This window comes from Myotis nattereri (assembly GCF_964212035.1).
Source record: "Myotis nattereri genome assembly, chromosome: 18".
NCBI lineage: Eukaryota > Metazoa > Chordata > Mammalia > Chiroptera > Vespertilionidae > Myotis > Myotis nattereri.
Genome location: NC_138093.1, coordinates 36,279,260 through 36,334,491, shown reverse-complemented (window position 1 = coordinate 36,334,491; position 55,232 = coordinate 36,279,260). Strand labels below are relative to the sequence as shown.

Below are 55,232 nucleotides of genomic sequence, written 5' to 3'. Positions count from 1 at the left end.
CCTCTCCATGCGTCAGTCCCCCCTCCCAGGACATTCAATTTCTCATGTCTCATTTCCTCCCCTTAGCACATTCTGTAACATTCTGTAACCCTTCCATGGCTCAGTCCCACACCCTGTAACAAGATCAGAATGGAAATAAATGATATAGAGACTAAAAAAGCCAAAAAAACAAAAAATCAATAAATTCTAGGACTTTGAAAAAGGAGATAAAGGAAGATATAAACAAGTGGAAGAACATACTGTGTTCATGGATTGGTAGAATCAACATCATTAAAATGTTCATACTTCCAAAAGCAATCTATATATTCAACACAATCCCTATTAAAATACCAATGGCATATTTCACAGATCTAGAACCAGTACTCCAAAAATTTATATGGAATCAAAAAAGGCCCTGAATAGCTACAGCAATCTTGAGAAAGAACAACAATGTTGGAGCAATCACAATACCAGATATCACGTTATAGTATAGATCAATGGAACAGAACAGATACCCAAGAAATTGATCCAAGCCATTACACTCAATTGATATTTGACAAAGGAGGCAAGAGCATACAATGGAGTCAAGACAGCCTGTTCAATAAATGGTGTTGGGAAAATTGGACAGGTACATGTGAAAAAATAAAACTAGATCACCAACTTATACCATACAATAATAAACTCAAAATAGGTAAAAGACTTAAATGTAAGTTGTGAAACCATACGAATCTTAGAAGAAACCATAGGCAGCAAAATCTCAGACATCTTTCATAGCAGTATGTTTATGGATACATCTCCTAGGTCAAAGGAAACTAAGGAGAAAATAAATGTGACTGTAAAGTCTGGGGCTGGGAAAATAGGGACTTACCCGATCCCACCCACTGAGTTGGACAAACAACCCAGAATGACCGAGCTACAGTTGTGCTCACATCCTGCTGTGCTAACTTCCTGATGGACAATAAATGACCACCTGAGACTTCTCAGGATGGCCAGGGTGCAACTGTACAAACTTCCCGCTCATAAATCACCCGCCACAAGATACCTCAGATAAACCTGATTGGTCCAACAGCAGCTCTGCCAGGTATAGGCGGGTGTGACTAACCCCCCCCCCCTCCCCCCCCCCCCCCCCCGGCCTGTGCTCCTGGACCGCGGGACCTCACCCGAGAGCTTTCAATAAAGGCAATCTTTCACTCTTACCCTGCTTGTCTTGGTAAACTTATTGGTTTCAGTCAGATTAAATTTTACATCTCAGATTAAACATTACAGTGACTACATAAAAACAAAAAGCTTCTGCACAGCAAAAGAAACCATCAACAAAATGAAAGGAGAGCCCACTGCATGGGAGAACATATTTGCCAATGATACATCTGATAAGTGGTTAATTTCCCACATATATAAGAAAGTCATACAGCTCAATGAAAGGAAGATAAAGAATCCAATTTAAAAATGGGGAAAGGAACTAAATAGACACTACTCCAAAGTGGATTCACAGAAGGCAAAGAGACATATAAAAAAATGCTCAAAATCACTAATCATCTAAGAGATGCAAATTAAAATGACAATGAAGTATTTCCTCAAACTTGTCAGAATGGTGATCATCAAGTCAACAATGTATAGCCCGTGGACACAAACAATTGTGTGCTGAAGGCCTGGGAGGGACAGGTGTGCAATGGAGAGGGTCAATGGAAAAACGATTGCAAGGGGCATCTGTAATACTTTCCGCAATAAAGATTTTAAAAAACCCCAAAAGACCTGGGTCAGGAGGCTGGTCTGGGTACAGACCAATAGAAGAGAGAGCCTGCCATAAACAGAGACTTTGAGAAGAAGGACAAAGTTGATGAAATGTACATGATAGTATGGGCTGATAAGACAGGCTGGAATCTAGAAGAGCTTCTGAAGCAAAAACAAATTGTTTGCCCAATAATGTCCATTCTTTCCAGAATTTTGCTGAGAAAGTGGCACTAGGAAGGGACTAGAGAGAAAGCTTCCCTTACCTGGCGAAGGAAATAAACATAGAAGTCCGGGAAGGGCAGAAAGTCCCAAACAAGATGAATCCAAAGAGACCCACACCAAGAAACGTTGTAATTCAAATTCAAAAGGGTAAAGACAAAGAGAGATTCTTTTTAAAATATATATTTTTTATTGATTTTAGAGAGGAAGGGAGAGGAAGAGAGAGATAGAAACATCAATGATGAGAGAGAATCATTGATTGGCTGCCTTCTGCAAGCCCTCCACTGGGGATCAAGCCCACAACCCTGGCATGTGCCCTTGACTGGGATCAAAACCGGGGCCCTTCAGTTCACAGGCCGATGCTCTATCCACTGAGCCAAATCAGTTAAGGCCAAAGAGAGATTCTTAAAAGCAGCAAGAGAAAAGTAGTTAGTTACCTACAAGAGAGCACCCATAACTGTTGGTTGATTTCTCAACAGAAACTTTGTAAGCCAGAAGGGATTGGCAAGAAATATTCAAAGGGGTGGAAAGCAAGGACCTATAACCAAGATTAGTCTACCCACCAAAGCTATCATCCTATATATAATAAAAGCCTAATTGGCTGTTCAACCAATCAAAGTGTAATATGCTAAGGATATGCTGAGGCCACTCAACAGCTTGCTATGACATGCACTGACCACCAGGGGGCAGACGCTCCGGCCAATAGGTTGGCTTGCTGCTGGGGTCTATCCCATTGGGACTAAGCAAAATGGGTCGGACACTCCCTGGAGCCTTCGGTGGTCCCTCCCGGGCTGGCCAACCTCCTGCATCCCTCCCTGGCCCTGATCCTGCACTGGTGTGGTCCCTTGGCCTGGCCTGCACCCTCTCGAAATCTAGGACTCCTCAGGGGATGTCACAGAGCCTGTTTTGGCTCGATCCTGCAGGCCAGGTCGAGGGACCCCACTGGTGCATGAATTTGTGCACCAGATCTCTAGTTAACAATGGAAGGACAGATAAAGAGCTTCCCAGACAAAAAACAGCTAAAGAAGTTCATCACCACCAAACCAGTAGTTTATGAAATAAGGGGTCTTCTTTAAAAAGAAGAAACAAAAAGATAAAAAAAATATGAATAATAAATACATATCTATCAACAATTGAATCTAAAAAACAAAATAAACTAACAAGCACAACAGAAACAGACTTGTAGATACATACAGAGAACATTTTGATGGTTGCCAGATGGGAGGGGTCAGGGGGTTATGTGAAAAAGGTGAAGGGATTAAGAAATACAAATTAGTTGTTATAGAATAGTTATGGGATGTAAAATACAGTATGGGGAATATAGTCAATAATATTCTAATAACTATGTATGGTGTCATATGGGTGTGAGGTTTATTGGGATGATCACATAGTAAGTTATATAATGTCAAATTACTGGGGTGTACCCCTGAAACTAATATAATAATGTATGTCAACTGTAATTAAAAAATAACAAATGATTAGATGGCAAAAAAATAAAGATTTGCAAGATGTAATATAAAGTGAAAAAAATTAATTGAGTATACTAAAACTATTAGATAATTATATAAAAGGATATCTTTATAACCTTGAGAGTAAGAAAAAATTTTAAACCAAGATATAAAATCCCTACAAATAATAAAGGGAAGAAATGATGACTACATCAAATTAAGTTTTCTTCTTAGTAAAAGACACTGTATCCACTTTTAAAAGAGAGGTATATGTTCCCCGGCCAGCATGGTTCAGTGGTTGAGCATCAATCTATGAATCAGGAGTTCACGGTTCGATTCCTGGTCAGGGCACATGCCCGGGTTGCGGGCTTGATCCCCAGTAGGAGGCATGCAGGAGGCAGCCAATCAATAATTTATGTTTCTCTCATCATTGATGTTTCTTTCTCCCTTTCCCTTCCTCTCTGAATTCAATAAAAATATGTTAAAATAAGAGGTATACATAACCAACTAAGACTTAATATCCCAAATATACAGGAAAAAACTGAATATTATCAAGAACAAACATTATCTAGTGGGAAAATGAGTCAATAATGTGCATAAGCAATTCATAAAAGTGGAAACTGGAACTGCAAATAAACATCTGGAGAGATGCACTATCCCTCATTAGGAATAAGAGAAATAAAAGTTAAAACAACTGTGCTATGTCACATACTTGAATGGTCAAAAATATCAGGTAATATCAAGTGCTGTAGAGAAAGGGGGTAAAAAAGAAACTCTAATGAATTGTCAGTGGGAGTATAAATTTTTCAGGACAGTTACATACTTTTACAGAGTTGAGTATTTGCATAATTTATGACTCCAGCAATTCCAACCTGAAAACTACTCAGAGAATCCTTTATATGGGTAGCAAAAGAGGTTTAAAAAGACAGGTACAATGTTGTTCATCATAGCATTGTTTGTAAAGTTCAATATCTATCAACAAGGAAATTGATAAATTAAAATGTAGCCTGTCTATAGGATGTAATACTATAGAGTAGTCAGAAAAATTGAATTAAAGCTACAAGTATCAACCTGGAAAGATCTAAAAAAAATACAATATTGAGCAGCAAACACAAAACAAAACTGAGAACAGAATGTCTCTATATGTAACTTGAAAACAATTCTAGATATCCATATATACCTATAAACATACCCTCCCCCCCCCCGCCCCCGCCAAACACACACACAAATGTATAGACAATGGACTAAAAGGGCACACATGAGATAGATGAGAATGTGTCTATTCAAGGACATGGTAATGGGAAGCAGGAAGAGAATAGGGATGTGTTGTGAAGGGGAAAAATAGAACAAAATAAAAATGAAACATGGACCCAGGGGACCATGGTATTGATTGTATCAATCTATTTTTGTGGACCTGAAATCCAACTTAAAAACAAAAATGATTGCGTATTTCTCATATCATGGAATATAATTCTAACCTTGTCTGCATTGGTGTATTTAACATCGGAAGCAGAATTCAGTCTTGAGTAGCAGACTTCAAAAAGCATGGACAATTTGATCTCTCTTTCTATGAGTCTATTTTTGTTTTTCAGATTCCATATATAAGTGAAATCATATGGTATTTATCTTTCTCAACTGATGGTTGCCAGAGGGGAGGGGTAGGGAGGGGTGAAAAAGGTCAAGAGGGACATAGTCAATAATATTGTGATAACTTAGCACAGGGACAGATGACTTCTAGACTTAGTGTGGTGATTACATCGTAAGGCCTATAAATGTGGAATCACTATATTGTACCTGAAACTAATATAATATGGTACACCAACTGGACTTAAATCAGTTTTGAAAAGGAATTGACAAACCCTATTGTGTTCGGAGGAGAGCAGTCAGGACAGTGGAGGGGCATGTAAGGGGAACGTCACGCGATAGATAACTGAAGGGAAGGAGACCTAGAAACCATACACTTTTAGGAAAAGGAGACCTCAGAAATCATCTTGTCACTTCCCCAGCATTTCACTTAAACTAGTGAAGACATGAGACCTGGGAGGTCAAGTGACTTGTCCACAATCAAAGGTCAGCTAGAAACGACAGTTCTTTTCACATGCTGGGAAAATCGTCATATGGAAGAAGAATTAGACTATTCAGAGAGAAGAACCAGGATGAAAATAGGCAAGTTTCAGGAAGGAGGATTTTAATGTGCAATAACTTTCCGCCTGGAGCTTTTGAACAATGGAACATGTCTAGCTGCGGTGGGAGAGAATTTCAGGGGAGGCTTGTAGGATGCTTAACCAGGGAGTTGGAGAAAGTGGAGGGATTTGGGGGAGGGGACAATAAATGATATCTGCTCTTCTCCTTCTGAGTTTGGAAACAGTTTTGACATAGACAGAAGTCATAAAGGTGGGAAAGTGGGGTTAGCTCTATTATTGTTGAAGCTGATTGGCAAATGTGGCGCTAGGTGAGCTGATGCATGATTAGCACTCAGGACCATTGCTGGCACTTAGCAAGCAGCCAATAAATGTTGGCTGCTAGTGTTGTTATAATGACGATGAAGAGAGGCGGAGGGAAAGAGGAGAAAGGGGAAAAGGAGGAGGCAATCCCAGGACATGTGCCCAGTGTTACAGGGTGTGGGACTGAGCCATGGAAGGGTTACAGAATGTTACAGAATGTGCTAAGGGGAGGAAATGAAACATGAGAAACTGAATGTGCTGGGAGGGGGGACTGACGCATGGAGAGGGATCGTGTCAGGATATGGAGAAGGATTGTGTCAGGGTTAGAAACCATGGAAGGAAAATTGCTAGATTGTCTTAGAAAAACAATATGTTATGATACGCTCCAGCCAGGTGTGACTCCGTTTACCTCCCCTTTGTGCTTATGAAATTTCTGTGACCTTCTAAGGTAACACTGTTTTGCTATAAAGGATCATACTGCACCCTTGATCTCTGCCACATGCTCCGAAGCTCCCAGAGGGGGAGATAGGCGCTGTGGTCAGCTGGCCAGCTTAATAAAGGCTCTTAAATTTAAATTCTGAGTCGGTGGTCTATCTCGTTGAGCCAACCCATAACACCCAGTAAGAGGACATCCCGCTCTTGTGAGCAGGATGAGTAGACAAGAACATGTGCATCTTACAGACAGGCTGGTCCCAAGAAAGAGAGCTTAGAAGGGACTGAATTGGACTTGTTCAGCTCATCTTCCAAATTCACAAAACAGCCCATGCACTCTTCCTCATGAGGTAGAGTGAGTGAGGGATGAGGTGTCGGGACCCGGCAGGAATGTTATTCAAGCCCCAGTAGATCACATGCTTGTCTTCCTATTGTATAACATTTCAATTGCTTCTATTCCTTGTATCTCCCACTGGATGGCACACTCTGACGCTTAGTAGGAACGTGATAACTATTTGTTGAATGAGTGAAACATTGAGTAGAACTAGGCATCTTCTGTGAAATAAACTTACTGCAGTTAACTTTGATTAGAATCTGTCATCAGCCCACACTAGGTTTCCTTATGTCTAAGGGGAGGGTTCCACTCTCCTACCAGTCTGTAATTGTTGTAGACTAACGAGAATCCAGGCAGTTTCAGCAAGTCTGTGACTAAGTTCTCATCTTTTAGATGCAAGAGAAGTGGTGTTGTGGATGGATGTGGGGGGTGGACTGTAGCATTGCCACAGCTCCCTCTTGTGCTTGCTGTATGGAATTCTTCACAAAATCCTCTCTGTGAAGAATGTGCGATAACTTTCCCCTTGGAACTTTTTCACAATGGAACGTGCATAACTGCTGTGGGAGAGAATTTGAGGGGAGGCTTGTAGGATGCTTAACCAGGGAGTTAGAGAAAGGGGTGGGCCTCTAAGTTGGTGGTTCTGTATAGATCTCAACCAAGATTTCATTTGGGTTTGAGGCAGGGTTTGGACATCAATATTTTTAAAAAGTTATCTGGCAACCCTAATATTTAGATAACCTTGGGAATATTGGCAGGTGTAAGCCATGCTTACGTGACCAGGTGGCCGCTTTCAAAATGTGATTTTTGGCCCTGTCCAGGTGGCTCAGTTGGTTGGAACACCGTCTCTCTCATATCTATGTCTCTTTCTCTCTCCCTTTCCCCTTCCTCTCTCTAAACATATCCTCGGGTGTGGATTTAAAAAATGTTATTTTTGGCCCGGCAGGTGTGGCTCAGTGGTTGAGCGTTGACCTATAAAACAAGAAGTCATGGCTTGATTCCCGGTCAGAGCACATGCCCGGGTTGTGGGATTGATCCCCCAGTGTGGGGCGTGCAGGAGGCAGCCGATCAGTGATTCTCTCTCATCATTGATGTTTCTCTCTCTCTCTCCCATCCTTCCTCTCTGGAATCAATAAAAAAATATGTATTTTTAAAAAATGTGATGTTTGAGAGCTCTACTTGTTGGTATATAGAAGAATAGTTAGTCTACACAAAGATCACTAGGCAGTCAGTATGGTTTTAGATTCGAGATTCTCAGTCGGTGGGAAGATTTTCCCCACCAGGAAACATTTGGCAATGGCTGGAGACATTTTTTTAATATATATATATATATATATATATATATATATATATATATATTTTATTGATTTTTTACAGAGAGGAAGGAAGAAGGATAGAGAGTTAGAAATGTTGATGAGAGAGAAACATCGATCAGCTGCCTCCTGCACATCTCCTACTAGGGATGTGCCCGCAACCAAGGTACATGCCCTTGACCGGAATCGAACCTGGGATCCTTGAGTCCGCAGGCCAACGCTCTATCCACTGAGTCAAACCGGTAAGGGCTGGAGACATTTTTGATTGTCTTGATCAGGGACAGGGGATGTGCTACTGGCATCTGCTAGACATCATGCGATGCATGGGGCAACCATGAAAACAATTATCTGGACCAAAATGTCCACACTGCTGCAGCTGAGAAACCTGCTCTGCATTGCTCCACAGGGGGAATTGGAGAAGTCTGGGAAAGGCAATTGCTCTGGCAGTGACAGAAGTTAAACAATCCTTTCAACACAGTTCTCTTCTCATGTGGAAGGGGGCTCCTGACTTTGGTGTGGAGGGCACATCCCCTAGGGAAGGGACCATCTCACCGCTCATCCAGTCAAAGCAGCCACCTCCAGTATTACATCACTACAGCGACAGAGACACAGGGCCATGCGGCACGTCTGGCCATACTACTGGGTCATGAATCCTGTCGGCATCACAAGACACGAGTACAATTTCCTGGATGAACTGTCTGTATTTTCTTCCTTTCCTGGAGGTGGAAACAAGAACTGCAGGAAGAGAAGTCACTTACTGTAATGGGTGGTTTCTCAGTCAGCGTTTCACCCTTTACCAATCACATCCGGGTTATTTAACTAGAGAAAGTGTCCTTCAAGAGGCTTGAGCTCGTGCAAGGTTGCACTGCAGAACAGCAGTCCCTTCAGATGAAAAATGAGACTTTTCCCCCTGAGTTCTCCAGAATTCAGATGTGCTTATTCAGAAAACAACATTAGAGAAGAAACACGGGGAAATCAGACTCTGAAGTATCAGTTTTACTTTTATTTTTTAAGCCCAAGGAAAAGGAACGCTCCAGCTCGCCTTTGGGGGACACGGTGGGGTGTCTGCTTTCCCAGTCATTGGAAGGGTGGCACAAAGACTCCAAGACACGGCCCCTCCCCCCAGTGAGGTGTTGATCTGAGACAGGAAACTCTGAGGGATTAGCCTCTCCTTTCCCCCTTTGCTCCTGCCCTTCCAGCGTAGAATTTAGCCGCAGGAAAAAGCCAAGTGCTGAAAACGAACCTGCTGGGACAACCTGAGGTGTAAAGGAGAGATTGCTCAGACAGTCCGAGGTTAGACAAAGGTGATGTCGTGAACACTTTTTTTGTTTGTTTTTGCCCGTCCCGCATTGAATTCCACTGCTTATGTTTGGGGAATTTGCTGACTCATAAGAGGCAAATCCCACCTATGACTGTACAAGGAGAAAATGGCAGGTATTCAACTCCCAGCCTCCCTGGGAGTAGAACATGGGAGAGTGGCCTGTGATTGGCCACTCGGGCTCAGACTCTGGATTAGAAAATAGAGGTGGCGAGATGAATAAGGACCCTGGAGCAGTCACTGTGGTTCAGCCAGTGCCAACAGCAGAAGGAGTTTCCAATCCAGCGGAGGTAGGAGGTAGGGAGGGGTTGGTGGAGCCCAACTGGTGCTCAGCATTGCCATCCCTGAGCTGGGTTTGTGATTTGGGCTGTGGCTCTGGCCACAGCCGATGTCTTCCTGCTTCCTGCTCCTTTTCAAAGCATGGTTTTTACAGAAGCCCCTGCGATATCTTTTCAGTAGAATCCTTGTCTACATTAAAAAAATGAAATAAAATCCAGCCCTAGTCGGTTTTGCTCAGTGGGTAGAGCGTCGGCCTGCGGACTGAAAGGTTCCGGGTTTGATTCCGGTCAAGGGCACGTGCCCGGGAGGCAGCCAATCGGTGATTCTCTCTCATCATTGATGTTTCTCTCTCTCTCTCTCCCTCTCTGTTCCTCTCTGAAATTAATAAAAATATATTAAAACAAAATCCAGACCAGTTTCTGTTGACCACAGCTAAGAACTCTATTACCAAAATCGCTACGGGGGAATGAGCTACACCGAGCAACAGAACTAACGTCCGAATGGACTGAACAGAGGCGGTACAAGGTGACAAGGACCTCAGCGTTCTGAGCCGGGACGTTGGGACCCTCGTGACATGGCTGGAAGACAGCAGGTGCTTTCTTAGTGTCATACAAGTGCCCGTCGGAAAGAGGAAGGGCTTCCGTTGAGGAAGGAATGTCTGAAAGCAAGAGAATAGGAAGAAAACAGGACTTAATGAAAGAAGCTCTCTGTCTGCAGCCTGCAATTTATTAAGCATTCAATTCCTTGAAACTGTGGGGCTGAAATATGTTAATTTTCTACTTCAGGATAGATTCAGTGTAAGGGGTTAGGAAGTTCCTGCTAGAGGCTCTGGTGATGTGAGGGCGCGGACGTAAAACGAGTTCAGAATAAGGTTGACAAGCCTTAGCTGAAGCTCCAGATTTGTTGCTCAATGGAGCAAACAGAGAACTAGAATTTAAAAATAATTTGGGGAAGTGAAAAATCACCCTAAAATAAGTTCTGGTGACCGCAAATTCCTTTGTAACAGCATCACCAAATACTCGCCACAGTTTCTTTAAATCTGAGCACCCACCGTTTGCACATTCTTAAAACTATGCTTTTTAAGAATCTTAGATGATTTTCATTCCATTATTCAAAGCTCCGGAGACCTCAAAGCCATGTTGCCAGTTTATTGACTCTTTAGCTTCTTTTGTCACAGTGTTTTACATAGAATAAAGAACTCATCCTTCTTGCCCATCCAGAGAGAGGACCTGAGGCACAGAGCCTGGAGCAGGCCTGCCTGGTGACCGGAGCAGCTCCCAGAACCAAGAGCAGGCAGCCAGAGTGGAACCGGTTCCGGGCTCTGCTGCTGGCCAGCGCCTGAGCTCCGAGCTCTATCTGTGGGCTTTCTGCCCTTGGCTTTCCTTATCCACTCCCAGCGAAGAGCAAGACTCGAGGATTTGCATTATCAGTCTGTCTGCTGCGCCACAGACACGGAAACCTGTCCTGGGCCTGTGCCCTGCAGAGCGGACTAAGTGCGCGGAAAACTTCCTTGCTTGTCCCTGTCACGGGTGGGTGTGGAAGCAGCATCCCCAGGTAGCTGATCCGAGGAGTGCAGGTGTGTAGAGTATCGTAAGACCTTGAGGCCTGGGGCCAAGTTCAGTGTTTCTTTTGGCTCCTCCGGCCTCCTTCCGCCAGTCCCTTCGCCGGGTGTGTGGTGTCAGCTCTCTGGCAGTGTCACACTGGCGTAGACAGTGATGGAGCTCGGCTCCTGGGGGCAAAGCAGAGGGCGTCTGTGAGTGGGGGGACCGGCTCTAGCTTCACAGGAACGAAGAGAAACAGCCCTGCTTAGGAAAAGGGAGGGGCCTCAGAAATCTTGTAGCACAGAGACTGGCTCAGGCAGGGCCTGTCTGTCAAGGTCAGGCACCGCTGTTGGAGGTGGCACTCAGCCCCAGCTGCCTGTCCCGCCCGCAAGATGGACCAGGGCTCTTTCCAAGCGGACGCCTGCCCTCAGGAGACCGGGAGACCCGTCCCGGGGATCTGAGGGCCAGAACCCGGCACCCTCCCCTCCTTGCTCTCTTCCCTTCTCCTGACCTAGAAGGAGAAGGAAACCATTTGTCTTGCTCTCATGGGGCACAGTTTGGAGAAACTAAGAGAATTCCAAATTCCTGAGTTTTACAAAGAGTTAGTGGTTCAGGCAGGGGAGACGCAGGGGGAGGAGGTGAGGGTTTGGGGCAAAGGCCTTGTACAGAGAGAGGAGATTCAAGCGTCCGAGAAAGAAAGGGACAGAAATGGGAAGAATCAGGAGGTTTTTCTAGGAAATGTGAAATACACTGTTTTTCTTTCCCCAGGGAACTTCATGATAAATTTACATGATTTTGCAAAGATTTTGAAGCCAGAGCCTGTGTACAGTGAGAGCTTCGGAGAAGAGGGGTACAGGTAGGCATGCCTGTGGCCTTTTACCCTCACCGTCTCCTGAACTGCTTTATCTAATAGAGCACAGCCAGAGCCAAGGTTTCAGCCCAGAACTGATTTCTGTCCATTTAGGAAAAGGAGAGCTTGCTGTCCAGTGAAACGAATCCCAGGCGGATTTTGCGACGGGGTAGCATGGGTGAGGCTCATTCTGGGCTGTGCGTCACATTCTGTTCTGGGTTCCATGTGGACGCAGCGCTCAGGCCCTAAATATTCTGATTAAATAGGGCGGGACGGAGCCCAGACACAGGCATTTGACAGATGGTTCTGTTACGCAGCTGGACTTGAGGACTCCTGGACTTAAACCACAATCCCCAAACTTTAAAAAAAAAAAATATTCCTTTATTGATTTCAGAGAGGAAGGAAGTGGTAGAGAGAGATAGAAACATCAATGATGAGAGAGAATCATTGATCACCTGCCTCCTGCACGCCCCCCACTGGGGATCGAGCCCTCAACCCGGGCATGTGCCCTTGGCCAGAATCGAACCTGGGACCCTTCAGTCCGCAGGACGACGCTCTATCCACTGAGCCACACTGGCTAGGGCGCAATCCCCAAACTTAAAAGTGCGTCTGGATCCCCGGGGGATGTTGTTTTTAGATGTGTAGCTGCCTGGTCGCTTGCCATAGGCATTCTGATGGAACCGAATCCTGGCTGGAAAACTCCAGGAATCTTTATTTTTTATCAAAGATACAGCGGATCCTGAGAAACACTAGGGAGCAGAGGAAGCTGTGACCCACGTGAGCAGCGGCCAGGAGGGGTTCCCGGAAGCCCTGCAACCAAGGCCGCAACCGCTCCTTGCTACCCTCTTATGAGGACCTGCTTTTCCATTGCAGGCCTCTGTTTCATTTCAGCTCTGCAGGCGTCCCACCCCTTCCTCTCCTCCGACTCCCTCTCTGCAGAGATCCTCACCTGAACAGGCTCTGGGACAGGCTCCGTGGCAGCCACGTAAATGGTGGTGCAGGGGTCCTGAGCTGGCAGGGGATTAGGTTTCTTCTGAACAGACTAGAGAGAAGCAAATAAAGCAGGAAGTTAGCTGAATGCAAAGTTATTTCTCATCCATGGAGTCATCATGGAGTTATTCCCCACTGAGAAGCACAGAATCAAAGAGCTTTGAGTTAGAAAACTCCTGAGAATAATTTGGTCCAGCCTCCTTCCCAGGTGGAAATTCTCCCCCAAATTCCCTGGAACTCAAATCTTGGGGCTTTGTCTGCACTCCACAGTGACATCTCAGCGCTCACAACCTCATGCGCCAGCCTAACGCATCGTTTGTGCTTCCCAGATGTGCGAAAGGCCTTCCTTACAGCGAGCCAAGGTCGGTGTGGCCCTCTCTGGGACACCTGAAGAGAAGGCCGCCTCATGGTATTTGAGCCTGGCTCATATCACCCACTACACGCAGACTTCATGCCATCCCCACACTCTAACACGCCTTTTCCCTACTTCTGCTTCCTGTATGAAATATGGAACTTAATAATAACCACGTACACGTGTGTTAAAGTTTATCAAGTTCTTCACATGTCTTTTCATTTGTCTCACAACCACTCTGTATACTACATACAGTTGTCACTCACATTTCACAGATGAACAAGCCAAAGCCCAGAACGGGTTAGTACTTTCCTGATGTGTACAATGCAAGAAGCACTGAAGCCAGGAAACCCCCAAGGACTTGTCCATCAGACCCTTCTCCTTTGGTCGCCCAACTTAAAATGACCTCTCCTTTACCTAAATTCCTCGGTTATTTAAAATCTACTCCACACACTATGTCACTTAACTGTATGCTGAATTTAACACACTCATATTTAAACATTGTTTCTCCAAATAGATGGCCAATTCCTTGAGAAATCGGCTATATTTCTTTGCATTCCCCACAAAACAGTGCTGGTGTCACTTTGAATGAATTACAATCTACAATACCAGGATGAAGTCAGTGGGAGGGTACATTGTAACCACAATCCTATAAGATGGAGATGACATATTTTATGCCAGGGAAGTCACCCGTTCAGCAAGGATGTAGGGTACTCTGGTGTAGACTAATGCTACTCTCCACTTTTTTTTTAAAAAAAATATTTTATTGATTTTTTACGGAGAGGAAGGGAGAGGGATAGTTAGAAACATCGATCAAAGAGAAGCACCCATCAGCTGCCTCCTGCACACTCCCCACTGGGGATGTGCCAGCAACCAAGGTACATGCCCTTGACCGGAATCGAACCTGGGACCCTTGAGTCCGCAGGCTGACGCTCTATCCGCTGAGCCAAACCAGTTAGGGCAACTACTCTCCACTTTTCCTGATATAGAGCAAGTTTCGAAACTGAAGCACATGGTTTCTAACGGGAGAGAACTTAGAATCTCATCACCTTGGGGGAGAGGTAAGGAACTGGAAAAGGTTCCTGAAGGAGAAAAGGTTGCAGGTAGAACATGATCTTTCTCTTCATGTGTTTTGATGAGCTGCCATGTAGAAGAGAAATTGGGTTTGTCATGTAGAGTCCTTCAGGTTTAAACCCAGGTTGGAATTTTAGGGAAATCTTTTGTGCAATGTAATAAAGATTTTTCTAAAATGAAAGGTGCTCAAATGTGGGATGAATTGCATTGGGAGGCAATTGCATTGAAAATGCCCGGGTGGCTCAGGGCTTCTCATACTTCAATGTACCTATGATTTACCTGGGGATTTTCTTTCTTTTTTTTTTATTGATTTCAGAGAGGAAGGGAGAGGGAGAGAGAGATAGAAATATCAATGATGAGAGAGAATCATTGATTGGCTGCTTCCTGCCCGCCCCCAATGGGGGATCGAGCCCACAACCCAGGCATGTGCCTTTGACCAAAATGGAACCTGGGACCCTGCAGTCCGCAGGCTGATGCTCTATCCACTGAGCCAAACTGGCTAGGTAGGGATTTTCTTAGGAGGCTCATTCTATTTCAGAAGGCCTGGGGTGGGGCCTGGGATTCTGCATTTCTAATAAGGTCCCAGGTGATGCTGCTAATGCTTGGTCTGAGACTATATTTTAGTAAAAAGAAGATAGCCAACACTTTGAAAGTAATGTTGTAGAAAGCAATTCAAACAGTAATTGCCTGGTTCAAATAGATGACTTCCAAGATCCCATACAATTTGTAGATGCTGTATTTTGGAGAAATTTTGAATTTAAGGAAGAATTACTTGCAATAATGAGTTGCACAAGAAGAATGTAAAACGATTTAAGAGACCTTGATCAACAGAAGCAACCCCTGCCTGTCTGACGGCCTGGGGGACGCTTCTATCACCTGACTTAGGGGCATGGGGAGAAGGCAAAGAACGTCGCTTTTCACATCTCATTAGAACGTTTAGGAAGAAGAGAAAAGTATAGTGGAAACACACATAGTTTCATCACTTTAACACAGCGTGGTTAGCAGGTTGTTATATTTCTCTCCAGGATTTTTATCTAGGCTTAGGGGATTCTTTTAAACATGGGTGTAATACTTAGTACCTTTTTGCATCTTGAAGCCTTCAGTTAGGGCACAACTCCAGGAAGCATTATTTGCAAGAAGCTCCATTATTTGCAAAAATAATGCGCATTATACCCACATTCTTTATGAATGCTTTCCCCTGGAACTGTGCAAGGTGCTAGCCCTGATAAGACCTATAAGAGCCCCTAGCAGACAGCAGACATTTATTTGGTAAAGAGTTTTCTATGTTATTATAGCCTTTATGAGGATATTAAATAGCCATTAGAAAGAAGAACAAAGGAAATATTAGTAAATGTGGATAATTGTCCATGTTATCACAATCTTTATAGAATATCACATAGGTATTGTAAATGTGAAAAAAAACCTATAAAGATGTGGGTAAGTCTAAATGCATATTGAAAACAATAATAATTGTCTTGTATGTTGAAAACATATATGACATTAAAACAATGACCAAAAAGGAACATAAATCAAGAGATGAACTTAAAGATGGAGTTAAAAAAAAATAAAGGTGAAGTTAAAGTATTGCCCAGGAAGGAAATACAGTTAGACTTTGATCAGTCAAGGATGCATTTCCTTATTTCTAGGGTAACCAATAAAAGATAGAAAAAAATTTGTTTAATTACTAATCTAATAGGCAAATTAAATAATATAATCTAAATATCTTCTCAAAGAAACCCCTGGCTTCACCCCTGAATCCTGCCAAATATTTAAATTGTTCCCAAACATTTCCAAAGAATAACAAGGACATACATCCTGTAATGAGTTGAATTGTGGCCTGCTTCCCCAAAATAGGTTCACCCAGAATCTCAAATGCGACCTTATTTGGAATAGGGTCTCTGTAGATATAGTTACGGTAATAATTTCCAAATGAGGTCATGCGGGATTAGAGTAGGTCTTAAATCCAGTGATAAGTATCCTCACAAGAGACAGAAAAGGAGAAGCCACAGAGAGACAGAGAGAGGAAAGTTCTGTGAAGATGCATGCAGAAATTGGAGCGATGCAGCTATAAGCCAACAAATGCCGGGGAGACCCCAGAGCCACCAGAAGCTGGAAGAAGCAAGGAAAGACTCTCCCCCAAGGCCTCAGCTGGAGCCAGGCCCACTGACCCCTTCCTGTTGGACTTCAGGCCTTCAGAACTGTTAGAGAATACATTTTCGTTGTTTTAAGTCACCAAGTTTGTAGTTACTATAGTAGCACTAGGAAACCAACACATCCTAGCTTATTTTGTGAGGTTAGCATACTTTTTGATAACAAAACCATTACAAGAAAGAAAAAAAAACGCAGACCAATTTCATTCAGAAACATAAACAGAAAAAAATCCGAAAGTATTAGCAAATAAAATCTGGCAAAAAAGACCAGACTAAATTGCTTCTATTCCAGGAATACAAAGTTGGTTTAATCTTTGCAAATGGGTGTAGTTCAGTAGATACATACAAAAGATAAATTTTTCAAAATCATAAGATTATATCAACAGGTGCAGAGTGTTGATAAAATTCAACATCAGTTAATTCTTGATAAAATGTCTTAGCAGACCAGGATTAGAAGAGAATATTTTTTGTTCTTATTTTTTAGTTTGTATTAATTTTAAAATTAATATTCAATGTAGTCAAGTTAAATCCAAATGCCTCCTTAAGAAAGAAAGTCCAGGCTTATAAATCTTATTTTATTCAAACAAATTTTAATAATTTCTGGGAAATTATACTCTTCAAAGATTTTAAACTACATTGAGAACTTTTCAGTGCTTCATTCTCTTCAGAGTATTCAATTGTCTAACAACTTCACTTAGACTTTTAATTTGAAATGTCAATGTGATTATTTCTTCATGTCTTTCATGTTCCCACACTTGTAAACGTAAGACTATTCAATTCCCTATTTTAAATTTAAGCACATGGATAATATTTCTCTCTCATGGGCAACATTTTTATACATTTTAAGTATTGCTAATATTTAAAATAGCAAATGTACATAGATTGGTCTTAAATAAGTGCTTGACTTACTATATAATTTTTTACATAGTTTGAAGAGAAATTCTTTTGTGTTGTTGATAATCCTCACCAGAAGATATCTTTTCCATTGATTTTAGAGAGAGTGGAGCATGGGAGTGAGGAAGGGAGGAGAGAGAGAGAGAGAGAGAGAGAGAGAGAGAGAGACATCGATGTAAGAAAGACACAGATTGGTTGCCTCCTGCACATGCCCCGATTGGGGCCAGGACTCAAAGTTGCAACCCAGGTATGTGCCTTTGACTGGGAATCGAACCAGAGACCCTTCAGTTTGTGGCTGATACTCTAACCACTGAGAACACTAGCCAGGGTGAAGAGAATATTCTTAATCAGATAAAAAGACAGTTATAAACAATGTTCAGCAAAAATCATATTTAATGGTAAGATATATGGTAAGATATTGAACATTTTTCTTTTGAGTTTGGGACCAGGCAAGGATACCATTGTTATCACTTCCATTTAGCATTGTGTGGGATGTCTCAGCCAATAAAACAGGGCAAGAAAAAGAAAGTTATGTGAATTGAAAATGAAAAATAAAAACTATAATTTTTTTATAGGTGGCACAATTGTGTACAGAAAAAAGTTCCAAAATCATCTATAGGTAAATGTCTGCAGTTTATAAATGATTTAGCAATGTTGCAAATATAAGGTTAATATATAAAAATTAATTGTATTCCTATATATCAGTAATAAATAGAAACTAAAAATTTTTTGAAAGATAACATTGCTGATAGTATCCCAAACCATTAAATGCTCAAATGCCAAATAACAGATTAGGAAGAATGTACAACTACTCTCATGCAAAAAAATTATAAAACACCACTCACAGAAATCAAGACTGAAATAAAGAAAAGTCTATATCATCTTTTTCATTTAATGACTTAGCTCTATAAATATGTTTGGTCTCCTCAAATTGATCAATGGAGTACTAATTAAAATTCCAGCAGGATTCTTAGGTGGAACTCAACAAACTGAATTAAAAAAAATATATAGACACAGACAACAGCGTGGTGATAGCCAGAGTGAAAGGGGTTGTGGGGTAGGTGGAGGTAGGCAAAGGGCAGGGGAAATGGGGAAGAAATAAGACTTTGCTTGGGGCAGTGGGTGCACGATGCAGTGTGCGGATGATGTTTTATTGAGCTTGAAACCTGTATGACTTTGTGAACCAATGCCACGCCAATAAATTCAACTAAAAAATAAAATAAAATAAATAGTAAAAAAACTGAAAAAGACCTAAAATAGCCAAGAGCTCTTGCAGAAGAACAAGTGAAAAAAATCATTTTACCAGATCTCAAACTTAGGATAAATCAGTAATCACAGATTTTGTAAAGATGGTGCAGGACTTGTGCAAGTATAAACAAATAGACCAATGGAGCAGAATAGACAACCTCAAAATAGATTCACACATATATGGCCCTTGGTCTATGATGAAGGTGGCACTGGAGCCCTCCCTCCCTGCCCTGATCATGCACCAGTAGGGTCTCTTGGCCTGGCCTGTGCCCTCTAGCAATCCAGGACCCCTCTGGGGATGTCGGAGAGCTGGTTTCAGCCTGATCCCTGCAGGCCAGGCTGAGCGACCCCACCCATGCACAAATCCATGCACTGGGCCTCTACTAATATCATTATAGCTAATCATACTCCCTTTAGCCTCCCTCTTAATATCTGCTCAACGTATTTGATAGAAAAGTAAGTTGTTACACCCACTTTGAAAAAAGTTTGGCCTTATCTAGTAAATTTGAAGATATGCATACTCTATGATTCAGCAATTCTACTTCTAGGTGTATACCATACAAAAATATGTGCACATGTCTACCAAGAGAGAGGCATATGTATGAGTGTTCATAGTGCCATTTTTATAGTAGCCTCACACTGGAAATAGTCCAAATGTTCATCAATAGTCAATGGATAAATAACTAGTATAGTCATGCATTGACATCTATAAAACAAGGAAAATGAATGTATTATATCTAAGCTCAAAGACATGTATGAATATCGTAAAGGTAATATTGAGCAAAAGAAATCAAACAAGAGGAAAGATACTGTAGGATTCCATTTTCATAAAATCAAGAGAAAAAGAGAGAAAACGAAATTATAGTTTTAGAAGCCAGGATAGTGCTATCTCAGGGGAGGAGTGAGAAGTTAGTGATTGGGAGAAGCACCAGGAGGGCCGGGGGTTGCCGCCAATGTTCTGTTCCTTTATCTGAGTAATAGTTTTATGGTATTAGGGAGACTCGATACTGCAGGATATAATTTCTCCTCAAACAGATCTGTAGATTCAATGCAATCCTGGTAGGATTTTTTCCCCTTTTTGTGATACTTGAGAAGCTGATTCTAAAATACATACAAATGGTCAGAAACTCTTAAAGAAAAACAAGGTAGGACGATTTGCTTTCCTAGATATTAAGATGGGTAACTCACTGAGCGGACACATACACTGCGCACTTTTGGTATCTATGCCATGGTTTATACAGTAAAAAGAGGGGTGCTTACTGCATGGAATAGATAGGGAAGGTACCATGATAAAGCTGAACCTGGTTACCTAAATGTATAAATGCAGGAGTGGAGGTTGCTCTTGGGACTCTAATATATTTAAATGGAGGAGGGTTCTCAGTGGTTGTCATGGGCTGTGTAATAAACCCTCCGGGCCACCAGAGGACAGCAGAAACAAGAGCTTTGCCCCAAAGTTCACCTCTGGTTATCAGAACTGCATTTATTGTCATCGGATGCTATTTCCCAACGTACTAATCAAAGATCTCTTTGCCTTTATATCCCTTACTCCAGAATTGGAATGGCCAGATACTGGCTTATCACCTAGAATTGTTTTCATGTCTGAAAAACTAGAATATCATAATAGCTAATCACAATCCCTGTAATCCTCCTCTTAACACCTGCTCAATGTCATCATAACTCTAATTCCTTCATCCCTCTCTGCTGTCTCAGTCCAACCATCACAATTTTGCTTTCTTTCATTTTCAGCCTATGTACCATCGTCCATCTCTTCACCACTGTCGAGCCAGAATCCTCGAGCTCTCCCTTCCTTGGCACTGTGGCACTTCGCAAACTTCTAAAGGCGGACCAGTCCAACCTGTCGCACAATTGCCTTCCTAAACCTGCACCTTTTTCCCTAGAGAAGGAGAGAGTTTCATAACCTGGGGCGGTAGGCTCCTAGAATGCGTGCGAGCTGGAAGGAGTCACACGGCATGTCTTTCTAACTTCCCTTTTTTTTTCCTGTGAAGAAACAGATGACCAGAAGATTACCCGGTATTTTCTGTTATTTCGCTAACAAATAGTCCCATCTGACACTGAAGCTAATATCTTTTCAGCTCTTGACTTCTGCTCCCTTAACTTCCCCTGCTTCAGAACCCACAGAGGACCGTGAACGTCAGAAATGCATGGCGAACTGGCAGGAAGCCGTAGGAAACACGCCAGAAAGAGAAAGTATGGAACTTACACCTGATTTCTGGACTTGGGCGTAGATAGTAAGGCTTTTTTCTTCCACTGTTGGCTCGTAATGGTCTGTCTTACCTGGAGAAAAGAAACCATAGAGTTATCTCCCTTTGGTCCCCAGCATGAACCCCCGCCCCCCCTAAATTGTGTACCAGTGTTCCCTAAGAGCACCATGGGAACAAAGCACGACTCCCCAGCATGAACCCCCGCCCCCCCCCCCCCAGGACATCTGTCATATGGCATTAGGTTAGTTACTGGAACGCCCTGGGCCTATTTTCCTGTCTGTGAAATGGGTTGAAACAGCTGCCTCACAGGGCTGTTGCGATGAAAACATGAGACATGACTTGTGAAGTGTTTAGAATAGTGCCTGGCAAATAGTAAATTTCCAATTCACGTTAAGTGTCATAAATTATTTTAATCTTTATCTTTTGATGTATCTGGTTTTTCAATAGGATCCTAAGTTTTTAAAGGGCAGAGTGGGTTATTGATGCCTTTTATTCTTGTATTCTTCAGCTCAGAACCTTCTGCTTCACTCACAGCTTCCTTGCCTCCCTGTTCCAGTGGGACTTGATGTGCATGTGAAGGGGAGGGACTATAGGAAGGATAGTGCTCCTGAGAGTCCTTAGAAAATAAAATTATAATGTCATTCTATTATAGGGGTGGGCAAACTTTTTGACTCGAGGGCCACAATGGGTTCTTAAACTGGACCGGAGGGCCGGAACAACAGCATGGATGGAGTGTGTGTGAACTAATATAAATTCAAAGTAAACATCATTACATAAAAGGGTACGGTCTTTTTTTTTTTTTTTTTTTTTTTTTTAGTTTTATTCATTTCAAACGGGCCGGATCCGGCCCGTGGGCCGTAGTTTGCCCACGGCTGTTCTATTGCCTACCAACAGGAAATTTTGTTCAGAGTCCAGGCTTTCTGGAAAGTAATGTTGCAAAACATTTTAGTTTTTAACCAATTTACAACTTTTTAAAATTATAGAAATAATCCATTCTCGTTACAAAAGTAAAAATTGTATAGAGTAAGCCTGCCGGCGTGGCTCAGTGGTTGAATGTCGACCTATAAACCAGGAAGGAGGTCACAGGTGGATCCCAGTCAGGGCACATGCCCGGTTGTAGGGTCGATCCCCAGGAGGGGGCATGCGGGAGGCAGCTGGTCAATGATTCTCTCTCATCGTTGATGTTCCTATCTCTCTCTCTCTTCTTCTCCTTTCCTCCCTGAAATCAATAAAAATATTTAAAAAATTGTGTAGAATAAAAATGATATCCCTCTACCCCATTCAGCTGTGCAATTTCATTCTCAGAAATAATTGCTTTTAACAGTTTGATTTCTATCCTTCCAGACCAGCTCTGTGCAATAGAATTTCCTGTGCTGATGGAAATGTTTCATGTACGCAGCCTAATAGGTAGCCACAGGTGGCCATGGAGCATTTGAACTGCGGTTAACTGTAATATATCCTTTCAGTTCAAATCTATGATGTTTGCAAAGTGAGAAGTGCCCGCCCAGCACTGTCCTAGGTGCTGTAGGAGAACAAATAAAGAACGGACCCCAGTTTTCAAGGACTGAATTATAAATTCAATTCTATTCTAATTAATTTAAATTTAAAAAGCCACACGTGGCTAGTGACTACCATATGAGACAGTGCAGTCCTGGACATTTGCTGTAGTTACATAGGTATTTTGTATGCAAATGGGGTCATTCCATACGCACTTCTCTTAACCTTTTCACTTACAATGTGTTGAGGATCTTTCCCACCTCCCTCATCCTTTCTAATGTTTCATGGCATTCTTTGCATGCATCGTGTAGCAGTGAGAGGGATGGAGGGAAAGTAACACATGAAAAGATGGAGGCCTATTTGGCAGAGGCTATGGAGACCTGACCCAGAGGAAATGACACAAAGTCTTTAGGGCCCAGTTATTTTTTAGGGCACCCTTGTTTGAACACCAATGAATTTATTGTCTTAAAAAGCTAGGAGCATGTCTCTGAGGGAATTCCACTGAGGAAAGGTATACTTTTCTGTGGAAGAGAAAGAGGGTGTGATCCTTGGGGAGGAAATGATGGGCAGCCACTGGAGAAGCTCAAAGAATTAAAGGAATGTCAATGTCTGATTTTCTCGGGTGGGCATGGGCATGGAGTGCTTGGTGGTTCCAGCTTCACTTTTTGGGTCAGAGTTGATAGTGGCTGAGGACCGTGTGTGTGTGTGTGTGTGTGTGTGTGTGTGTGTGTGTGTGCATGTGCAGGTGCATGAGCACATGCATGTAGAATGGAGGATGGGGTTGAGGTGATCAGAGGAAGTAACAGAAGAGTTGCAAGTTAGTTCTCTGTAATATATCCTTTCAGTTCAAGTCTATGAATGTTTGCAAAGTTAGAAGTGCCCGCCTAGCACTGTCCTAGGTGCTGCAGGAGAACAAATAAAGAACGGACCCCAGTTTTCAAGGCCTTTCAGACTTACAGGTCAGCTCAGGCTGAAATGTAGAGTTGTGGGGGACAGTCCTACATGGTCAGATGGAAAAAGTAAGGTTGAACGTTGCTTCTCAAAAAGACCACGGGACCAAGATCATGTAGTCTCCTATTTTGTTCCAGGGTAAGAGCAAGTGTCAGCTTGACTCTGCTCCAATCAGTGAAGCCTTCGGCTCTCATGGAAAAGGCCTTAGCATTAGGGCATCTACATTCTAGCCCGCGTCAGCTGTGTGGCATTGACCAAAACATGTCAGCTAACTGGGTCTCTTCTGTTACCATGCCTTTAAAATGAAGATGTAGACTGTCTAATGTCCTTTTCAGCTCTCACCTGAAGCATAAAGCTACCATGACTTCAAGTACTTTAAATCTTTAAAACAAGGTACTGTTCCCAGGTGCTTCCTGTGCTGCCCTCTGCTGGCCATAAGACTTCACTACATTAAGAGCTATGTCTGTCCATCATCTATCTATCTATCTATCTATCTATCTATCTATCTATCTATCATCTATCTCTCTGACATCTATCCACAGAAGCCGCTGTATCCTATGATTTCTGTGTATGAGCTCATGCATCCCCACAACAAGAACATGAAGTACATAATATTATTCTCATTTTCCAGAGGGGAGGTTAAGTCATTTGTTTGGTCAGTGGCAACACCTGCATTCAAATGCACGTCTGTCGAACGTCAAAGCCCATGTTCTCAATCAGTGTATTCTGGATATGAAGTTGCCAGAGTCCATTGGGAAACCTTCGGAGTCCAGCTGCATTTGGCAGATGGCAGCTTTAGAAACTGCCAACAGGATCTCTTGAGCAGAGTCTTTGGAGGGGACAGATATTAAGATCGGGTTTCCCCCACAGGTTTGAAACAGGGCTTTTGTGCTCCTGACTGACAAGGAACACATGGTGACTGGCTATGAGGACGGATGTGTGTGTTGGGGCTGGTGGTAGGAAATTGTCGTGGGATGAAGAGTACTAGTCCCTTCAGAGCACAACTATATGAGGAGTAGGATGTAGCTGATGAAAAAATGTGGCTGAGACTCCTAGCACCTCCCACTAATGAGCTTAACGTGGGTGTGTTAATTTGTTTTCTCAACCATGGTATCTCACTCTTTCCTTATTATCCAAGCCAAGTGTGGTTGCCCTGCCCCATGCTCATCGGCTTGTCCTCTTGAGTTCTGTCTGAATCACCCCTCCCTCCACCTCCTCCCCAGCGAACTCTTAGATGGAGGAAATGAGAAAAGTAGGTGGCTGTGCTGTGATCTAGATTTTCTTATATAAGCAAAACCAACATCAGAGTGCTGAGGTAAGGGCTTTTCCGAAAAGGTTACATGTGGGTAAGATAGATCTGCTTGCAATGAGCTCAGCCGTCAGCTTGATGACATGAAGATATGTTCTCTCCTCCCCATGCGGGGTTGGGGGCCCTCGTGTGGGTGGGTGAGGAAAGTGTGGTGGAGGGGAGCACACGGCCTTGAGACACAGAATCATGGGACAGTTTGGAGGAAAAGGCAGGAGAAACTACTTCTAGGCACTTAAACTGCAAGGAAATCATTGGGCCTTGATGGTTTTAGTCTATCCTGGATGACTTTCTGTATTCCTTAGTTTGGCTTCAAGCACCCTCACAAATTGCACACTTTCCCAAGGTGAGTCAGGATTTGTGCGAAAGTCTTAGTAAAGAGTGATCCCTCTGCTGTTTTCTGATGACCTGTGGGCCTTCCCAGGGGAATGCACCCTGGTGGCTGGAAGACATAGTTACAGTTCTCATTTCTTTGCCAACCAGCTGGGTGGCCTTGGACAAGTCACCTGGCCTCTCTATGCCTCTGTTAGCCCATTGCTAAGTCACATAGAAACAGTTACCCTGCTTCTCTCAGAGGGATATCATAGGAATAGCGAGAAATTATAGCAAGATTTCGACCCTTGCACAAAAATGTATCATAATGTCCTGTTATTGGTCAATAATTGCAACTTTTCTTGAATGAGATCCAAGAGTCCTCTGAGTTCTGCTCCAATGAAAACTCTGGTCAGTACCCCTTCAGCAGTATTAGTCACATTGAATTAAAACTGTGTATAATGTCTCCCATGTTAGATACCTAAAGCTCATGTCTCTTTTTATCCCCATAGGCTAGTATAGGGCAGTGGTCAGCAAACTGCGGCTCGCAAGCCACATGCGGCTCTTTGGCCCCTAGAGTGTGGCTCTTCCACAAAATACCACGTGTGGGCGCTCATGTACAGTGCGATTGAAACTTTGTGGCCCATGCGCAGAAGTCGGTTTTCGGCCTGGGCGAGTCTATTTCCAAGAAGTGGCATTAGAAGAAGTGGGGGGTGTCGGTCGGTTGGTCGGGTGACGGGAGACGCGGAGCAGGCGGGCTGCGGGGTATGCAGTGCGGGGGAGGCGCGCGATTCATGCAGGAGTTGAGTGAGCCAGTCAGCCAGCAGTCTCATGTGCAGTGGTTAGTGCTAGTCGTGTCCGCAAATCGCGGGCGGGTGACAAAAGTTTATTAAGTTAATTTTAGGGAATGTTGTGGAGTGAAAGAAGGTGTAGTGTCGAGGATTGAGAAAGGTATGTTGAGATGGTTTGGACATATAGAGAGGATGAATGAAAGGAAATAGACGAAACAAGTATACAAGACGAGTGTGGATGGGAGAGTTGGAAGGGGTCAACCTCAGCGAACGTACCTCAATCAGATTGAGGATGTTTTTAGCAAAGGCCAGCCTAGGAGTACCCTAATTAAGTTAATAACAATGTACCTACCTATATAGTCTAAGTTTCAAAAATTTGTCTCTCAAAAGAAATTTCAGTCGTTGTACTGTTGATATTTGGCTCTGTTGACTAATGAGTTTGCCGACCACTGGTGTAGGGGATTGAGACATTTTGAATTAGACTGAACTGAACAAGGTCCCAGGATATGTTTGCTCAGTGTTTTCGCAAAGGTACTCCCTGAGGAAAGCTAAATCGAAAAGAGCAAGTTTGTGCTTGTGGTGAGAGGTCCCCTGCTTACCACAGAGACTCTGATAAGCATCTCATTATTAGACACCTACCTCTTCTTCTGAATAGAAGTATTGCCACTTGGAGAATCATGATGACACCAATGACGCCCCCTAAAGCCAGCCCAGCATACAGTCCCCATTGTCCTGGAACTGAAAGAAAAGGCAAAAGGCAATCTCAAATGCACGGTGCGTGTGAGAACGCCCTACACAGATAGGGGAGGATGAACAGCGCCTCCTGTCTCTTTCTACCTTTTCTCTCAAGGAAGACATCTGTTTTCTGCGTGTTAGAGACCAGCTTTAGACCACGGGAGAGTTCCACATCGGTTTTCTCCTCCTCATTTTTCTTACCATATTTGGCTTTCATAGTCCTGATTTCTGCAAAGATTTTTCTTTTCTATTCAAATGCGTTATTTTTACTTTAAATGCCACACCCCATGTCTAAAATCAAACTTATCTTCATTTCTCTTCAGTCAACCTTTCTGCCCAGTTTCTCTATTTTAAAATCTCGAATGTGGCTGTATCCATTTTGGTAAAGAGACATGGCGGCTCCACGTGCTGTCCCCATACTCCCACACCATTCTCGTGAGAACGCTGAGAGGAACAAAGACCTACATTTGTTATTTAAAAAGAAACATACTAGTGCTTTTATTGTCCGTCCATGCAAATAACTGCATTGAACCCACTAGACCTGAACTAAAAGGAAAGCAAGTATTTTTCCTCTCCATCATTCCCATGTTTAATACTTGCTCTAGAGTGCCAATCACCCAGGTCCAAAATCACAGAGCCAATTTTTATTGTCTTTCCTCCTTTACCCATGTCATCAAATCCTTCTGAACCGGAAGCAGCATTTTGGAAAATAGCGATTGAGGCCCGTTGCCTAAGTAAACAAGACATTTAGCTCAATAAGATAACAGAAGATTCTGAGCATTGACAACAGGCCAGGCATTTCTTTCAGTACATCATCTGTTATTAATGTATTTAATCCCCACAACAATCCTACGAGGTAGGGACTGTCATTACTCGCATCTTGTGGATAAGAAAGCAGGTGTAGAGATCCTTAAGAACTAGAGCTTGGTCCAGGAGTAGATACATGGCAGCATACTGAAGCTAGATCTCTTGGAGAGTCAGAGAGATCTATGGACGTGGGTAGGTGACACCAAGGTAATGAACAGTGGGAGTCGACTTGAAGCACTGGGCTGCTACATGAAGTAATAGTGTTAAGGTTCTAAGTAGTGTGCTACCAGGTGTTAACATTAACGTGGAAGGGCAACTTCTCAGGATGACTGTGGAATAAGCCTGTTGTTGAACCTGTGATGAATTTGTTGGGAAGAAGTCGAAAGGAAGGAATAGTTAGGTAACAAATGAACAACTCAGATGTCTAAGAGTTGATTAAAGATACAGACTGAAGTCGCAGTGAGCTGAGGAAAGGCATTCCACTGAGATCCGAGTGGCTCTTCCACCTGACAGCTAACCCAAAGTTGCCTCCTGGTTTTGAAAAGATTCTCTTTTTCTTCCTAGGCCTTTCAGACATCAAGTCCTCCCAAGGCATCTCATTGAACTGGCTTTGAAAACATCTTGATTATAGATTCCCTTCCCCAAATTAAATATGTTTTAACCCTTCTAAATACCAACTTCAGCACAGTCATATGACTTGATGAAAAAGCTAGGGAACAAACAGAGAGCTGCAGTAAGATGCCCGACTTTATGTAAAGCATGAAATTTGAGCGTGGACTCACTCCTGAGGCTGGAGTTGCTCTGTGAGCGGCTCTACTCTGAAGGACTGCTCTGAATGGCTTACGGCTGCTGAGAACCCTCTGTGCATGCAGGGGTGTGTGTGTGTGTGTGTGTGTGTGTGTGTGTGTGTGTGTGTATGAATGAGTAGGAGATTGATTATTCAGGGCTTATGTTGCCAACACCAGGGACCTGTGGAGCAACCTCCTCAATCCTATGATAAGAAGCAGAGGCAGCAGCCTATGCAGCATCATGCCCCCTGAGCCCACGGAACTGACCAGCGAATTGTTATAGTAGCCCTTCCTGTTTTGAGACTACTTCCCTCACATATTTGGGGACCTTCTAAAACTATAGTTAATTTCATTGAAATCATTTTTTCTCTCAAATTTCATTTGAGATAAAAATAAATAAAACAAACAAAGTGGTGCCCCTAAAACCAGAAAACAGCGGATGACAAAACACCTGTCAACTGAGCCTTTCTCCTGGGGCCGCTGCTGACAGCTCTGCCCCCCACCTACTCCTGTGAACTAACAATGACTGGGGCATATTACTGAGGCCCTGGGGACATAATATTCTAGCCTGCTCTTTCTTCTTCTTCTGCTTCTTCTTTTTTTTTTTGGATTTCTAAATTTAAAAAAATGTAAATTAGTTTACTTTCAATACTATTTTCTATTGGTTTCAGGTGTGCATCATGGTTAGATGGTCACATACTTTATAAAGTGTTACCTCAGACAGGGCCGGGCTGGCTTGGGGGAGGGTCCTTGGGCGGTTGGCCAGCCAGCCCCGCCCCCTGGTCGAACTCCCAGTAGAACTCCCGGTTGAGGGACAATTTGCATATTAGCCTTTTATGACATAGGATTAGTGACTATATTCCCTATCCCATACTTTGCATCCCTATGACTAGTTCGTAACTGCCAATTTGTATCTCTTAATCCCTTCACCTCTTTCACCCAGTCCCCCAAACCCCTCACCAGTCCACTCCTCTCTTTGTTTTTCAGGGTCTTAGGAGGATAAAAGTTATCTGCTACCCTTGTCCTATGACACAAATGACCAGCTTCTGCCAGTCTAGCCAGATGTGAGAGGCAACCTGGCCATAGTCCTGAGAGAGATTTCATAAGTCTTCATTTTTCTCTTAGTCTTTAGATACGAAGTGATATGAATCTGCTGAAGTATTTAAGGTACAGAACCACAGACATTTTTTTTAACTTTAAAAGAACTATCATGCTTATCTCATCCGATCCCCTAATTTGGTGTTGAGAAAACTGAAACTCAGACAAGTGTACCTAGAGTCACAGAAGAAGTTCATGGCAGCTTGGTTGTTGTGGCTCCGTGGCTGAGCATTGACCTATGAACCAGGATGTCATGGTTCGATTCCCGGTCAAGGGCACATGCCTGGGTTACAGGCTCAGTCCCCAGTAGGGGCCGTGCAGGAGACAGCCAATCAATGATTCTCTCTCATCACTGATGTTTTTATCTCTACCTCTCCCTTTCTCTCTGAAATCAATAAAAATATATATTTTAAAAAAAGTTGATGGCAGAGCTGGATGAGAGTTATGGTTTGTGTTTTAGCAGCAGCAAGCTGGAATGCCTGGGAGACCTCATGAGGCAAAAGCACTCTGAGGTGCCAACTCATCCCTTCACCATCTTCTAACCAACACCTGCCCATTCCTACCCCACAGCGCCCTTTTCCCTCCTCTTCCCCGGCTGTACCTTCAGCTCTCTACCTGGCCCGCCCCGCCTTGACTTCCAGGCCAATCTTACTGCCTCTGTGTCCCATTTCCTGACCATTCTGCCTCTCATTTTCCCCTTTTCCTGGAACTCTGCAGCACCTGGGTTTATGTCATGCATCTTAGAACCTGAGCTGTGACATTATCTTTGCTGTGGAGATCATTTGCAGTGAAGGCAGTTGGAGCCAGACAGCTGAATTCAAAGTCTAGGTCTAGCACTTCCTAGCTCTGGGGCCCAGATAGGCTGCTCACACCTCCGGGGCCTCACTTTCCTCATCTGCAAACGACACAGACTTCTTCTGATAAACCCAGGGCAATGACTGGGATGCAGCGTGTGGTGATAAGTGGGAACTCTTCCACTAGCCTCAATTCCCCAACTAGCTGCTAGGTTCTTGGAGGCCAGAGACCATCTCTTTAGAGTGAAACCTCGACATAATGGACTAATTTGGGTGTGGGGGTGTCCGTTAAAGCTGAAAGTCTGTTGTATAATGAAGCAGGTTTTCCAAATGCATATATTAAAAAATTGACAAATTAGTTAATTTACCTATTTTTCCTTATGTAGACACATTTGTGTGATTAAAATTAAGTCTGTATGAGAAGTTGAATTTCACAGAAGAGTTTCCTATATGTATTACTGTCATTTTAAATTTATACTGAATAGGTCTGGTAAATGCGTGCACTCACCACTCACCCAAGTAAACAAATGCACAGGCTGGAGTGTGGCTTAGTGCACGTGGGCACAGCTGCCGGCAGCGTTAAAACTGCTGCAGAAAGTCATGCCGCCGACAGCAGAACCAGTTCCCTGGTGGATGCGGTGTGATCCTGTGCTGAGCATTCAACGAACGTTGTTCATGAGACGTGACTCTTGGGTGTAAATAGGTAGCCGATAGCTGTAGATATGTCACATGTCTTTCTGTTGGTGTAATGATTACAGTGTTTTTTTCTGACATATGGCCTATTCACAAAAATTTGTTAAAAATAACTGAATTAATTAAAAACAAACCCTGTAATTTCATTATAAGCAAATCTTGGTTAAAAGCATTTTAGCCGAGACCGGTTTGGCTCAGTGGATGGAGCGTCGGCCTGCGGACTGAAGGGTCCCGGGTTCGATTCCGGTCGGGGGCATGTACCTGGGTTGCGGGCATATCCCCAGTGGGGGATATGCAGGAGGCAGCTGGTCGATGTTTCTCTCTCATCGATGTTTCTAACTCTCTATCTCTCTCCCTTCCTCTCTGTAAAAAATCAATAAAATATATAAAAAAAAAAAAAAAAAAAAAAAAATAAAAGCATTTTAAAATTAACAGGGTGTGGCTTTTCATACAAGGCACACAGCCTGGAAAATTTTGTCCATTAAGTCTGAAGTGTATTAAATCTAGGTCCCCAAACTTGAGGGCTTATGTAGCTCTCTCAGCACTTGGCACATATACTAGTAGGTCCTCAGGAACTTCTTGCTGGTTGATTGAAGAACAAGGAGGGAGGTTTGATTTCAAGTCAGAGGTTCCTTTACTGACATCCAGAGGTGCTTCAGCCCCACCCAGGTGTTTGCTGATGCCTTCCATTCCTGATCTGGCCAGCAGGCCCAGGTATGTTTTCACTTGGCGTTCATCTATTTGACACGACTACCTAATTATGATATTTATATGGAAACTAAATGCCAGGGGCTCTATGCCCTCAGGAACTTGGGTGAAGACAGACAAAATGCTATTTTTATGGCTTGTGGTCAGGTTTCCCAAAGTTTCTGTTATTTCTGGCAAAAATTTCCTTGTGGTTCCAAGTCTTTACTTCTGCAGCTCCATATGCTCTAGTCCAAGCTATTCTGGGTGCTTTCATCTGCTTACACACATACACACACACTCCAAACCAAAACCAAAACCAAAACCCTACCAGTGGTCGGCAAACAGCGGCTCGCAGGCCACATGCAGCTCTTTGGCCCCTTGAGTGTGGCTCTTCCACAAAATATCGACTTCTGAGCATGGGCCACGAAGTTTCAATCACACTGTACACGTGTGCCTGCACGTGATATTTTGTGGAAGAGCCACACTCAAGGGGCCAAAGAGCCACATGTGGCTCACGAGCCGCGGTTTGCAGACCAGGGTCCTACACTAAGAATTTTGTGGGTTTGATCCTTCTACTGTAGACTTGAAGGTCACAGGGAACAGACTCCGTTAGGAACCAGCAGGCTTCCCCCATTGGACAGGCTCAGACCTTTTCTTTCTCTTCCTTCATCTACATCAGCAATGTCTCCCCCACCCCCCATACCAAACCATCTAACCAACTACCATATTCTCTGCGGGTGGGGGTGGGGGTGGGGAGTGTCTCTTCTAGCATTTATGAAGGTACTATCCTAAACAAACATTGTTCTCTTCCAAAGAGGAATTCTAGTAGCCATTTCTTTAATATGATAATATTTTTCTACCTAATAAACTACAGAAGTCCCACCTAGATTGTCAATGACTGGAAAATAGACCCTGTACCTTATGGTTTATTTACATCCTCCATTCCATCTGATATAATATAGGGCAGGGGGGCACTCAATATACATGTGATAAATTAAATTAAACTAGAGGCCGCAGAAAAAAGCTGGGAGGAGACTGGCAGGTACCCTTTTGTTAAAAATGATCAGAAAGCCTCTGGAAGACTGTAGTGTCACCTCCTGAATGGCCCAGGGTAGAGATAGAAGGGAACGAACCCTGACCTACTTGGGCTGGGCGTGACAATAACCACATGGAACCAGGAGGAAGCTGTGTGTCTATGTTGTCAGCACCACCTGTGTTCCCATTTTCAAACCACCATTTCCTGTGGCAGAAACTCCAGCTTTCCCTCTTTTCTTTTTTGCTCAGAAATGGAGTGAGGCCTCTCAGGGTGTTGATGCTCAGAAATCAGACCCAGGTTGTTCAAGGTCCCCCAGCCTCACTCTTCACTCACAAAGGAACCGTATTCAGAATTCTTAAACAGCAGGTTTGGTACATTCCCCGCACACACCCTCCCTGCCACCTCTTGGGGAGAGCTGAGCAGGCCGATGGAGAACCCCTGTGCCATGAAGTCCTTATGAAGAGTACTTCGCACGAGTCTCCACCTTTTGGTCCTCTCCCCTATTGGCTGTGGCTGAAACGAAGAAGTTGGCCTGCAGCCAGGCCTCCAAGAAAATGCTGGAGGGCCTTTCCCCGGAACTCTGGAGGTCTGCTGACACAGAAACACAAAGCACCTCTCTCCCCTCAGGTCCCCACACCATAATCTTTAAGGGAGATAAACAAGTAAACAAAAACGAACCCGAGAAACAAAGGTGGCTTGTAGTTCACCCCAGGAGCTACTGCGATGCTAAAGCAACGGTCTGAGGAGGCCAGGTCTCTTTCCTGCCTTTCATGTGGTTCTGTCAGCACGGCTGCCTGCACCATGTACATCTACTCAAAGAAGTCAACCATCTTCAAGAGATGTCTTCTTGTCGGTGGCAGTTTCCACCCAGAACTGGGGGTGGGGGAAGGGTGCTTACCGACCATTTACTAATTTAAGATCTGAGACCATCCAAAATGAAAAATTTTACGGAGTTCACAGCGTCCCAAAAAAATTCCTTACACCTGCCTATCCTACCCACCCAGCATTGTGTTGCCGAGGCTTCGGTTGTGCCCCCAGTGCCAGTTCCCCCACTCTTCCATGGGCAAGTCTTGTCTTGTCATTTGACTGCCCAGGTAAGGACTATGTTTCTCAGCTTCCTTTCTAGCAGGTGTGGCCATGTGACAAGGCTCCGGTCCTTGAAAGGTGCCCAGGCTCCACCCTTCCACCATTGTTGCCATGGTTGCTGGACTGGGAGGAACGTAAGGGACCTGACCTGTGTGTGAAACATCTAGGTGACCGTGACAGTGAGAGCTCTCTGTTGGAAGAAATGGCCTTGGTAGAAAGGGAGAGCCCTGGGAGCTCACTGGCAAGTGTCAGCTTTTTCTGCTGCCGAACTAACCTAGACGTGCTGAGCCAGCTCTTTGCCAATATACCGAAAAGGGTCTTCTTTTCCAGATGGGCTTCCAGGGGCTTTTCCTTTAGCTGAATTATGTAAGCTTTGTTATTCCTGGTAGCACAGACACAGCTAGGTCAGAGCACAAGGATGGCCGCAAGTCACCCTGTTCAATGCTGACCCATGCCAACATGCCGTGTGTGACACAGTGAGAGTGCTCGGTAGCACGCCAGGATTTGGACTTTGCAACAAAGACCCTTCAGAATGATAGACATTAAGAAGTTTCTTACCGTAAAACACTGAGATGGTCATTGGAATAAGGATGAATATATTGCTGGGCACCTGGACAAATGTCACTAGGAAAAAAGATCTGAGGGACAGATATGTTCTCTGCCGTTTAGCTTGAGTGCAGATTTTACACCACGTTTGGTCTCCTCACACTATTAACCATTTTAGATTTTTCCATAATGAAAGTGAAAAATGTCTTAAAATTACTGTACTCGTTATAGATGCTGAAGAGACCCTCATACCCCATCACTTCATGCCAAGTCTGAAGTCTGGTAAACTGCCACTGCTTTGGTTTGGGCCTCACCATGTCTTGATGGATTGCTGCAATAATGGCCCCTCCCCCATAACTAACTTCTTTCTTCGTCCTCTTCCCTGCCCCAGTCTATTCTCCACACCACTGAATTTTCTCTGAAATGCAAATCTGATCATGTTACTCTTCTCTATCTAACTCTTTATTAGTTATCTTTGCTTACAGGATAATTTAGAACAAGACCCAGCTGTATCTCCTTTTCCCTCTCCCAACATCTTTTTTTTTTTAAAAAAAACAATCTGTGTGGGTAATTTCTTTTTATTTTTCAAACCCAGTTTGTCACATCCTCTGTGGTGCGCCTTTCGTTTCCCTGAGACAGCGATAATCACTCCCTCCTCTTTGCTACCTTGCCCATACCTCTGTTTTGTACCCATCACCCTGCACAATCCAGGATAATTAGTTATCTACAGAGCTATCTCCCTCCTTATGGACCTAAAACAGTGGTCAGCAAACTCATTAGTCAACAGAGCCAAATATCAACAGTACAATGATTGAAATTTCTTTTGAGAGCCAAATTTTTTAAACTTAAACTATATAGGTAGGTACATTGTTATTAACTTAATTAGGGTACTCCTAAGGCTTAGGAAGAGTCACACTCAAGGGGCCAAAGAGCCGCATGTGGCTTGCAAGCTGCAGTTTGCCGACCACGGACCTAGAACAATGCTGGAGCATTGTAGAGCCTCAATAAATGTTTTGTCGAACTAAGCACAGTATTTTAGAATTAGTAGAATTCATTTGCAAACACAAATCAATGAATTAGTAAAACTTTTTTTGTCTGTATTTAGTCCACCTGGTGCATTGGGAACAGCATGTGGGAGCTGCTTCTGACATGCTGTGGTTCCCTGTCCCTATAGGCAGGGGAGGGGAATCCCTACTTGTGTTATGGATTGAATTGTGTTTCCCCAAAAGTGCATATGGTGAAGTCCTTAAAATGTGACTTTATTTGGAGACATAGTCTTTACAGAATTAATCAAGTTAAAATGAGGTCATTGGGGTGGTGTTATGGGCTGAATTGCGTATGTTGAAGCCCTAGCCCCCCAGTACCTCAGAATGTGACTGTATTTGGAGAAAGGGTCTTAAAAGAGGTGATTATGTTCAAATGAGGCCAGTAGGGTGGGCCCAAAGCCAATAGTACTAGTGTTCTTATAAGAAGAGGAATCTGGACACCCAAAGAGGGACCGGGGATGTGCATGTACAGAGGAAAGACCACGTGAAGACATAGCAAGAAGGTGGCCGTCTGGATGCCCAGAAGAGGAAGGCCCCGTCTGGCAGCTGGAAGGCCCCAATTGGCTCTGATCGCCATCCAGGCCTAGAGACCCTACCTGTGCATGAATTTCATGCACCGGCCCTCTAGAGTCCTTATAAGAAGGGGAAATTAGAACAGAGATATGCATGGAGGGAAGACAATGTAAAGAGACATCAGAAGACAGCCCGCTATTAGCCCAGGAGGGAGCTCTGCAACAGATCCTTCCCTAACGGCCTCAGAAGGGACCAACTGTGCCAACACCTTGATCTTGGACATGCAGCCTCCAGAACGGTGAGACCATACATTCCTACTGGTTAAGCCACCAGGTCATGGTACATTGTTACGGCAGCGCTAGCAAACTAATACACCTTCACCTCTGTAACCCTTATGAGCATTTCTTATTAATGTGCACACCAACTGAATCAGAATATCAACTCTAGAACGACCATCCCCAGCTCACCCTTTGCATTTTACAGATGATAAAACAGAGCCCCGAGAAAGTGAAAGGGCTGCCCCGTGCAGGGTAGTTCTCTAGGATTGAGCTGAGGTCCTGACAGGGCTTTTCCCATGGCGCCTTGCGTCTGCTTCGCCTGCCTCTCCACAGCTTCCAGGAACCTGCCTCAATACTCGATAAATCTGGTTCAGGCCAGTGCATACTTGGTCCTGAAACTAGCTTAGATGGATATGAGCAACTTGACGGTTTTTTTTTTGGACTGTCCTGGGTCAAGTGCCCGAGTAAAGCTCTAGGGCCTGCCAAGACTTTGGAATGCACTAAAATTCCTATTCAACCACATCGAGAAGCGTGACAAGAGTTCTTCCCCTTTTTTTGAGATGGGCCAGAGAGGGCTGCTATGACCAGAGAGGGCTGTGCAGGGTTCAGAGCCGCTGCTTCCTCAGCCCCAAGGAAAAACGGTAACACATTTGCTGTGATTTATCAGGCATTTTAAGTGTGTGATTTCTTCCACTGGTACCTGTGAGGGTTCCAGGGTCGGACAGCTCAGCTCTGTCACTTGCTCTGTGTGATCTTTTTATACTTTTATTTCCTCATCTGTAAGTTGGGGTACTGACACTACTTGGTTGCGGTGAGGATTAAGTAGGATGCTACACGACTGGCATATAGTAAACAATGAAGACCTGTCAGTTATGATTTCAGAGAAGGAATCTAAGTCTTGGTTAAGTGACTTACCTTTGTAAGCAAAAAGGGCAGGGTTGTATCTGGGACCTCTGGGGCCATGCCCTGTAAACTCTACTGTCTTGGTCCCACCGGCACATTCTGAATAACTGTGGCCAGGGAGAGGGGCCTGAACTGGGAGACAGCCTCTGAAGGTCGTTGGTGGGCAAGCAGCCAGACACATGTCTAGGCGGGCAGATGACTGACTTGCCATGAATGGCTGGGGAGGCAACACCTGGTGGGTCCAGTTCACCAAGGAACCGGACTGGAGGCCAGGTGGGATTTTCCCAGCAGTTCATGTGGGAATACCCAGGTGAGTCTCTAACTGGAGATGCTATAATGAAGTGCATAAACTGGCTGGCTTTCCCTGTCTCTCCATCCCTGGTCATTTGGAAATCCTTCCACGTAAACTCCAAACCTACTGTGGGAGGAGTCTCCTTGGAGATTCCCAGGGGATGCACAGAGGGCATCACAATGCCTTGCAAGGCCAACACCCAGTTCTCTGTCCCCGAGACAGGGACACAACATATGTTGGTGAAAACAGTCAGTGCTTATCTTCTTTACAACTCCCAGTGCCTAGGCGGGCTTGCTTAATCAGCCCTCTGCTCCTTTTGAGAACAGAATAATGGTGATTTTCCTTCTAGTGAAGGAGCAATCAGAAGATCTAGGTGCTGACTCTGCCATTTATAAGTTGAAGAAACTTGAGAAAGGTAGCTAAATACCGTGAGCTTCAAGTTCCTTGTCTGCAAATGAGGATGATGCTGGCAAGGTTCTTGTGAGGATCCAAAGAGACCATGGCAAGTGCCTTTGCAATGATCCAGTGCTAGACCATTTATCATTATTCCCACACTTCCCAGTCCAGGTCCTCAGAGAGCTGACTCTCTGAATCCTCTCACCCGCTATGGAATCTACAGTCAATTCCATGAAAGTGGTCCTTCATCACATCCTGCTTTTTGTTATTGAGCAAATGTTTTATGTCTTATCTTTATAACACGTTGCTGGAGAGCAGATCACATGTCATATGTATTCCCAATTTCCTACAGCCTAGGACCAGTGGTCGGCAGACTCATTAGTCAACAGAGCCAAATAGCAACAGTACAACGATTGAAATTTCTTTTGAGAGCCAAATTTTTTAAACTTAAACTATATAGATAGGTACATTGTTATTAACTTAATTAGGGTACTCCTAAGGCTTAGGAAGAGCCACACTCAAGGGGCCAAAGAGCATCATGTGGCTCGCGAGCCACAGTTTGCCAACCACGGGCCTAGGTGATCAATAAGTACTTATTGACAGCATAGAACTGTCCCACCATTGGTGGAGCAGGGATGTGGGAGTCAGTACCTGCCACCCGCACCTCCTCACCCAGCCACCCCTGCTGACTGGAGCCAACGCGAGAGGAGAGAAGAAGGATCGTGACTTGGAGATCGGGCCTCTGGGTCTGCCTCCATCATTTCTCATTGGTTCCCTCAATTGTGAACTGAGTGTAATAATGCCACCCTCGTCATGATGGGCAGAGAGCACTCCTTGAATACACATGGGAGGCTTTTATAAACTAGAGAGAAAATATAACGTTGCTACCCAGGTAAAGGCCGTGGCTATAGAAGCAGAGTGATTGGTCCAGGTGGGACTGAGCCCATAGCATTAAGGTGGCACACCAGCCACTACTCACCTGAATAGGAATAGGAGCTGCAGCTGGACCACGGGGTGAAGGTCTGGGAACGGTTGCTGATGGGGTTGCTCGCGGTGCAGGTGTAGTTTTCGTCAGCGTGCTGGGGGCCGAGGGTGAGGTACAGAGGGTGGGAGCCATTTGCTGCACTCAGCAGGTGGGTGCCTGCCTCCGTGCTCCAGCCGTAAACCACATGGTCCCCCTTCTCCGCCATGCAGGCCAGCATCAAGCTGCAGTTCCCGTTCTCCAGGGTCCAGTTCAGCACTTTAATTTCTGGGGTGGAGACCTGCTCTGTCATGAGGGGAAAAAGGGAGTCATCACTGTCATGAGCCCCCTGAGATTCTGACTTGATCTTTTTATTAGAAGAAAATGCAGCCCTGTGTCATGTTCCCTCCCAATGGGTCTGCCAGTGTGACTTATTTCTAGCAGGGACCGACAGGTCTGCACCTCCCTCTCTCCCCACATGCTCCTTGCCTGGACCACCGTGGGATAAAATAGAGAAGAAAAAAATTGTCTTTCAGTGGATCCCCTGGCCTTCCCTGATGTTCCTGATTTGGGTTGCTCTGTATTTTATCTGTGGAGTTTGCTGTTAACAAATACCCCCCAGGTTTAATTGTCATTGGCTAAAGTATCACCTCCAAGACCTAAAAGAATGACTTTTCATGGTAGAATTTGTGTGTGTGTGTGTGTGTGTGTGTGTGTGTGTGTGTGTCCAGTGCTTTAGAATGTCTGAAGTAGAGGCCTCATTGATCTATCTCACTTTAATGCTATGCAATCGGCAAGGGAAAGGAAATCGTTTTATTTATTAAAGGCAACTATAGGACAGGCACAATGCTGACATTTACATTCATCACATTCTTTAATCTTCCTAAACACTTTCTTAAAATGACAACCTTGTTATACTTATCCCCATTTTACAGGTGAGGAAACAGTCCCAGGGAAGTGGAGTGCCTTTCTAATGTCACCCAGCTGATAGGCAGCCAAGCTGAGAGCTGAACCTCAGTCTGTCTGACTGAAAAATCCAGCCTCTTCCTTCGACTTGAGACTATCATGGCTGCAGAGACCATATTTTCCAAGGAAAGAATTTGATCACAAAGTGTGACAAGATGTCACAAAGGCAGAGTGAGCTGTTCTGGAATATGCATGACGTATAGCCTCCACGCTCACAGCAACCTGTACCAGGACCACCATGCAACTGATCAGGACTCCCTGGTACTTGCTGGAGGGCTGTAGGAATTCTGCGTACACTGTTTGCAGGAAAAGGAATTCTAGGGCAGGGAAGGGTGGGGAGGGTATTTCTGTCTCTCCTGTAGGGACCTGAGGATTTCAAAGAAATGCTGAGGAGTAGGTGGAGCTTCCTGTCCCATCCTCAGAGACAAGGCAGCAGGACAGCCCACATGGTGGCAGCAGGACAGCCCACATGGTGGTAGGGCCCATGGGAATTCAAGGAAACTTCTGAGCCTGAGATACAAACTGGGTGCCTCCACGAGGGGCTGGGATTAAAAAGGCTCAGTGAAGCTCTGGCCTCGGATTCAGATGAACCTAGTGTAGTAATGGCGAACCTTTTGAGCTTGGCGTGTCAGCATTTTGAAAAACCCTAACTTAACTCTGGTGCCGTGTCACATATAGAAATTTTTTGATGTTTGCAACCATAGTAAAACAAAGACTTATATTTTTTATATTTATTTTATATATTTAAATGCCATTTAACAAAGAAAAATCACCCAAAAAAATGAGTTCGCATGTCACCTCTGACACGCATGTCATAGGTTCGCCATCACTGATCTAGGTTCTAGTTTAATGCTGCAGTTAAGTGACTTTATAACCAGAGCTTTTGTTTAAATGTGAAAAAGTTGCCTCTTCCCCCAGGAAAATGCAATGCTTGGCCAGGGCACAGGGCTTGGAGGATGGTGCGTGGGCTGAGTTTCAGCTCTCCTCCTCCCACCACCCACACAGATGTGTGAAAGCTTGTACAAACCACTTCTCTGGATTTCAGTCCTCATCTATGAGAGGTGGAGCTTGATCGGTGCTATTCAAACTTTTAAAAATCAGTGGGAAAAAGCCACCTTTTTAAAAAAACAAAGTCTTACTTGCAAATTGAGATGCTCAGGGCTCCAGGCTCCCTGGCCTACAGGCAGCTGTGCTCTTTTCCCTTGGTGTGGGGGAGCACAGGACTTGGTTGGAAAGTCTGTAAGGAGGATTCTCGGAAAGGTCGGAGGCTTCTAGGGCAGTGGTTCTCAACCTTCCTAATGCCGCGACCCTTTAATACAGTTCCTCATGTTGTGGTGACCCCCAGCCATAAAATTATTTTCGTTGCTACTTCATAACTGTAATTTTGCTACTGTTATGAATCGTAATGTAAATATCTGATCTGCAGGATGTATTTTCATTGTTACAAATTGAACATAATTAAAGCATAGTGATTAATCACAAAAACAATATGTAATTATACATGTGTTTTGCGATGGTCTTAGGTGACCCCTGTGAATGGGTTGTTCGACCCCCAAAGGGGTCGCAACCCACAGGTTGAGAACCGCTGCTCTAGGGGAACCTTGTCGAAGGTGGCAGACCCCGACTTGACTTTTCCAAACAAGACTGAGCCCACGGGTGTTTTATTGGAATCTATGTTTAGACTTCAGACGTCCTTGCTTAAAGGACACTGCAGATGCATGTGTTTTCTCAAGGATGCTTACCCGGCTGATAGTATCTAGAAGTTAATTTCAGTTCAAGCTGTTGCTACAATAAAAGCCTAAGGAGTCAGGCAAACGGAGCTGTCTGGTTCCTTTAGCCAGACAGTCCCTTAGCCCTCTCTTTCACAGAAACATGTGTCAGAATAATCATTCATCCGTCACTCAGTGTCTGGTGGTCAGCCCCAGCACTTTGGGAAAGTGAGGTCAGGGTGACTATGCTAATCAGCTACCACCAATGTACAATTCGGACAAGGAAGATTTTTGAACCTAACACTTCCTTCTAAAGCACAGTTTAAATTCTCCCAGACTAGGTGATCTTTCATGTGCTCCCTCTTCTGACTATTCTTTGCCTCTGAGAGAAGCCTTAGTTCTTAGGCAAGGGACCATCATGGCCCTCCAGCGTGGAGAAGCAACCATTCTTACCATAGAGCTTCAGCTGCAGGCAAAGGTGCTGGACTGAATTTGTTTCCTCCAGGGTCATAGTGTACCAGCCCTCATGCTCCTTTCTGCTTTCCAGGATCTCCAGGTTCAAGTTTTCCTGGTAAAACTCATAGCCATCTTCCAGGTAGCGCGAAGAGCCTTCTTCTGGCAGATCAAGAGACACGATTTTCTTACTGGACCTGTTTTCCGGTGATTTTGCCCACGTGATGAACATGTGGATACTCTTGTTCATACTCTTACTTATCCCTTCAGGTATCAGGGGCAGCAGCACACTGCTTCCCAACTGCCCAAAGATGGTTGGGCAGCCTGTGGGAGGAAGAAGAAGACAGTCCCTTATGATGGGGGCCTTTGAGAATCACGTGGTGGTCAGGATCCCTGGGAATTCAAGGGAACCTCAGAACCTAAGAGATACAAACTGGGTGCCTTCGAGAGGGGCTGGGATAAGAAAGGCTCAGTAAAGCACTGGATGGATTCAGAAGAACCTAGACTCTAGTTTAATTCTGCAGTGAAGTGACTTTATATTCAGAGCCTTTGTTTAAGTGAGAAAAAATTGCCTCTACCCCCAGGAAGATACAACGCTACGCCAGGGTGTGGGGCTTGGCGAGTGGTGCGTGGGTCAGGAATGGCAGAGTAGGCTTTTTAGTGATCTATAAAGACTGTCAAGAGGGTCCTGCTGCATTTGTAATATTTCAGTGGAAATTTTAAAGTTACTTATTATAGAGCTGTATATACTAACTAGGACACTGGGTTTCTTTGACCTGGGAGGGAATTCTATCAACTGAGATTTATAGTGAAGGCACCTAAGGCATAGAGAAGTTAAATGACTTCCTGAAAATCACATAACTGGTAACTGGACTAGAATCTAGGTCTGGTAATTCCTTCACCAGACTTCTCACCACTATGTGCTCTGAAGGATGGATGTAGGGAGAGGCTATAGGATTAAGCCTCCTTGGACTGACCTGTGGCAGGGCCACAGACAAGTCCCAGCCTGGAGGGCAGAGCTCTCCTAGCATAATTAAGCCTGACCTTGCAGCCCTCCCTAATTCTTTCCTAAGTAGAAAATGGGCTGTGGGAGGTGCAGCAAGTGTTGCCAGAACAAGAACATTTGTATACTTGTTAATGTTGTTATAATCAGACTATAAAATAAAGCATCAGCTTGCAGGCTGGATCTCTCTGTGTCCTCATCCAGGCATGGAAGATCCTCCAAGCCCCAGTTGTATTCTCTTTGTCTGTCTTCTTTAAACCCTTCACCGTCCCTCCTCAGGTTCACCCTTGTCCATGCTGGCATGGCACAGATGGAGAGCAACTGGAAGTGGTTCTGAGCTCGTGAGCCCAGGAGACCAAGGTTACAAGAGTGTCATTTCAGACAATAGAAATGAGAAAAGTCTGAGGAAGGTGGAGTCAGGGAGGTTTTGAGCCCAGTGTTGAAACTGTGGTTTCCTAGCCCTCCCCAAACCCTCAAGATAATTAATCATGTTGAGGGTAAGAAATTATTTTAATTTTCAAAAAAAAGTGGAGCGGTTCTGGCCAGTGTTGCTCAATTCCTAGTCAAAGGCATGTGCCTGAGTTTCAGGCTTGATTCCCGGCCTGGTCATTGCACATGTGGGGAGGCAACCAACTGATGTGTCTTTCTCACATTGTTGCTTCTCTCTCCCCTCCCCTCTTCCACTTTCTCTTAAAAAAAAAATCAATAAAAAAAATATTCTCATGTGAGGATTAACAACAACAAAAAGCAGAACCAACAACAGCTGTAAAAACCCCAAACCGTTCAAACCAATTTAAGGGATCCCACTGTTGACTATTTAACACATCTTCTCTCCTCAAACCCACAACCTCAGCTGACGACCCTGCTTCCGATTTCACTGAAGAATAGAAGAAATAAAAGAGAACTTCCATTAATTAGCACCACCAAGGTGCCCTACCTGCCTGGATGGGTTGCCTATGCTCCTGGGGAAGGCTAGCTTCCTCCTTCATGGAGCACTCACCTACTTCAAGGCTTTGTTCCTACAATTGCCCCACCCCTCGCATCATGGGTTTTATTGTGACTTGATATGTGTGGGTTATTTCCATTAACACAACATACCAACATGTGATTTTATTAATCTTAAAAAAACTGTCCCCTGATCCCAGGTCTCTCCCCAGCCATTTCCCCATTTCTCTATTTTTCATGATCACAAAGTCCTTTTAGGTGTGTATCTATTTTCTGTCTCCATTTCCTGACCCATTTTTTTTTTCTTGTACCCACTCCGAACAGGCATTCTTCCCTCCTGCTTACTGGAATCACTCCTGTCAGGGTGGCTGTACATTCCATGACACCAGGTCACTTTTCCATGCCCCTCTTGCTGTCTCAGGAGCACCTGACACAGTACATAACTTCCTCACTGAAGCACTGTCTTTCCTTGGCCTCTGGAATACCACACTCTCCTGATTTTCTTTCCATTTTATTGGCTGCTCCTTCTCAGTCTTCTTGACTGGAACCTTCTGCTCTTAAAAACCTCTAAGTATGGGAGCATCTCAGGACTCACACTCAGACCTCTTCTTTTTTCCCAGCCACACTCATCCAGTTACACAGTTCAACATATCTCAGGAATGCTTAGAGATATCTCTCGCACCCTTCTCTGTACTCCTCAGTATTTAGAGGTCTACAGGCAGCTCTAACTTACCAAATGAACTTGATTCCAAAGCCCCTTCCTCAAACTACTTCACAATTCCCCGCACATTCTCAGGCAGACATACTGGAATCATCCTTGACTCCTTTCTTCCTCGTACTCCACTTTCAGTCTGACAGCAATTCCTGTTGGCGGTGCCTTCAAAGTATGTGTGGCATCCCAGCTCTTCCAACCTCATTTGCTTCTACCGCCATCATCATTGGCCTGGGCCCCGCCATTGTCTTCCAACTAATCTCCTACATCCGTACGATGTCTGGGTAATCTTTTAAAACTATGTCCAATGTTGTTTCTACTGCTTTTCAACTTCCAGGGCTTTCTAGCACCCATCGAATAGAAATCCATAGTCCTTGTTCTGGCTTCAGAGACTCTGAATAACCCAGCTCCGGTGCTGCTCCGACTCCATCTCCTTCCCTCTCTCTGCGTGTGCTCTCTGCACTATGGACATCCTGACTCTGGCTCTTTCTTTACTCAAGAACATTTCTAGTTTGGAACTTTTGCATCTCTCTCTCTCTCTCTCTCTCTCTCTCTCTCTCTCTCTCTCTATTTTTCTTTTATATATCTGGATAGCTCATTCCCTCACTTTATTTTAGGTTTCTGATAAAACATGATCTTTTCTGAGACATACTCTGACCTCCCTGTCTAAAATAGCATCCCCCATGCCCTAACTGGTGTGGCTCGGTGGATAGAGAATCGGCCTGTGGACCGAGGGGTCCCGGGTTCGATTCCGGCCAAGGGCATGTACCTTGGTTGCGGGCACATCCCCAGTAGGGGGTGTGCAGGAGGCAGCTGATTGATGTTTCTCTCTCGTCGATGTTTCTAACTCTCTATCCCTCTCCCTTCCTCTCTGTAAAAAACCAATAAAATATATTTTAAAAAAATAAAAATAATAAAATAGCATCCCCCTCCCCACAAAATAAACAAAATAGCATCCCCCTTCTTGTTGTACTTATCACTGTTTTAAATATTGCTAATATGTCAACTTTGACAACAGAATGCTGTCCTTGTTGCCTAATTGATGTTAGATTGCATATTTGTTTATTTTTGTCTTTCCCACTAGGATGCAAACTCCTCAAGAGGAAGAATCTCATTGTGTTCATTGCTTTGTCCCGAGGACCTACCACAGTGGTCGGAACACAGTAGGCGTTTAATGAATGCCTGTTCAATTTATGAATGCCGAAAGCCATGTGATCTGACTGGAATTTCTCTTATTTAACCTTGCCCAGTAGATAACTGATCTCAATAACGTAACCATGCTAATGTTCATAAAAGAAGGAGCCCATGACTCAGAGAGAGAGCATAGATTGTTCTGGTTGATAAGAAAAGTCAGAAAAGAAAAATAAAACGGTTTGCTTAAGTGATGTAGCCATCTAGAAAAGACTCAATTAACTTGAGATTAAGATGGGTGGTTCGAAAATTGGACAAACTGGCCGAAATGCTCTTGATACCCAACTATCCTGAAATCCTAAAGCTGTGAGGGCCCGGATAACATCAGACTAGAGATTAGAGATTGGAGGGAGGGGGAGAGGAGGGGAAAAGCAATCTACTTCGGCCAGCATCAGGATTAGAGTGGCTGAGACTCATACTTATTGAGGAAAAATGAGAAAGGTAGTTAGGCATTTGCTTTTTAAAAATATTGCTAACATATTAACTCTGAAAACAGAATGTTCTCTTGTTGTTTAACTGAGGAATGCTGGTGAGGAAAGCTTGTTGTTAAGCTGAGGAATGCTGATGAGGAAAGCTGGTGTTGGTCTCGGTGTTTTTACAAAGATAATTTGTGAAGCGTGTTGAAGCACCCTAATGAATGCCTGACCGTCCAGATGACGTGGCAGGTACAGAACCCAAGAAAGTAACCTCTTGCATCCTGAACTTAAACTTCTTCATATAAAGGAAGGATAGAAAATTTGAACCATATGTGCAAGAAGAAATATCCTGTGGAGTCCCCTGAAATTATGTACAAAATGTTGGGCAGATAAGCATGTGGACATTTTTCTGGGAACACATCCATAAATGTCATCTCTCAAAGGGGCCTGAACTTCAAAACAAGATTAAAAGTCACTCGCATACTGTCTATATGTTTAGACCAATTTGGACATGACGAGGAAAGAAATGAAAACGATTCCCCTTCTCACACCATAACCCTCCCCCATCCCATACATCTCCCGTGTGCCCCTACCCCCACCGAACCCAACCCCCCCTGAACCACGGTCACAGTAAAAACTCAGAATTGATGGAGAGTGGGGAGGAGGGGACAAAGGATGAGAGAGAGAGTAGAAAAAAAAATCAAGGAAAGGAAGTAGGAGGGGAAACTGGAAAAGAAAAGAGGGGGCAGATGAGAAAAACAGGCTGAGTGGTTTGTGCTCACTCAGTCATGGGAAGTGGAATCAAAACTTGGTCAGGAAGAGACCCTCACAGCCCACAACCACAGAAGATTGATGAGGTAACAACTCTGTGTGTGTGAGTGACGGGGGGCCTTGAAATCCTCGACACCTAAGCGTGAGTGGAAAACAAGTGGGGACTTTAAAGAGGGTGACACAGGCCTTCAGCGGAGTCCCCGCTCCCGAAGCTGCTGCCTGATGGGTGCTTTCCGGGGGGCCTGTGATTCAGTCATTCCTGTTTACCAAGAGGGTCTGGAAGGAACACGTAGCTGTTAGCACCGACTCACTTTCCTTCCAGGTTCACTTTACGCAGAAGCTAGAGTGATTCACAGGGGCCATGGATAGTTTCCTGAGATCAATAGCATGGAACCAACCCTTTCACATGACGGGATTCTGCCTAATGAGACTCCCACCCCCACCGCCACCCCACCCCACCCCACCCCACCTCCCCCAGTACGTTCACAGGCGCTGGTAGCATCTTGCTACAGCACTTCTTTCAGGTAGAGAAGAGGCAGGACTCACAGAGCCTCCCAGTTCCTACGGCAAATCTAGGGCCAGAAAGAAAGGATAATGTGCCCAGGGCTGCTTTTTCAACTCTAGTCCCACCAGCCGTCCTCCGTTCCCAGTCCTCAGTGCTGCTGGGTCTTTCTGTCCTGGAGAATCTGTACTCGCCACTCCCCAGGCGGAAAGCCTGGTACCACCCTGTGTTTGCCTGGCTAGCACCTTCCATCCTGCCCCTGCCTCTGACACCAGGGTTTCCTGCCGTGTGCTTCCTGTGCCTTCTGCCCCTCTCCTTCATACCAGTCATCATGCTTTTAACTCTGGTTCAAGGCCCATCATCTTTACTCAGTTAGCAGCTCCCAAGAATAGGGACTGTGAAGGCCGTGCTCATTGCTGTAATCCTAACTCACTTGGGACATAGTAGGAGCTCAATAAATCCTTGTAGCCCAAGAATGACACAGCTGAATGAGCCAAATGAATGAACAAATGACAAGAGTTTAGGTTCTCCTCTCTCCAAAAGAAGAATATACTCTCTTCATCTTTATAACATCCCTAAGAGATGTAAAATGGAGAGAAATGATGGGGACCCTTCTCCCCACTTGCCAGGTGAGGAGATGGAAGTGGCTTAGCTATGAACCTTAGGTTTCAGGGACAACAGACCATTGACCATTTTCTCTGAACACTCACACACCTTACCTCTACATTAGTGCCCTCACCTAGAGTACTCTTTTCAAGGCCTATAACAATCCAACCTGCCAGACACATATATTTGGAAGGACACGAAAGAAATTGGTAATAAGAGTTCCTCCATGAGGGGGTATGGAAGGGAGATTTGTGTCCATTTTTCACCCCATTGTATTGTCGAAGTTTTTTAGACGTACATGTGATACTCTTGCAATAAACAAACCTGTTAACCAAGTTATTAAATGAAAACTTACATGATGAAAGAAGTTTCTATCCACTTTCCAAATTCTAGGTCAAATACTTCCAAATGCCGTCTACTTCCTTCTATGATTTTATTAACTTTTCTCATCTTTTGAAAATTCTTATACTTTGATTCATTTCAATTCAAGTCAACTCATATGCTTCAATTATAGATACCACATTCTAATTTTTACTGTGGGACCTGGATATAAGTTTTAGCATTTCCTCCCCTCCCTAAACACAAGTTCATCCAGTTTTATTCATTGAGGCCTCTGGAGTCAGGCTATATGACCTCAGAGAAACTGTGCTAAACTTCTCTCTGTGCCTCTCTTTCTTCTTTTATAAAAGTACTAGTGGCCCAGTGCATGAAATTCGTGCACATTAAAAGGGAATTAATTAGAGGAAATATTTTAATGTTGCTATTTGCCCTTTCTCTATAATAGAAGTGTCAGAGATGAAAGAAAATTAGTAAAATGTATATGAAAATCTTCCTCCTGTCAGAGTCTGGGGCACGTCGCGGGACCCAGAGTCAAGTTTCCGCCCACCTGCATGCACTTTGAAATCACACGAGATCCAGACCCGGCTCAGCCTCAGGTCCCCATGCCCGGTGCCGGGGTGGGGGGCCTGGCCTCAGGTCCCCCGTTAAGCCTGCCGGGCAGGGGTGTGTGGCCTCAGGTTCTCCGGCCCGGTGCCGGAGCAGGGGATGCAGCCTGAGGTCCCCAATCAGGCCCCACTGGGTGGGGGGCACAGCCTCAGGTCCCCCGGCCCAGCTTCATGCAGCCTCAGGTCCCTGCTGCTCGTTCATTATGGCTTGTTACGGGAACTTTGCCTCAGCTGTGGGTGCAGTCATCTTGTGATGGCATGAGGGTCAATTTGCATATTACCACTTTATTATATAGGATAATGGTAGTAACAATCAAAACATATCTCTTAGGGTTGGCCTGAGAATTAGATGAATGATACACACGAAGCACTTAGAACAATGCCTGGCAAGTAGTAAGCATGCGGCACATGCTGTCAGTACGCAGTCCACAGACATGTGTGGAAGAGCTCTCATGGACCAGACTCTGTGTCAGGTGCTGGCAGAGGCTGTGCTTGCTCATTTTGCTCCCCGCACACCTCTCCCCGTGCCTGCCACATCATGCATCCTAATTACATAGTTGCTGAATGGGATGGTCCCAGGCCAATCTATGATAAAACAAATAGCCCTGCTGTTTTGGTTGCCAGCCCAGTGCTGGAGACAGAGATGGTGGTGGCATTATTAAAGCTTTTGAGAAATAAAAGTGCCCAGATCTACATCTTGAGATAAAATGGGCCCAAGACTGTTATATACACAGGGTTGGACCAAGTCTAGAACCCACATTTACTTGTCCCTCATCTCCTCCTCCTGCCCCCCCCCCCCCCGCCCCATGTGTGGAGAGGAGGTGGAGAGGACCTGCATGAAGGAATAAAACATGCTATTGGGGTAGATTCATCAACTGTAACAAATGTGCCACTCTGGTGGGGGATGCTGATAATAAGGGAGGCTGTGCATGTGTGTGTGTGTGGGGGGGGGGGTGGGGGGTGGGGGGGTTGGGAGGTAGGGAAAAATCTCTGTACGACTGCCTCAATTTTTCTGTGAATCCAAAACTATTCTAAAAATAAAGTCTATTTTTTTAAAGTACCATAGGGGGAATGGAAAATTCACTTTATTGAGGGAAGGGCAATGAACTTAAAAAAAATATCTATCTATATATAAAAGCCTAAGCCACCAGAATGAATGGTCTTTATGATGCTCACTGACCACCAGGGGGCAGACACTTAATGCAGGAGCTGCCTCTTGGTAGTCAGTGCGCTCCTACAGCCAACCTCCCCCAGCCAGCTAACCGCCCAGCCCCTCCCCCTGGCTGGCAGGTGCCGATGGTCCAATTGGGGCTGGCCCCTGGGCTGGGATGGGGAATTGGGGGTGGGTGGCAGCAGATGTGGCCCCTTTCCCAAGAGGACTGAGTGCTGGCTCCCTCCTTGGGGCTGGTGGCCAACCTCCTGTGCTTTGTCTCTCCCCGCTGCCAGCAGGGCCTGATCGGCCCGCCACCTGCCTGCCATGGTGGCTGTGTGGTGGCAAGGGAAGGAGGAGGGGGGAGGTGGGGAACTGTGCGGTGGTGGGGCGCAGACAATGGTGGCGTCGATGTCTGTTCCTTCTGCGCCCTGCCTGGCGACCATTGCCTCCTCTCCAGCCCAGCTCTGATTGCTGGCCAGGCCTAGGGACCCCACCCATGCACGAATTTCATGCACCAGGCCTCTAGTGTGTGTGTGTGTGTGTGTGTGTGTGTGTGTGTGTGTGTGTATACTAATAAAAGGGTAATATGCTAATTAGACTGGGTTGATCGGACATCTTCCAGTCATCTAGTCCTCCTTCCAGACAAAGCCATGGTGGTGGGGGCTGAGGCAGAGGTGGTTAGGGGTGATCAGGCAGGTAGGCAGAGTGGTTAGGGGTGATCAGGCAGGCAGGCTGGTGAGCAGTTAGGAGCCAGGGGTCCCAGATTACGAGAGGGTGCAGGCTGGGCTGAGGGACCCACTCCCGTGCACAAATTTCATGCACCAAGCCTCCAGTACATAGATATTTCAGAAAGGAAAGGAGAGGAAGAGATGGAAACATCAATGATGAGAGAGAATCATTGATTGGCTGCTTCCTGCATGCCCCCTACTGGGGACCAAGCCCACAACCTGGGCATGTGCCCTGACAGGGAATTAAACCGTGACCTCCTGGTTCATAGGTCGATGCTCAACCACTGAGCCATGTGAACTTTTTGATTTTTACAATTCTGACTGGGAATTGGAAGGTGAGCTGAAGAGAGAGGGAAGGGGAGACGGTACTGATTTTAGAAGAACTGGGCTTCTTGGTTGGGTGCCTCTGTCATGGCTGATCTGTCCCACTTGCAAAACATTTCTGTGTGGGTTTTAGTGGGGTTTCACAGAAGGGTGTGTATTTAAAAATAAAAACACTGTAAAAGTGGTGTGCATATTTCAGAGAAGACAGAATGGAAGGAAGGGAGCCACTGCTGATTGGGTAGACACACCCTATGGGGGCTGGGCTGTTACTCACTAACCAGTGACCTCCACAGTCTTGAGTGGAACAGCTGTCAGCAGCACCTGAGATGTCATGTGCCAGGATGCAAAAAAGCACAGAAATGAAAAACCTACCACAGCCACTTAGAGGTGTTCTAAAAAGGGAGGAGTTGAAAATAGGCTGCACCCAGGAAGGCCCTTCCCGTGATTCAGTTTGGCTTTCTGAGCCTTGAGCTCAGTTATTCCTCTCCCAGACAGCGGGCAGCAAGAGCCACGGGCCTGCCTGATTCTGAGGAAAAGTGGGGCTCAGAAGGCCTTTCCACCTGGGAGTCTGGCAAAGGCTGGATCTCATGTGCAGCCCCTCTGGCCTCCCAGGCATGTCTCTGGGATTTTCCTGGAGGAGTCCATAATGGATTTACTGTCTTGAAAACCCCAAGCACAAAACACACAGGAGACTCCGGATTCTCCCTCCCCCACACACTTCAGGCTGCCTCCCACACTCTAATTCAAGTCCCAAGGCCTTTAAGCTGAAACGAGACTCACCCCAATACCCAGTGAACCCAAAGTTCACTTCTTGCTTGGCTTTTTCTTTCTCAAATACCTTTCCCCACAGCCCTGATGCTACCAAACAGAGAACGTCAGCTAGCCTTCAAAAGGCAAGAAAGACAGGGGCAGAGCCCAGTCCGCGCGCTCTGCCGTGTGACTGGCCTGCGCTGAGGCTGCCCTGACCACTGACTGTGACCAGAAAACCAGAAACCCTGGCCTCTCCCCTCTGCTGCCTTGGAACCTTCTCTTCCAGGAAAGTAGCCACCGGTACAACCGCACTGTGGCCACTCTGTTCTCAACCAAATGCCTGGGATTTTCGCTTCTACCCTCTCTTCTCACAACAGTCCTCCCTTATTGTTGGACCATGTCTCTGACCCCTTCCCGGGCAAGGGTGTGGGAGCCACCTTCTCCCAGAGCCCCGTCTCCCCATCTCAAGCTCTCAGCCTGGGTCTTTGCCAGAAGGACATCACACAAAACCACCCACTCAATCAGGGCTGACCAGAGGCTGGTCTAGAAGGTGACCTGGGCCTTTGGCTCAGAGCTCCCTTTTTCCTCGGAACCCGGGCACAGGAACTCACAGTGTTCCTTCCCGTTCGAAAGAGGCAGATGAAACTCCCAGCCAGTCCCTAAGGAAGAGGCAGCTGAACCACAGCCGCTCGCCACCGCGCCTCCTGTCAGTCCCCGGGGCTAGCTGACTCCATGGCAAGTAATACCAGGGCCCCAACCCTCACAGACATGGACACCCACCTGTTCCACAGCTCCGGTCACAAGCCAGGGAGAGAAACAGCAGGACGTTGAAGGGGAGAAGCCCCTTGGGATCCATCCGTGAAGAGAAGGAAGGAGCTTGATGAGAGGAACCCTGGGTGGCAGCTGCTTGTAAACGGCACGGCAGAAGCGAACTCTACCGGGCAGTCCTGCCTCTGCAGACTAGACCAGGCATCAGGAACCAGCAGGCTTCCTGTCTTAACGGGACTTTTTGATCTAGCGAATTGCTCATCCCCCTCAGGCCTTAAATCACTTTGTTGTTCCCAAGAAGTCCGAGTCAGGTGCTTAGACCGTAAAGCCGGGAAAGGAGCTGTGTGGTCACTTTGGCCAAACCCTGGTATAACCGCAGAAATGTGCTCCCCTATTAGCTGTCTCCAGGAAAGGGGCCACCAAGATTTCTGGGCAGTTCTAAGGGGTAACTCTTCCTAGAGTTCAAAGGAAAGGAAGTTTTGTCAGATCACTCCCAAATTTGGGTAAGGTAGGTCAAGTGGAACGTGGATGACTGCACTTTAATGAGTCAAAGGACCTCTTATTTCTGATGTGTTCCCTAATTTCAGAGAACCCCTCTACATGCAGGCAGGTTCCGGTGTCAAAGTCATAGAGAGGTGGGTGGGCAAGTGCCGATGAGTCGTCAGAAACCCAGCTTCCCTGCTGGATACCAGGTGGTAGAATTTAGTGAGCTCTGTGGTTGTTTGGAGGGACCGCCTTTATTTTTGAGCTCTTGTTTTGTTTTTTTGTGTTTTTTAAAATAAAATATATTATTTACTAGAGGCCCGGTGCACGAATTCGTGCACGAATGGGGTCCTTCTGGGTGGCCTACAGAGATTGAGCCCCAGCTTGTGCCCCCAGCATCGCAGCCCTGCAGCCCCGCCTGGCACTCTGCTTTGGTCTGGTGTCGCCCCTTCACATGCTCCACCATCCCGCCTGCAGGGTGATGGGGCTGGGACCCCCACCCGGCTCCCTTAGTACCTGGGAGCTGGGCAGAAGCCCTGCCCCCTGCTGCTGCTTGTCACTCTCTGCAGGGTGATCGGCGGGGCAATTGGGCCCCTGCCTGCACCCACCTTGGCCTGGCACCACCTGCTTACCTGCTCCACTATCCTGCCGCAGTCCTGTTCTCATTGGGGCCCATCGGGGCCAGCAGCACTTCCACTGCCACCTGTTGCCAGCGCTGCATTGCTGACCCCTGCCATGTTCAATGCTGCCCCCTGGTGGTCAGTGCACATCGTAGTGAGTGGTCAAACTCCCGGCCTCCTGGTCTAACTCCTGGTCAAATGACCACCTGAGGGGACAATTTGCATATTAGGCTTTTATGTTATAGGATTTTAGAGAGGAAGGGAGAGGGAGATAGAAACATCAATGATGAGAGAGAATCATTGATTGGCTGCTTCCTGCACACCCCCCACTGGGGACTGAGCCTCCAACCTGGGCATGTGCCCTTGACAAGAATCGAACCCAGGACCCTTTAGTCCACAGGTTGATGCTCTATCCACTGAGTCAAACCAGCTAGGGCACCAGGCTAATGTTTTTTTGTGTGTTTTTTTTTAATATATTTTATTGATTTTTTACAGAGAGGAAGAGAGAGATATAGAGAGAGTTAGAAACATCGATGAGAGAGAAACATCGATCAACTGCCTCTTGCACATCCCCCACCGGGGATGTGCCCGCAACCCAGGTACATGCCCTTGACCAGAATCGAACCCGGGACCTCTCAGTCCGCAGGCTGACGCTCTATCCACTGAGCCAAACCGGTTTCGGCCAGGCTAATGTTTTTAAAGTCCATTTTAACAGCTTAAACTCACTCTCCAAATGGACCTCCATAAGGAGATCAGGATAATAAGAGAAATAAAGACTTTCTTAGACAAACAAAAATTAAGGGAATTCATTTCCAGTAGTGCTAACTTGCAAGAAATGTTAAAAGAAGTTTTTTAAGAAGAAGGAAGATATTATAGATCAGAAACTTAGATCCACATAAATAAAAGAAAAGCATCAGAAAAGGAATAAATGAAGGTAAAATAAAAACTTGTATTTATCTTATTCATCATTGATCTAACAGATAGCACATTGTTTAAAATAGCAATAATGTATTCAATTATGTGTGCTTATGTATATCTCATATATATGTATTAGTATGTATGTATATATATCCTATATAATAAAAGCCTAATATGCTAAGTGTTAGGTCAGCCGGTCAGCTGTTCAACCAATCAAAGCATAATATGCTAATGATATGCTAAGGCTGCTCAACCGCTCATGATGATGTGTACTGACCACCAGGGGGAAGACAGTTGACTGATCCACCAGTCACTATGACATGCACTGACCGCCATGGGGTAGACAGTTGACCGGTCAAACAGTTGCTATGATGTGCACTGACCACCAGAGGGAAGATGCTCTTACTGGTAAGTTAGCTTGCTGCTGGTGTCTTGCCTATCAGGACTGAGCAAGATGGGCCAGACATGCCCTGGAGCCCTCCTGCGGTCCCTCCCTGGCTGGCCAACCTCTCGTGTCCCTCCCCAGCCCTGATCATGCACCAGTGGGGTCCCTTGGCCTGGCCTGTGCCCTCTCACAATCCTGGACCCCTCAGGGGATGTCAGAGAGCTGGTTTTGGCCCAATCCCACAGGCCAGGCTGAGGGACCTCACTGGTGCATGAATTCGTACACTGGGCCTCTAAAATATATATATATATAAATAAATTTGTGCTTGTATATAAGTGAAATGTATGACAGTAATGATATAAGGGAATAGAGAGAGGAATTAGGATTTTTAAATTATAAAGTACTCACACTACCCATGAAGCAGTAAGTGTGCTTGGATTGGTTGTAAATATATATTACAAAAATCTAAGGCAACCACTAAAAAAAAAAGTACAACTAATATACTAAGAAAGGAGGGAAAATAAAAACCACTAAAGGCAGAAAAAGAGTGGAAG

General features: G+C 45.0%; 1 protein-coding gene across 1 annotated transcript; it reads right to left on the bottom strand.

Annotated features, from left to right (window-relative positions):
• Positions 1 to 10,545: 10,545 nt before the first annotated feature.
• On the bottom strand, positions 10,546 to 52,459 carry SLAMF1 (signaling lymphocytic activation molecule family member 1). Its single transcript, XM_081113321.1, has 7 exons — positions 52,285 to 52,459; positions 41,460 to 41,783; positions 38,350 to 38,637; positions 26,312 to 26,410; positions 20,815 to 20,888; positions 12,835 to 12,927; positions 10,546 to 11,223 (listed from the first exon to the last, which is right to left on the bottom strand). The coding sequence occupies exons 1-7, from the start codon at positions 52,358 to 52,360 to the stop codon at positions 11,173 to 11,175; spliced, it is 1,005 nt and encodes a 334-aa protein (XP_080969447.1). The 5' UTR covers positions 52,361 to 52,459; the 3' UTR covers positions 10,546 to 11,172.
• Between the last annotated feature and the right edge of the window lie 2,773 nt (positions 52,460 to 55,232).

What these genes read in the sequence shown, in the direction of transcription:
- SLAMF1 (XM_081113321.1), bottom strand. Translation starts at nt 52,360, where the DNA reads ATGGATCCCAAGGGGCTTCTCCCCTTCAACGTCCTGCTGTTTCTCTCC. An exon ending in ACTTCTATTCAGAAGAAGAG is followed by an intron (nt 20,889 to 26,311) that starts GTAGGTGTCTAA and finishes TCTTTTCTCCAG; the next exon opens with GTAAGACAGACCATTACGAG. An exon ending in CCCAAGTCCAGAAATCAGGT is followed by an intron (nt 12,928 to 20,814) that starts GTAAGTTCCATA and finishes GCTTCTCTCTAG; the next exon opens with TCTGTTCAGAAGAAACCTAA.